The sequence below is a fragment of the Balaenoptera musculus genome, chromosome 2 (assembly GCF_009873245.2).
Source record: "Balaenoptera musculus isolate JJ_BM4_2016_0621 chromosome 2, mBalMus1.pri.v3, whole genome shotgun sequence".
NCBI classification, from domain to species: domain Eukaryota; kingdom Metazoa; phylum Chordata; class Mammalia; order Artiodactyla; family Balaenopteridae; genus Balaenoptera; species Balaenoptera musculus.
The window spans coordinates 143,672,076-143,743,293 of NC_045786.1; the positions used below are offsets into that span (position 1 = coordinate 143,672,076).

Consider the following 71,218-nt stretch of genomic DNA (forward strand, 5'->3'; position numbering starts at 1 on the left):
CAAGAGACTTTATTAAAAAATTAATCCTGAAGAAAATCACAACACCTCGGGCTGAGAGCAGCTACTTTTTTTATGGTGTACAGCACCATCATTCTTCTTTTTCACCCCAGAAAATATTTTCCAGATTACTTTCTCTTATTGCAGCAAAAATAATGTTTAGTGAGTGAAATCACAAGATGTTGCTTCCATATTCAACACAGAATGTAGAAAATAATTGGGAGGCTGATTTTTTTTTTAATTATGCAGAAAGCAAACAAATGCAATTAAATAAGTACAGGTTTGGAACAATTTGTGCATGATAAAATGCCTATGTTTATCAGGCTAGCACCTAAAAGTAAGTGTTTTAATTTAACAAATACATATTTTCTTTTAAATCCATCCTTAATTTGCCACACCATAACTAACTTCACAATTTTGCTCTGTACTCGCAGAGGCGCTTTTAAAAATAAATGTACAAATGTATGAATGGATGAGTTCATGCCATACAAACTATCCAAGTTCTAATCCAGAGTTCCCAAGGGCTCTGGAGGTCAGAGTAAGGGCTGGTAGCTCTGCTCTTTCTTGAACTACTTTATTTCTGTGTAACTCTAGTTGCAAGCAGCAACCCTAGATTCTGGGCATCTGTCAAAAATGGGGTTAAATTAAAGAAAAGTAACTTTTTCACCATCATTCTCTTTACTGCCTAAATTTCTAAGCCTGCCAACCTTACTGGGAAAATGCAGAGTTAAGAATGTAAAGGGCTACCGTTTCACACTTACTTTGAAAACACACTTTCTGTTTCTGAAGAATGGTAGACTTTTATGTGTTACATTACAGAAACAGGCACAGGAGTTAACCAAATACCGTTTGGATTTAAAAGTAGCTTGAAACACCTTCTTAGCCAGCACAATCCTAGAGTGTGGAAAAGCAGAAGTCTGCATTCTGGCCTCAATTTCAGATGGCCTTCCAGCCACAGTCCCGATTTCAGTATCTCATGACCCCCAAACCTTCCATTTAAACAATACTGCAGCTCCTTAGACTTCTTACTATAACTAACCCGTAAGTCCGTGATATGGTTAAAATATTCACTTGAGCATCAGGGAGCGCCCTCCAAAGTGCAACCGTAAATTGCAAGCAGCAAGGGGTCAGAGATGGCCAGATATTTTTGCAAAGCCTGAGTTTCTTTCACCCAGTATGCTTCAGGGTATTGAAAAAAAAACTTCAGATAAAAAAGAGGTGTGGGGACTTCCCTGGTGGTCCAGTGGTTAAGAATCAGGGTTTCCACCGCAGGGGGCACAGGTATGATCCCTGGTCGGGGAACTAAGATCCTGCATGCCGCAGCACGGCGAAAACAAACAAACAAACAAACAAAAGGTGTCATTTGCCTTAGGGTATTTTTATGGGGGAGATAATTATGAACTGAACTTCACGGCCTAAGGGGAACCAGCCAGTCTTCCACCGCGGCCCCTCCGGCGCCGAGAACCTGACGGCCACGCCCATGCCAGGTCCCTCCCCTCGGCCCCGCCCACCGCGAGTGCCGGTCACTTAGGCCGTCACCATAAAGAGGCCCGGACCCCCGACACCTCTTTCCCCGAGCCAATGGGGCGGTGCCAGGGGCGGTCCCGGAAGTGACGCAGGGACGCGCCCTCCATTTTGTGGGACGCCAGAGCAGCTAAGTGCGTCAGTTGTGGAGAGACGTAGCCGAGTTGAGTCCTGGTCTGCGGGGAGGCTGCCGGCTCCGTCGCAGACTACGGACCTCTCTGCGTCTCAGCTGCCAAAGATCCTGTCCGGTAGGTGAGTGGCTCACTTTGAGGGAAAGGCTTCTCGGATCGAGGCTTCTTCATGGCCGCTCAGATCGCGAGTGGTCAGGGCTGCTCTCTGTGCGGAGGACGGCGTCCAATGAGCGCAGTTTATTCGAGGTGGGCGCTGGGGCACGTCTCCCTTTGGGTATTGTTTGAGGGGACCTGACGGGGGAGGGGCGGTCCTGGTCACGGTCGTTTTTACAGAGGGGTTGTGTGCCCCTCCCTGCCTCCTTCACTCTCCGAACCCGGCGAGTAGTGGGCCGAGACCTTTGCTCGGGGTGTGGTCGGGGCTGTCCCAGGGCGGGTACGGTGACCCGGAGCGGTGGGGTCGGGAGAGGGGGAGGGGACAGGGAGTTTGGCACGCGCGGTTGTCCCCACCGCCGGCTCCGAGGCCGCCATTTTGTGCCTGCTCCGCGGCCGCCCGCCGCCGTCTGCGCAGGCGAGGCGGTGGCGTCGCGAGATTCCGGCTTCCACCCGCTGTGACTCTCCTGGGAGGCGGCGACGCGCGCGCGGCCCGTCGCCATTGGGCTGGCCTTGCGGAGGGGGGGTCGGCTCCGCCCGCACTTCTCGGCCTTTCCTGACTGCGGCAGACGGGAGGGGGCCAGAAGAGCCGGGGAGAGAGTGCGGCTGCGCAGTTCCAGAGGCGGCAGTGGGCGTTGCGGTTGCTGCGGTCTGGGCCCAGGGAAGGATCGAGTTGGGAGCCGAGTTTTAATTTTGTCTGCAAGGGACCTGGCCTAGTTAAGAGGCACTCTTGGCAGTCTTGTTTATAACATCACCGGGTAAACATTTTATTTTATGCCGTTTATGTTTTTGATCCCTTGACCAGGCATTTTTCTGACATTTCACCGGTATTATCTCAATGGAATTATTTCCTGACAGGAGGTACTAGCCGGACATGAGTGGCTGTCGCGTATTCATCGGGAGGCTAAATCCAGCGGCCCGGGAGAAAGACGTGGAAAGATTCTTCAAGGGGTATGGACGAATACGAGATATTGATCTGAAAAGAGGCTTTGGTTTTGTGGTGAGTATTTAGAACTGGTTGACTTATCTGTTGTTAAGAGGGTAAAGATTGTGGTAAGCAGTGCCTTTGATTTTATTGAGTCCAGGTAGAGTATCTTTAGGAAATGCTTTGCATCCTTAAGGCAGTGAATTTTCTGAAGGGATAAAAGAGTCTCACTACTGGCTGAGAGAAGTCACTGCTGGTCGCTTTTTGATGGGGCTGAGCTGTATGCTGTTGTCATTAAGATACTCTTCCTGGGCTTTCACAGGTATTTACTGGTTTTAATGGGTTGTAGAATACACTTTTAAAGCCGTGTGAAGCATTTGGGTTTTTTCACGTTTGTATTTTAGGAATTTGAGGATCCCAGGGATGCAGATGATGCCGTATATGAACTTGATGGAAAAGAACTCTGCAGTGAAAGGTGAGGACCTCGTTTTTCGTTTTATCACTAGTTAGCACCACAGAAATAGAGCAGACGAGGTCAGCTGGGTATTTATTTCTAAATAGGTCTCTTACATAGCTTAAGTGGGTAATGAAGATGTTTCTTCCCTTTCTGTAGGGTTACAATTGAACATGCTCGGGCTCGATCTCGAGGCGGAAGAGGTAGAGGACGCTACTCAGACCGTTTTAGTAGTCGCAGACCTCGAAATGATAGACGGTATGTGATGGATGGTGGATGGCTGCTTTGAACAAGCGTTACTGCAGGAGGAGTCTTTAACGTTTAAAAACCATTAGCGATAAGTGATTTTGCTGTTTATGTACAATCAGTTCTGTTACGTCCACTGTTCCTGTAAGTGTGTGAGTCATAAAGTAATGCAGAAACTGTTGGCGGAAGTCATTTGAATGACTTGTCATATCTGATTGCTTGAACTTGCCCACAACTGAACACCATAAGTGCACGTTGCTTCATTTCTTCCATTGTGAGCGCTCATTTTCTTCCTCAGAAATGCTCCACCTGTAAGAACAGAAAATCGGCTTATAGTTGAGAATTTATCTTCAAGAGTCAGCTGGCAGGTTTGTTGAAATACAGTTTTGAGATATTTCAATGTGGCTTTTTAAATATTAGTGGGTAGCTAATGTTTTTATTAATGTTTTATTAAAAGTAGTTTTATTTTTAAATTAATGGACTTAATCGTAATTTTAAAATTTTAATTAAATGTAATTGGGGGATATTTCAAACTTTAATATTAGTGATCAAATGTAAATGTTTTGAGGATATATTTTCTTGTTTTTTAAAATCAATTTTAACCAAATATTAAACCCTTTATTTGCCAGCCTATCTGTGTCGTTGGCCTTATGACGAGGAGTGCCTGTGGGTTATCCTAATCGTTGTCTTGGTCACTCTTGGTTGGGCCTGGTTGACTTTGCCAGTCAGCTCCTACAGTGATCAGTTGGCCACCTCTAGATCTGTGTTTGCCGGTCTAGACGTAATCGGTGCACTTCCTTGAAGTGCCAGGTTGCAGCGATCCCAGAGCGTTGATAACGTGATCTGATCCCTAAGTTGAGAGCTGTCTTCCTGTAACGCTTCCGAATAAGAGGTCCTGGTCGAAAAGAGTTGAAAGATACGAAATTAGGTGGTCGTTGGAATCCTGATCGCAGTAAAGTGGTCCTTGGTAACTACACAAGAGTAGAACGTGTCTGCATCCGCCAGTAGTCCGCTGATAGGGAGGGCTGTGCGATTAAAGGCTTCCATCGATTGGGTAGTGTCCTTCAAGTGGGTGGCGAAGAGCCAGTCGGGCATATGTCATGAAGGTTTCTCCGACCGATTAATGGTTTGCTGCTTGACTAGCCTAGGGAAATAATAATAAAGGTAAAGTAAACTTTTTTAATGACATATGGGGCACAAGATAATTGGTGTCTTGTAAATGTTCTGTTTTTAAATATAAAATTTCTACTTTAGTCTTTACTTTAAAAATATGTATTGTTTCTTTTTGTTTTGTTTTTGTTTTTTGTTTTGTTTTTTTCCTTTTGTATTGAGCTCAGTATAGACTAATACTACTTTAATGTTAAAATCTGAATTTCCTGGCATTTTGCTTAAAAGCAATATGCTATTTGCTTATTTCGTGCCCTGACATATATTATTTTTAAATTCTGATAGAATACAAGTGTGGTGAATACCATGTTTGTACTTTATCTAACATCTTCTCTTTCAGTAGTCTTGTTTTTATACAATGTGGTTGTTTGTGTGTCATGTTTCCTTTTCTCTGCTTAACACAATCGTCTTGTGTTAAGGATCTCAAAGATTTCATGAGACAAGCTGGGGAAGTAACCTTTGCAGATGCACATCGACCTAAATTAAATGAAGGGTGAGTATGTACTGGAGTATGAGAGCCTTTTAAAGTATTCTGAAAGTTTTACTCTGAATGTTTGAGCTCTCAAAATTTGGACATGCTGGAATGTAGCAGTTCTCAATCAGGGTTGAGTTTGCCCCTCAGGGTACATGTGGCAGTTCTGGAGACGTTTTGGTTGTCATGATTGAGGGTGCTGCTGGCATCTTGCGAGAAGAGGTCTGGGATGTTAGTAATCATCCTATAGTGCACAGGAAAGCTTCTCACCCCCAAAGAATCATCTAGCTTAAAATGTCAACGGTTTGGAGGTTGCAGAGTCTTGCTCTCATGCTGTTTTATCTGTAAAGAGATGACTCAATATAGCAATAGCAAAATGAACATTAAAAAGGTACTTAAACTAGACTGATAACAGTTTGTGAGACTACAAGAAGTATGTAACTTTACAAATGGCATTTTTTTCTTTGTAGGGTAGTTGAGTTCGCCTCTTATGGTGACTTAAAGAATGCTATTGAAAAACTTTCTGGAAAAGAAATAAATGGGAGAAAAATCAAATTAATTGAAGGCAGCAAAAGGCACAGGTATCTCTTTAAATTGTTTTTTAATATAAATTTATTTTTTTAATTTTGGCTGTGTTGGGTCTTCATTGCAGCGCTTGGGCTTTCATAGTTGCGGCGAGTGGGGGCTACTCTTCGTTGCTGTGCGCGGGCTTCTCATTGCGGTGGCTTCTCTTATTGCGGAGCACGGGCTCTAGGTGCTCGGGCGTCAGTAGTTGCAGCACCTGGGCTCACTAGTTGTGGCTCGTGGGCTCTAGAGCACAGGCTCAGTAGTTGTGGCGCACGAGCTTAGTTGCTCCGCGGCGTGTGGATTCTTCCTGAACCAGGTATCAAACCCGTTTCCCCTGCATTGGCAGGCGGATTCTTAATCACTGCACCACCAGGGACGTCCTGTTTAAATTTTTAGGTCAAAGTTTTATTTAATGGATTTGTAGGGCCTGCTACTTAGTGTTTTTTGTTTTTTGTTTTCTGTTTTTTTTTCTTTCCTAGTAGGTCACGAAGCAGGTCTCGTTCCCGGAGCAGGAGTTCCTCGAGGTCTCGTAGCCGATCTCGTTCCCGGAGTCGCAAGTCTTACAGCCGGTCCAGGAGCCGGAGCCGGAGCCGGAGCCGGAGCAAGTCCCGTTCTGTTAGTAGGTCTCCTGTGCCTGAGAAGAGCCAGAAACGTGGTTCTTCAAGTAGATCTAAGTCTCCAGCATCTGTGGATCGCCAGAGGTCCAGGTCCAGGTCCCGGTCAAGGTCCAGATCAGTTGACAGTGGCAATTAAACTGTAAATAACTTGCCCTGGGGGCCTTCTTTTTCTAAAAAAAAAAAAAAAAAATTCCCAAACCATACTTGCTAAAAATTCTGGTAAGTATGTGCTTTTCTGTGGGGGTGGGATTTGGAGGGGGGTTGGGCTGGGTTGGGCTGGGTATCTTTGTAGATGTGGACCACCAGGGGTTGTTGAAAACTAATTGTATTAAATGTTTTTGATAAGCCTTCTGCTCGCATTTTTGTGAATGTCTGAAGTATATAGTTTGTGTATATTGACAGAGCTCTTTTATAACTAAAGCAAATTTAATTTTTTTGTACTAGAAAAAATTTGAACGTTTTAGTTCCTGGTTATTCAAATATGTTAATACAGAATTAGTTTAATGCCTCACTTAAACTAATTAATAGCCTTGGACACTTAAAAGAGCTCTAAATTTGCTTGTACGTAAAGGCTTAATTTGAGTTTTCCTTGTTAGGGTCAAGGGTGTCCGTCCACCCACCCTTTAACAGCTGCCTGGCAAAGACGTTAAAGCAGCTGTTTGTTATTGATAATAAAAGATTATAAAACTGCTTTTGTCTGTTTTGTTTGAAGGAAGTACGGCTACATCCTCCTTCCCCATGCACATTTGACACATTTAAAATCCCTGGTAGAGAAGGCTGTAGTAGTGAGGTATGGTGAGCCTTTTTTTTTTTTTTTTTAAATTAGTACCGTTGACAATTCTTGGCTAGTCAGAAGATGGGCAAAGAAGTGTGAACTGTTCAAAACAGTGATGACTAACAGTTATGACAGTTTCCCTTGTGTGTGATCCTCCTGTCCTTTAACCACCCAGTTTTATTTGGCATCACGTTATTTAGGCCTTCCATAGCCAAGAGAAGGACAATTTGGGAAGCAAGATTGTAAAATTTAATGTTTCATGCCTCACTTAAAGGTTGTAATATAATTTTGATGGTCGGAGATCATCACATAAAACTTTTTTAAAATCACTGCACATGAATGCTTGAAGGGGCTTTCACATGCTTTTTCTTGTAGTCCTGAGACATGGATGTAACAGTCTGTTAAAGGGAAAACAGTTGGGTAGTGAAAACTGCCTAAGGTTCTACATCCATCTCTATTAAGTGTTAGAGCCCTATACCTATAGGAAATTAGTTTTATTGTTTCTTCTAGGAATTTCATAGACTCATTTGAGTGCTAGTCTAGGTAAATACTTGTAAGCATAACAGTGAATAACACATAGTAGCCACTATTAAGTGCCTTGTCTGTGTAGTCACTGAATCCTTAACTATTATATGTAGTATATATGTAATTCCTGGTATTAGAACCCAGGAAGTCTAGTTCCAGAACCCCCAAACCACTCCACACTCATCTGACCTAACCTTTCAGGGATTTTGAGGAACGCAGAATTAGAAACCCTGGAAAGATTGGGCTTCCCCGAAGTGTGGGGATTGGGTAGTGGGAATCTCCATGTGTGGAGGCTAGGGTTAAAAGTTCTTGGCATGAAGGAAGGCTTCCCTGTGTTCGAGACTGCAGGACTCAGGCCATAAAATTGTGAAGCTGATCTTTTTAACGCAAACTCTTCTAGAGAGAGTTTGTGTGGTATACTTGTTTATTCACTTAGATGTGGGGTACTCTGCTTACTAAATGGGAACCTAGGTTTTTTTTCTTTACAATGTATCTGAAATGGAGAGGCACAATTATTTTCCCCCTTGGGCTTTTTAGATATGGTAACAGGGTGGCGTGGTGTATGTTTGACGTTTTACCAGTGACTTTTCACCTATCAAATAGGTAGCATCAGTGGCTTACCACTTTAATAAACAAGGTAAAGCCCTTTCTTTGAACAAATGGCAGAGATGACTAAGTTATTTTGAACTGATAAGTTGGCCTGAATTCCCAGATACAGGACAGGAGAAGTAATGAGTGTGGGTATATAATCCTAAGCAAAGTTTTAGGACCAGGTTTTGCAGGGCGTAATGTAACTTGTTTTGTTTTGGGCTGTGCTGCGGGGAGTGTGGGATCTTAGTTCCCAGACCAGGGATCGAACCTGTGCCCCCTGCAGTGGAATCACGGAGTCTTAAGTGCTGGACCGCCAGGGAAGTCCTTGTAACTTGTTTTTTATATGCAGTTGGCCCTTGAACAACACAGGTTTGATCTTCATGGGTCCACTTATATACAGACTTTTTTCAATAAGTACGCGTTGCCGTATTACACGATCCATGGTTGGTTGAATCAGTTGACGAATTTTAGATACAGAGGGCTGACTAAATTATACTCGAATTTTCAGCATCGTGGAGGTTGGCTTAGTCAACTTAGTCCTCTAAGGAAAGTTTGAGTGTAATATATCTCAGGTTCAGCTATACCTTCCTCAAAAAGCTGAACTTAACATTTGTTTTGCCTCACCCAGTCTACTAGTAGATGATGTCAGCTAGATATGAGAGAAAACAGTTTGAACAGATATGTAAATGTGGGTAAAATATGTAAGACTGATAGGTGGTAGATCTTCTCACAATTTCTTTTTTAAAACAAATTTGCATTTTTAAGAGGTCGTTAGTGACCCAAGTTATTGGTGTTCTGGTGCTGGGAGTACTGGTAGTTCTGGACATTTGCCAGACTGATGCCCTAAAATTTACTTGTCTTGGTTTCAATTGTACCTAATCACATTAAGTGGTATGAAAATTACAAGAAACTCTAGGCATGGTCAGCTGTTTGCAAGTGTTCTTATTAATCTTTCACCTAGGTTTTTTTTTTAGATTATTTATGGCTGTGTTGGGTCTTCGTTGCTGTGCGTGGGCTTTCTTTAGTTGCGGCCAGCAGGGGCTACTCTTCATTGCAGTGCACGGGCTTCTCATTGCGGTGGCTTTTGTCGCGGAGCACGGGCTCTAGGTACGCGGGCTTCGGTAGTTGTGGCTCGCGGGCTCTAGAGCGCAGGCTCCGTAGTTGTGGCGCACGGGCTTAGTTGCTCCGCGGCATGTGGGTCTTCCTAGACCAGGGCTTGAACCCGTGTACCCTGCATTGGCAGGTGGATTCTTAACCACTGCGCCACCAGGGAAGCCCTGTCACCTAGTTTTTTATGCCTATGAGCCAGATGGAAAACGTCTGAATTTCATTGGGGAAAATTTGAAACTTAAGGATTTTAGTTACTTTACTTTGACTTAGCAACCACTAATTTCAGCAATAGCGTACAGTACTCTGAATTTGGAGGGAGCATAATGTGAAAACTACTGATACCTAATGAAGTGATGGGATAGATGATTAGATTAGTGAAACTATTCTGTTGGTATTTGTACTTGTTTTCTGGCTTTTCTTTTTTAAAGTTTTCCTTCTCTTCTGGAATTGTGTTCTTAAAATGTTCTTTCATTTCATTATAGCTGAGGTTTTGAGTTTGTCTTACCCAACTGTTTTTGCACTTTATTTTGTCTGCTTTTGCATACTTGGTGTCATGTTCTCAGGAGCTTTAATTCCAGTGACGTCAAAAGGGAAGGAATGGGATCTGAATATTTAAGGTTAGAAAGGACTTCTGAAGTCTATTAATCCTACAGTACTCTGAGCATGTATTTCCCTTTTGGGTCACAAAACTTGGAACAGAATTTGGGTATTTGATTTTAGGGTAAAAACCCATTTATTGACTAGTTCAGAAATTGCTTTTTTATGCCTATCAGGCACTGTTCTAGAGATGCAAGGGCAAAAGGCACTTTTGGTTCCTGCCTTCGCAGGGCTGTCATTGAATAAGTCTTTTATTTTTTAGACAAGTATCAAGTTCTAAGCTGGGAATAGGTGAGGCTTTTTGGGGTAGACTGCCAGTTTGTCCTCCACGCAAGGCTTGATGATTCTGGTAGTTTTTGCTGGAAATGCTAGAGAAAGACTCAGACCCCCCTGATGGTGTTTTCATCTTTCTGCTCTGTGTATATTTTGCCACGTTGGCTTTCTGAATTGCCTTCTGACCAGAATCCAGGTCACTGGGGAAGGCTAGGCTGTGTAAGGGGGGCACGCCTCCCCTTTGTGGGTGCCATTTCCCAGAGCTGTTGGAATGGTTTCTTCAGTTGTGTCAGCTTTGTAGATCATTTCTGTTTTATCTGTAAAGTTGAAAAGGGTCATAGGTTAGGAAGAACAAAAGAGTAGTTAAAAAGCTTGTTCTATCTGGGAGATAAAAGAATACCAACTTACTCCCAGGTGTCCTGTGTTTTTGTTTTCTCCCCCCATCTCTTTACCACCTCTTCTCCCGTGACTTAAACTGAGGAAAGATTTGCTTTCCCCTCAACATCCCTAATGGTAATACTAGTAACAAAAGATCTAATAAAGAGCACTGACTCTTCATCACTCCATCTCTAACTTCTTAGTACACACAGTACAGATGGGGAGTTGAGTTTATGTAAGCAAAGGTTGACTGTTGCATTCTGGGAGCCAGTGGGGGCAGGGAGGAAAATGCATTAAGTGGGAAGTCTTCCAAGGGGTGTTTCCATACCCCTATCATTGTGGTGTCGGGTCTACCCCTTTTTCTGCCTGCATGGCGGTGGTGAGGAGCTACAATTATGGTCCCCCTTTCCTGTTCTCCCATCTCTCTAGAAGGGTACAAGGGTCAAAAGCGCAAAAACTTGTGACAGATTCTTTAACTTGAGCACTGCTGCTTGGGCCCAGACAGTACAAGAGCTCCAAAGATGTGAGTTATTTGCACTTCGTTTTGCCACAGGGGTCTTGCTAGGTACATTGGTTTTGAGAGCCAGAGACTCAGAATATGGCCTCTTGAGGGCATTTCAGGCCTTTCTTGGACTAAAACTGCAAACCTGGGAATCTGCTTTTTTTGTTAAAGAGGGTGGAGTGTTCAATGGGTAACAAATATCTTGAGTTGCTCTCAAGAGAAGTATCAGATTAGATTGTTTTCCACAGCTCCACTGTAGTTTTGAACCAAAGCTTAGTAAAAATGGTTCTGAAGTAAGGTTACTTACTTATTGGTTTCTTTTTGGCTGCTTGATAACCAATTCTACATCTTTTAAGTTAATTGTAAGTCTTCATTTGCTACTATAAGATGATAAATTCTACCAGGGTAAGTTGTATCTTTCTCATAGGGTGTAAATCAGTCTCCAGGGTCTAGAAGAGGTCTCCAAGGCATCCTCAAGTTTGTGGGAAATGAGTCAATTGAAGGATTTGAGTGGTTGAGATGAATATACTAATAATGTTTAGAGTTATAAAATACTGAAATATGTTACCAACTGAGATTTGAGTTTTCTGGTTTGAAGAAAAACCGGGGGGTTTTGATGTTCACTTTGAGGAAGGGACTCAGTGGGCTTTCTTGAGGTTTGATTATATCTTGAAGAGAATGAAATACTCTGAGCATCTTAGAAAGGAGGTGCTATTGGCTAGGAAGTTATTTAATCCAGTGGTAATTACATTAAATCATATTAAATCTAGATTATTTTGATAGTAGTTATTAATAAGCTTATACCTAAGTTTTGTTTACTGTGTAACCAGAGTTGGAATCCTCACTTTTCGATTCAGGATTATTGGGCTGCATTGCTTTCACGTTTTCTCATATAGGAGTGCCAGTGGTGCTGGGGCTCTGACCTGGTTCCATGGCTTGAGAACCTCCTCTTAACATGGAAACTTAGTGACTTCTTGTGAATAGGGCTTTTCACACAACATCTCACAACTATGTAATGTCCAAGACAGTTCTGTCCTATTTCTATACCCTGAGTCCTACGTGGTCTCCCCAGTTAAAGCAGCCAAAATCGCCTCTGTTCTATGAGGCAAACTCCACAGCTGATTCTCCCAGCAAAAATGAAGTGCAGTTATTATAGTTAGTCATGGTTCTTTGAAATCCCTTCCTGCTTATTGGTGCTGCCTGGTTCCTAATGACTTTATGGGTCACAGCCCCATCCAAAAGGTCCTTGCTGGAGACGGTTGCTGGCAGAATCATGTCCGAAATGGGAGCAGAGCTCAAAGGGGAACAGTTCAGTACTTACGCTTGGAAGGCTTGATTTTCTCATAGCACCGAAAGATGGCAATGAGGAGAAGCCCTTCTCCAAGCTGGAAAATCATATAAAGGAGAGGAAAGAAGAAAAGTGGTCCAATGACTTCAGGGGGGAAGGTCACGTTGAGGATGGTGGAGCAGAGTTGAATATTTTGGCATCCAGTCTCCATGCTGACGGTGCGTCTGCACCTGTGTAGGTTAAAAAAACAACCCCGTGTGCCCTCAGAGAAGGGATGTGAGGGTGCAACTTCACTCGCTCATCTCCTTTCTCCCAAATACTCTAAGAGAAACTGACAGTCCAACACAGGAAGATGCAAATGAGCCACATGTGTGGAGTGCACAGTTTTGAGAACAGTCGAGTTGGCCCATCTCTTAAATCACCAATCCAGCCTTGTGGGAGATGGTGACTGTTAGGTTCCTGTGGGGGAGTTTTTATGAAGGAATTTTTGAGTAGCTTGGAAATCTACAATTTGTCACTTGTGGGATTATCAAAGTGAATTTTGGAGAAATGTCTGGCTGGAGGGCTAAAAGGAAGATGGGAGCCAGTATCATTCATTGGCATATGTTGGGCTTACATATAGGACAGTTAGAATTTAAATGTAAAGTAGAAGATTGTCTAAATGTCTGGGAACCTTGCCCTGTGGTCCACTTTATGGCTTGGACATCTTTAACTCCAAAACACAATGATTAAAAGCTTGGTTCCATTATCTGTCTTTGGAGCACATTCTCGGTTTTGCTTTCCATTTTATGGATTAAAGAATGGAATGTTTGTTAACATTTAATACAACATTTTATTCACTGAAGTGCAATTAGTATATTAAAATAGTTCTTTGCTAAAAAAAATCGCCAGCACTGTCTCAGCACATTTACTATGAAGGAGACTACTGTGATGGCACTTGATGCTGTGGCCATTTATTATGACCTGTATCATTGTCTTCGTGAAAATTCATGAGTGGTCATTGGCAGCCTTTTTGACTAGTTTATCGCTGTGTGTTGCATCCTACAATAATTTGTTCTTTATTAAATTAGCCTGGTTTTTGAAATGGATAATTATTTTAAAATTGTATTTTAAAAACAGCTGTTCGGGGTGTTGTGGTGCGAGGCTGGAGTGCTGCTGTTTAGACTCCTGCGTAAACATCTGTCTGCCATGTGGCTGAAAATAGGAAATCTTGAAATGGGGTACCACTATGTATAGACAGGGTGCCTAGGGTGCCTGATGTGTCCACACTGGGCACTCAAGCTGACTGTTCCCCTAAAGTAGCAGGTGTGTTTGTGAATTAGATTAGGCTATAGCAGAGGTCCGCAACTACTTCAGCTCTGAGTGCCACTTAGCAGAGTTGCCACCCCAAGGTGTTGTGTCAAGACTAAAACCTGGACAGAAAGGGAGGAGAAGTGGGAAAGGGATTGTCAGCGCTTGTCATGAAGACATGGAGCTACTCCACCGCCATTTGCCACCAGGGAGTTGGGCAGGAGGTGGAATCTAGGCTCTGGAGGGAGCACTTTGCCATGAACTGCTGCCCTTTGGATGATTCGATGCCTTTGGTCTCTGTGTTTTGTTTCTGGGTCTGTGTTATTCATTTAGTACCTTCCCTCCCCAGTATTCCTCAGTCCAGAGTTCCTTGTTCAGTTGATACATTTGAATATATTGCTTGAAAAATGCCTTCCCGAGATCATGGATCTTACCTTTTTCTGAGAGACAAGGATGAGCATGAGACCCGTGGGACAGTGGGACCTAAAATAATACCTACCGTCTGTTAAGGCAGAACAGAGCAGAGAGAATGTAGCCTAGCAGGAAGCCGATGAAAGGCATCAGGGAGGAGGTGGCCAACAAGTGTGGTGTCATGACAAACAAAATGCTCTTGCCCACATTGAGGACAGAGAGCACTACGACAGCCACACTGCACAAAAGCAGGAGGATCATCCCTCCCTGTGAATAAGGACAAGGAGAAAATGCAATTAGAAGGATACTGGGGATATGGAAGAGCGGAGAGGGCTGGGGAAACACTGGTGGATATTGGAGGTGGAAAACATTTTAATAAATGTATTTGAAGTGGGAGGGAATGTGAAAGACCTTTATCTTTCATCTTTTTGGATTTCTTATCCGTAGCTAGGAAGCTTCCTGGAGGTCATAGATCTGATTAACACATGTTACTGAAGACTCAGCCAAGCACAGCTTCTGATTGACATCTCTGTATGGCACGTTTTCAGTGAAGTGCTATGGCTCTGAAGGATGAGAGTATTCAGTCCTCTGGCAAAGTGGATATTGTAAATGAAAGTTCTCTTTCAAAGTCTCTGAAGCCCGTCTACATATCCCTACAATACTGCCATGGCTGTGGATATTTTGGAGCTCAGGAGAAGTTATTCTTGGAACCTGTCATACTTGTCTTGAATACCTCCATTACGGGTAGGGACTTCATCCATCCATTTTATGATGAATTTAACTTCTGGAAATTGCCAAAAGTCATTTGAAGCAAAGCTGGTTAAAGCAGGTAATGAAGTCAGGTAATGTGGTTTTAGATCCTAAATGATGTATAACTGTAAAGGGATGAGCCTATTTTCTTGCGTGACCTGCAGATTGGATGATAAGAAAGTTCCCAAAAGGAGTTTGAAAATGGCTCAGGCAATAATGGCTTCATCAGAAACAGTTCGGGTCCCTGTTGGTGGGAATGTGAATTGATACAGCTGCTGTGGAGAACAGTATGGAGGTTCCTTAAAAAACGAAAAATAGAACTACCATACGACCCAGCAATCTCACTACTGGGCATATACCCTGAGAAAACCATAATTCAAAAGGACACATGTACCCCAATGTTCATTGCAGCACTATTTACAATAGCCAGGACATGGAAACAACCTAAATGTCCAACGACAGATGAATGGATAAAGAACATGTGGTACATACATATAATGGAATACTACTCAGCCATAAAAAGGAGTGAAATTGGGTCATTTGTAGCGAGGTAGATGGACCTAGAGTCTGTCATACAGAGTAAAGTAAGCCGGAAAGAGAAAAATACTGTATATTAACGCACATATATGGAATCTAGAAAAATGGTACAGATGAACCTATTCGCAGGGCAGGAATAGAGACGTAGACTGGAGAACGGACGTGGACATGGCGTGAAGGGGAGGGTGGGACGAATTGGGAGATTAGGATTGACATATATACACTACCATGCATAAGATAGATAGCTAGCAGGAACATGCTATAAAGCACAGGAAGCTCAGCTCGGTGCTCTGTGATGACCTAGATGGGTGGGATGGCGGGGGTGGGAGGGAGGTCCAAGAGGGAGGGGTTATAGGTATACATATATAGCTGACTCACTTCATTGTACAGGAGAAACTAACACAACATTGCAAAGCAATTATACTCCAATTAAAAAAAAAAAAAGTGCAAGTCCACCCTGCCTCAGGTAAGTGCTGTGAAAGCAACTGTCATCGGGAACAGTGGTATGTTTTTATTTGTTTTAAAATATATTATTTATAGTTAACATCTGACATACCATTTAAAATTTTCAATAGGCAGATTTATGAAATTAGAATGTTAAGATTTTTCAGCACGTAACAAGGATGCAAGCTTTCAAAGTGTGCTTACATGTCTGTGCATTTTAGAGGATGACACACTAAACTGATGAAATATATGCATACACCTAAGCCTCTGTCCCTCTCATCTTCTGAGTAAAAGGATATATAGCAAACTTTTCTTGAACTTACCGTGTTGTTTTGTAATGGTTACATGTTTTGGTTCCGTTTCCAGCTCATTCGCACATGTGGCGTTTTATATTTCCTAGTACCATTTTAAAAAATTGCAGTAAAATACATATAACACAAAAGTTGCCATTTTAACCATTTTTGAGTGTATAATTCAGTGGCATTAATTACATTACAATGTTGTCCTAGTGACATTTTAACATTTACTTATATTGCTCTAATTTCAGCTGTACAGTTCTGCATTTCTGTGTTTTTAAGCCATGTTGCAACTGATAATGATCATATGAAACATCACCTGTACTGATGGTGGTCCTGTCCCAGGAAAGGAAGGAATCTCACCAGTAACAACATGCTTCAGGTTTCACTGAAAGACTGATGAGCTGCTTGGTTTGCCCTTGCATTTTGAGTTAATTTCTTCCTTTTGGGTTTGTCGTCTACCTAATGTCCAGTTTTTGCCCCTATCAAAAGAGTGTAGTGGATAACATAGGGTGTACTGGGCTGCAGGGATTGTGAATGAATCCAGAAGCCCTCTTTCTCTGTGTGGGTATCACTCTCATCCCCTCACTTTAGTTCTCCCAGTCTTGGGGCCTTTGGAGTGGTTGTGAGCACAGACAATGCTGTGACCCAGGTGTGAAAGCCGTCCTCAAGACGTGTAAACTGGTGAGTCATGCAACCTCTCTTGAGTGAGGTTGACAGCACAGGACCTGGCATATTAGAACCACTGACTAAATTGTAGCTCCTATTACTACTCATAGGGAAAGGAGAGGAATTTAACATCCCAAAGTTTTTTGTCACTCTCAGTCCTGCTCTTTGTGGCCATCTCACGTCCATGACCTCCTGCTGAGAAAAGAGGCCATAGGTGGGTGCTTCTTCATAGGTCACGATGTTTTCTACCACCTGCACTGCCCTGTCATCGCTGATTGAAGCTGTGATGAGTGTCCTTTCATGGGTAGCCGACTCAGCTTGCCAGTGATCCAGGAGATAACCTGGCCCAACTCTTCTCTCATCGGTGACCTAGGCAGGTTGGTGAATGACCTAACTAGTGAGATCCTTCCTCTTGTTTAGGGAGTTTGCAGAGTTACAGAGAGGGAAGCAAGAGCAGAGGCAAGTGTTAAAATTTTGACACGGAGGCCTGGGAGCAGCAGAAGCCACGAGTTGGCAGAAGCTGTGAAACATAGGAGAGTCAGGTCAGTTCATCAGTAGCAGCAGGTATGGGAAAAGCATAGGTAGAGCGGTTGAGTCAGTGTCAGGGCGGGATCCTTATTGAAGAGTGGTGGATGGCTTATGGTAAGAGTGGCTCTTAGACCATGTCATGCTCAGGTTCACCAACTTTCTAACCACGTAGGCGTGAATAAACCCTTGCATGGGTAAGTTAAAGTATTACTTGAATTGCCTTTCCAAATGGGGCATCCCTGAAATTGTATCTTGGCGTGTCTAAATGTGACCTCCTTCTAGGGAATGCAAATGGTTGAGCAGAGTTTGAGCACATAACCCTAACCTTCTGCCAGAGCCAGTTACCAGAAGTTGGATAATTTTGATTTGAAAGTCTCTAGGAGTGTTAGGTGTGCAAAGAGGCTGGGACAATTGCTCATTTTCTAGCTTGTAACTCACTATATTATGAAACAGGAAGATTAAGGATGAGCATAGTCCTCAAAGAAACATAACACAAGGAAACTTCAGCATTTGCATCTTGACCACTTGTTTTTCTCTGCATCCTCACAGGAGTGATTCCCGTTTGGGAGTAATTGATAAATGGAGCTGTTGCCCTTCTGCTTGTCTAACCTTGGAGGTTTGGCCAGCAGCAAAGTGTCCCAAGATACACCTGCATTTTATGTGATTCTTTGTTACTGGCCTCTGTCTTTCCAGCCCAAGTATATCTCAGCCCTTTTAATGTTCTCTGGGGTCATTTTGACTCCATTTTTTGCTGTGGAATTGAGTCACGGATGTGTAACACAAGAGGAACAGGAGACATTCCCTGGGCTTCAGTAATTCTATCTGTAAAATGAGAATAAGGCAGGAGACTGAACTTCATCTTGAAGGCCTTTCTCACTTTAAGATCTGAGATTCTTTTTGCATCCTCAGAAGAACACTTTTTTTTTTTAATTGAAGTGTAGTTGATTTACAATGTTGTGTTAATTTCTGCCATACAGCAAAGTGACTCAGTTATACATGTATATATTTCATATTCTTTTCCATTATGGTTTATCACAGTATAATGAATATAGTTCCCTGTGCTATACAGTAGGACCTTGTTGTCCATCCATTCTATATATAATAGTTTGCATCTGCTAACCCCAAACTTCCACTCCATCCCTTCCCTACCCCCTGCCCCCAGCAACCACAAGTCTTTTCTTTACATCTGTGAGTCTGTTTCATAGATAAGTTCATTTATGTCATATTTTAGATATCACATATAAGTGATATCATATGGTATTTGTCTTTCTCTTCCTGACTTACTTCACTTAGTAGGATAATCTCTAGGTCCATCCATGTTGTGCAAATGTCATTATTTCGTTCTTTTTTATGGCTGAGTAGTATTCCATTGTATATATGTACCACATATTTGTATTTGTCTTTCTCAGAAGAACACTTTATTCTGAGGTAAGGAGACATGTTCTTACATCAGTTGCACTTGGGGTTCTAGTCTTTGGTTTCACCTATGAAGTGGAGGGGGGCAGAGCTGCTTTAAGTGATATCAGGAGTCACTTCACATTTTTATGTTCTGTGATTTTTTTTTTTTCTTTATTCCTATATCCCACAAACTATCTTGAGTAAGTGAAATGATAGACACATGTTTCTGGTTTTTTTGTTTGTTTTTCTGCTAATGTGTGGGAGAGACAGGACTTGCCCTTTATTCCTTTGTTTATTCTCAGGTATTAGCTGTGAGTGTTGAGAAGTCAGTGTTGAGACACAGCCTTAGGATGTTGCTTTTTGCAGGTGGGTGGGGAATAAAAATGGAGTGGGTATTTATAATACAGTATGATACATGCTGCAATGGTGTTGGGTGATAATGGGAGCAAGTAGGACAAGCATCCTGCCCAGGCTTGTGGGTTAAGGAAAACTTCCTAGAGGAGGTGCTAATTGTGTTGAGACTTGAAGGGTGAGTGGGAGTGAGTCCAGTGGGGCATGTGCAAAGAAGAGAGCTGACACTGGAGAGGTTGGTTGAGACCAAATCAAGAAAGTGCTGAGGAGCCACATGACTCCTGGGGGAGTTTAAGGAACCAGTTAAGGCCTTTAAGCAGTGGAGTGACATGATAGTTTCTTTCCAGACTCAGGTTAAAACTGGGTCAGGGAGCCAGGTTAGAAGGCTGAGTTGTCTAGTGAGAGAGGAGAGTGCCTGAATGAAGACAGTAGACACAGGGATGGAGAGACATGGGTTCAAGCAAAAGAAGGCAGAATTGACGATCACTGATGTGTGTGAGTGGGGAGGGAGAGGACGTGGAGAATGACTGTCTGGTTTCCGGCTCAGGCGGTGGGGCACGTTGAATGCCATTCACTGAGATAATCACACAGGGCGAGGAGGGGAAGAGCAGGCTTAAGGAGGTGGTTTAAATTTAAGACATACTGAATTTTAAATGCCTGAGGCATATTCAGGTAGAAAGATTTGGCAGTTAATGGATTCAGGAGTCAGGAGAGAGCTGAGAGCTGAAGATACTGTTCTGATAGTCATCAGCTTGCAGGTGGCTGTTGAGATGGACCAGATGTCATGGTGGGGAGGTCCTGGGCTTAGGGAAGAAAAGCAAGAAAAGCAGAAAGCTTGGGCTGAATGCAGAGAAGTAACTTTTACCAGAGGAACTCACAAGGGAGTCTGAAAAGAAGTGCCAGAGACGTGGTAGGAAAGCAGGTGCCCTGTCACTGAAGCTGAGGAAGAAGATTTTTGAGAAGGAGGCAGTGGTCAGCCATACCAAAAGCTGCTAAAAGAAGAGTTGAGACATGTCCATTGGATTTGGTGAAGAAAGTAGAGCAGGGGGTCATCAAGATGCTGAGTGGATGGGAGGCCAAGGAGTAGAGACTGTTGAGGCCTGGTCACTAGAGAACAGTCCTGGGGGCCAGTGTGGTGAGAGTGGAAGGTGGGTGGGGGCAACGGGTGACTCCCAGGAGCATGGCTAGGAAGGGGAGGAAAGAGAGGTGTTGGCTGGAGCGAGAAGTAGAGTCCAGTGACTCTACTTAGTAAAAAAAAAAAAAAAGGAGAGATGGGAACCAGTATCAATGTTGACTGTGAAGAACTGATATGGAAACGTTCTAGAAATGAGAGCAAGGTGGGGAGGAGGCTATGGGGGTAGAGGACATGATCAGTAAAAGGAGATTTCTGAGAAGTAAGGGTGGAGAGAACGGAAGATGCCGTCCAGAGTAGAGTGGGGTGATGAGCCATTTGGCAGGAGGAGGAAGGACTTCACATCTTCAACAGGTGGGGAGGGGGACTGTGGCCATGGCATTAGGACTACACCGGGACAAGGGCAAAAACTTCCCTTGACAATGGTAGTGTGAAAATCAAAAGACCCTGGAAACCTGACCAAACCTCTTTGTTCCAGGCCCAAAGCTGCTGGAAGCCTTGGGCCTCCAAGTAGTATGCCCTGTAGCCCAGCCCAAAGGCATAGATCCAGGGGCAGGGACCAAAACAGGCCTTCAGGAGGCGAGTTTTTCCTGAGGACCAGGATGGAGCCTGGGATCCCGGGCTGAGCAGTGAGCCAGAGGAGAGACTGATGGGAACTGAGCTCCAAGGTCACAAGAGTTGGTAGAGGAACCACTCACTCTACAAGTCTGATTTTTCCAAAGGCAGGGCAGTGGCGTGATGCCCTCACAGCACACCCCTCCACCTGCTGGGGCCAACTCACTCCACTTTCCTCCTATCCCACTCCTAAAGTGCTACAAGTGTGCCTACCACCTCTCCCCCTGGCCTCCTCCCCTCTGGCTTCTCATCCAGTCAGCCATGTTTACCCGTGATCTCCCTTGGAACTCCTCTATTCAGGCATCTCCCTAGGCTTACCCAAATCCAACCCTTTCTTCATGGTCTGGCTGAAGCCCCGCCCCCTCCTTCCATCCTCTAAGGAAGCCTTCCTTGACCACCTGGCCCTCACTAACCTCACCTCCTTACATTCTGCCAATACCTGATTGTACATTGTGTTGGATCTTGTTTCTCATCTATTATTGACTTTCTGCAAACAAACTTCGAGGACAGTGACTCCTCAGAGAGTGTAGCATAAAACTTAGCAGCTACTAGGTACATGATAAAAGTTTAATTTTATTATTAAAAAAATGATTATACCTTACAGTTGTGTGTGGTGTTTTACTGTTTTTCTCCTAACTCTTCAAAAATATTCTCATGTACATTACAATCCCATGAAGTAGGTTGTACCAATAGCAGACTTTTTTTGTTTTTTTTAAACAGGGAAGGAAACTGACATGGAAAAAGCCCAAATGACTTGCCTCAAGCCATTCACTGCGATGATGGTGGTGTTCTCGCTCCCTGCCCAGGCCCCCAGGTTCTTACCTTGGTGACATAATGTACGTATTGTGGCCGTTTGGATTTGAGGATGATGCCTATGGTGCAAGGAATGAGAATCAGGATCAGTGATATGATGATGCCGCCATAGGGCACCTTGTCCTTCAGGGTCCCATCATAGATGCCCCTGGAGTAAATGTACAGGAGGAGGGGCATCATGCCCAGGGCAAAGAAGGTGGAGCAGGTGGTCATCACGATGCTGGGTGGGAGACACAGGAAGAGTGCAGAGAGAGAGAACCCGTTAATACAGGCATAACCTCATTTTATTGCGTTTTGCAGCTGTGTTTGTTTGTTGTTTTTTTTTTTTTACAAAGTAAGGGTTTGTGGCAACCCTGCATCAAGCAAGTCTATCGGTGCTATTTTTCCAACAGCATTTGCTCGCTTCATGTCTCTGTCACATTTTAGTAAGTCTCGCAGTATTTCAAGCTTTTTCGTTATATTTGTTATGGTGATTTTTGATGTTACTATTGTAATTGTTTTGGGGCACTGCGAATCACGCCCATGTAAGACGGTGAACTCAAAGGATATAAATGTTGTGTGTGTTCTGACTACTCCACCGACTGGCTGTTCCCCCTTCTCTCTCTCTCTCCTGGGGCCTCCTTATTCCCTGAGACACAACAATATTGAAATTAGACCAGTTACTAACTAACCCTACAATGGTGTCTAAGTGTTCAAGTGAAAGGAAGAGTCACATGTCTCTCATGTTTTTAAATCAAAAGCTAGAAATGATTACACTTAGTGAGGAAGGCCTGTAGAAAGCCCAGATAGACTGAAAGCTAGGCCTCTTTCCCCAAACATTTAGCCAAGTTGTAAATGCAAAGGAAAAGTTCTTGAAGGAAATTAAAAGTGCTACCCCAGTGAACACTCGAATGATAAGAAAGCAAAAAAGCCTTAGTGCTGATACGGAGAAAGTTTGAGTGGTCTGGAGAGAAGATCAAACCAGCCACAACATACACTTAAGCCAAAGACTAATCCAGAGCAAGGCTCGAACTCTCTTCAGTTCTAGGAAGGCTGAGAGAGGTGAGGAACCTGCAGAAGAAAAGTTTGAAGCTAGCAGAGGTTGGTTCATGAGGTTTAAGGAAAGACATCATCTCCACAACATGAAAGTGCAAGGTGAAGCAGCAAGTGCTGATGTAGAAGCTGCAAGTTATCCAGAAGATCTAGCTAAGATCATCAATGAAGGTGGCTCCACTAAACAACAGATTTTCAATGTAGAGGAAACAGTGTTCTACTGGAAGAAGATGCCATCTAGGACTTCCATAGCTAGAGAGGAGAAGTCGATGCCTGGCTTCAAAGCTTCAAAGGACAGGCTGATTCTCTTGTTAGGGGCTAATGCAACTGGTGACTTTAAGTTGAAGCCAATGCTTATTCCCAAAATCTTAGGGCCCTTAAGGATTATGCTAAATCTACTCTGTGCTCTATAAATGGAGCAACAAATCCTGGATGACAGCACATCTGTTTACAACTTGGTTTACTGAATACTTCAAGTTCACTGTTGAGACCAACCGCTCAGAAAAAAGATTCCTTTCAAAATGTTACTGCTTATTGACAATGCACCTGGTCACTCAAGACGTACAAAGAGATTCATGTTGTTTCATGCCTGCTAATACAAAATCCATTCTGCAGCCCATGGATCAAGGAGTAATTTTGGCTTTCAAGTCTTACCATTTAAGAAATACATTTTGTAAGGCTATAGCTGCCATAGATAGTGATTCCTCTGATGGATCTCTGCAAAGTTAGTTGAAAACCTTCTGGAAAGGATTCACTATTCTAGATGCCATTAAGAACATTTGTGATTCGTGGAAAGAGGTCAAAATATCAACATTAACAGGAGTTTAAAAGAAGTTGATTTCAACCCTCAGGGATGACTTTGAGCAGTTCAGTGGAGGAAGTAACTGCAGATGGGGTGAAAATAGCGAGAGAGCTAGAAGTGGCGCCTGAAGATGGCACTGAATTGCTGCCATCTCCTGATAAAACTTGAATGAATGAGGAGTGCTTCTTACGGATGAGCAAAGAAAGTTGTTTCTTGAGAAGGAATCTACTCCTGGAGAAGATGCTGTGAAGATTGTTGAAATGACAACAAAGCATTTAGAATATTACATAAACTTAGTTGATAAAGCGGTGGCAGGGTTTGAAAGGATTGACTTCAATTTTGAAAGAAGTCCTACCCTGGGTAAAATGCTATCAAACTGCAAAATCATTCGTGAAAGGAAGATTCAGTCTTGTCTTATTTTAAGAAATGGTCACGGCCACCCCAGCCTTCAGCATCCACGACCCTGATCAGTCAGCAGCTGTCAGCATGGAGGCAAAACCCTCTACCAGCAAAAACTACAACTTGCTGAAGGCTCAGATGATGGTTAGAATTTTTTAGCAATAAAGTATTTTTAAATTAAGGTATGTAAATTTTTTTAGACACAATGCTGTTGCACACTCAGTAGACCACCGTATAGTTTAAACATAACTTTTATATGCCCTGGGAAACCAAAAAATCCATGTGACTCACTTTATTGTGATATTCTGCTTTATTGCAGTGGTCTGGAATTGAACCTGCAGTATCTCCAAGGTATGCCTGTACAGACTATTTTGTGGAGTGCCTGCTATGTGCCAGGCATTGTGCTAAGAACCTTACATACATTGCTTTATTTCTTTTTCCCAGTAGCTTAGGAGGTAAGCATTACTATCTCCTTTTTGCTAATGAGGAAGCTGGGGACTTGAAGAGTTGTGACTTGCCCAGGATCACACAGATAGGAAGGCTGAGGCAGGATTTGAACCGAGGTCTGTCCAACTGCTTCAGTCCCTGTGTGCTTCACTGTGGAAGGAGCCATTCTGATCTCCTCTGTAGTAGAACTCTTTTTGCTCTCTATACTTGACATAGCACAGCCCATTTTGAAGAAAGCTGTGTGATCCCATCACTCTGGCTATAGCCCATTGGAACGTAGAATAACACCTGACCTACTAAGTTGCTAAGTGCCTGCCTTAGAGCCTAGGGGATGGCTGGACATAGTGATTCTGTCTAACTAAGATAACAAGGATTAAGTACATCAAGAGCATTTTCTCACTTGGGGAGTTTGAATGTGTACACAGTGATAGAGCACTTGGTTTTGGAGAGGCATGGGAGGCATGGTCAGGCAAAAATCAAAAAACATGCAAAGAAAAAGCAGTAAACAGAGGCCAGGATTAGGAGGACTGTAAAAAATAGCAGCAAAGCAGTAAAAACAGAATAATGGAAGGACCACAATGGTGGAGCAGTAGAGAAGGCAGCAATAGTTACACATTGTTGAGTAAGTGACAAGATAATCTGGTCATCAGACCTGTTTTTTATCTTGAATAATATTCTAGTCCCCAACACCGATATTCTCATGTTCTTTACTTTCTGGTTTATCCTTAACATTATTTAAGATAAATTGAGTGTGAGTCTCAGATCCTGAATAATAGTATATCCTCCCAGCTGTAATCTGTATCCTAACTGTCCTATTACCATCTCCATTTGGAATCTCATACATGTTAATCCCAGGACCCTGTGTAGGAAGAGACCCTCCAGAAAGACCAACTGAGAGAAGAAGCTGCTAGGGAACATTCTTGGATTTGTAGACATTCACCTTACAATATATGATCTGGCTTCCATTCTAGTGGGAAGGTTGTGGATGAGGGCTTGACAAGACCCCAGGAAAACCACACTAAATGTGTGTCCCTCCTCCCTATAGCCCTATTCACTATATGCACTTCTTCATTGTTTCCATAGAGGTCAAATATGGCTTAAATGAATATCAACTACATCCTAGTCCAAAGGGTCCGGAGTATAGCCATCAAGAACACAATAGGTAGACGTATCACAAGGAATAAGAAGCTGCCAGAGGTGAGGAGAGGCCCTCAAGGGATATTGTGGACTGAATAATGGGAAAACCCTCCCTCTACGAACACCTAAGACACCTAAGCACATACTTGAGCTTGTAAGAAACAGGGAGGTTTCCAGGGACTAGAAACAAAGAATGCCAAATATTTAGTGGGTGAACTCATGCTGAAGCTACAGTGTGTGATGGGGTAGGTGGTGGGGTGTTAGTCTTGGTAATCTGGGGCTTAGGTTTTAATGCCCAAGGGAGGGACCAGAATTGAGACTTTAGGCCTATGAAAAAAGAAGAGGTGAAACTGAGACGTCAATAATAAAAGGACTATTGGAAAAATAGAACTTCTAATTCTCTCATGGGTTGAATATGAAATCATAATCAGCATGTAAAATGGTACAGCTGCTCTGGAAAAGTTTGACAGCTCTAAAAAAAGTTAAATATAGAGTTATCATATGTCCCAGTGACTCTACTGCTAGGTATATACCCACAAGAATTGACAGCATGTGTTTACACAAATACTTGTATACAAACGTTCATAGCAGCATTATCTATAATAGCTAAAAAATGGAAAACAAAATATCAACGGATAAGCAAAATATGGTGTATTCATGTAATTGAATATTCTTCAGCCATAAAAAGCAATGAAGTACTGCTATATACTATCACAAAGATGAACCTTGAAAACATTATGGTAAGTGAAAGAATCAGAAACATAAAAGGCTAGATATTATATGATTCCATTTACCTGAAATCTATAGAGACAGAAAGTAGATTAGTGGTTCCCAAGGTCTGGAGTGAGAGAGGAATGGGAGTGACTGACTGCTAATGGGTATAGGGTTTCATTTAGGGATGATTAAAATGTTCTGGAATTAGATACTTGTGGTAGTTGTACAACCTTGTGAATATACTATAAACTACTGACATATACTTTAAAAAGGTGAATTTTATGGTATATAAATTATATCTCAAAAAATAATTTTAAAAATCTAGGGAGCAGCTAAATTAATTCTTAGAGGAAAATTTATAGCCTGAAATGTTTATATAGGAAAAGAAGAAAGATTAAAAATTAATGAGCTAAGCATTTCACTCAAGAATTGAAAAGAAAAACAAAGTAAACCTAATGAAAGCAGGAGAAAGAAAATATCAAAGATGAGAGAGTAAACTTTAAAAATTATATAAATTAACTGAGAGAATCAATTAGACCAAGAGCAAGTTCTTTGCAAAGTCTAATAAAATAGACACCGCTGGCGAGACTAACCAAGAGAAAGGAAAGAGGGCACAAATTGATGTTATTATGAATGCAAAAGGAAACATAATTTCAGATACCATAAAGATTTTAGAGAGTCATAGAAGAAATCAAGGACAGTCTTCTACTTTCATTTTTCTATTCAGATTGAATGGACAATTTCCTGGGAAATATAATCTACAAAAACTAACTCAAAATGAAGCTGAAAACCTGAATCAACTTAGAATCACTAAAGACATTTAATCAGTAGTTTGAAACCTGTCATCCAAACCCCACACAATGTACATATGGTTTTACAGTAGAGTTCTACTAAACATTCAAAGTACAGATAGCCTCAGTATTATATAGAGAGCAAAAAAAGTGGAAACATGTCCCAAATTATTATATATGAATAATAAAATTTTAGAACCAAAGGTAGAAAATCACATTATGAGAAAGGAAAATTAGGGTCCAGTCTCATTTATGAACACAGAAGCAAAAGTCATAAATAAAATGTTACCAAATGAATCTAGCCATGCCTTTACAAAATAATACAATGGACAAAATGGGTTTATCCCAGCAATATAAAAATGGTTTAACATTAGACAATCTACTGATATATATCACTGTATTATCAGATTAAAGAAAAAATGGTATCATAGATGCAGAAAAGTGCCATTCAACAAAATTCAATGTTCATGCATGATAAAAATTAGCACACTAGCAACAGAATGGAAATTCCTTAACCTGAAAAGGGTTATCTGTCAAAAATCTACAGGAAATAGTAAACCTAATGGTGAAAAATTAGAGGAATAAAGCAAGGACACCTGTTCCCATCACATCACCTATTGTCTATTATACTATATAGGTCTTTTCTAGCACAGCAAAACAAGAAATAGAAAAAACATATGGATGGGAAAGGAAGAAACTAAACTTGCATTATATGCCAATGATAGGACTGTCCACAGAGGAAATCCAAGTGAATTTCCATTATAACTAGTAAATAAGAGAATCCGTGAAATTTTGATTGCACTAGCAATAAAAAACAATCGAGTTCTGATATACTACAAAAATAATTAGCAAATGAATTTTTTAAAAAGATACCATTTATAATATTCATAAAAACTATAAAATATTTAGAAATAAATCTAAAAGAGATATGCAAGATCTTTATGAAAGAAGGTATAAAACTTCATAGGTATAAAATAATGATTAATAAAAGAAAATCTGTACCATTTTCATGGATGGGAAGATTCAGTGTTATAAAGATAGCCTCTAAATTTATCCATAAATTTAATGCAAATTTAACCGAAATTCCAGAAATAGTTTTTGTAGACGTGAGACTTAATCCCAAAATTCAAGTGAAAGAGTAAAGGACCAAGAATAGCTAATGTAATTTTCAAGAACAACAAGGTAGGGCAACTTTCAGATATCAAGATTTATTAAAAGGCTGTAATTAAGAAAGTGTGATGTTGGCTCAAGGATAGAGACATAGAACAATAGAACAGAAGAGAGATCCCAGACACAAACTCATGCTTATTTGCGAATTTGGTCAACGAGAGAGATGGAATTAAAAGTTGACGGAGAAAAATTCACTCAGTGGTCCTGGGAATTTTCTCTATTCATATGGAAAAGATAAAATTAGATCACAGCATACATAATAATAAATTCTAAGTTGATCAAAGATCTCCATGTGAAAAGCAAAACTGTAAAACTTTTCAAACATAGGTGAATATCTTTATGACCTTCAAGGCAGTAAAGGATTACTTAAAGAACCCCCTGAAACATAAACTGTCAAGGAAAAATATTCGTATAGTTGGTTAAGTTAAACATTCTGTTTTATAAGACATCATTATCAAAACGTAAGGATAACCCCAAAACTGTGAGTAGACTGCTGCAACATGTAAAAACAACAAATAACTGTAAATTAATGAGAAGAAAACACCACAGTCCTATAGAAAAATAGGCAAAGGGCATTACTTTCAGAAGAGGACACCCAAATGGCCAACAGTATTTGAAAAGTTGCTAGACCTCCCATGTAATTAAATTTAAAACCACCGTGACTCATTTCACTCTCACCAGATGACAAAATTTAGAAGTCTGACAATTCCGAATACAGATGAAGACATGGAAAAACAGGGATCTTCATACACTGCCCTGGGAAGTGTGAAGTGGAATAACTACTTTGGAGACTTGTTAGTTGAAGATGTGTGAACCTCAAGACCCAGCACTCCTGCGGTCATTATATGTGCTCTCACATGTGAGCACAGGGGGAGCATGCATAGGACTTGCTCATGCCACAAAACAGGAAATCCATGTAAATGTCTGACAACAGGAGAATGGATAAATGCAAGCAAACTATAATGCAGTTCAAATGCATGAAGTAGCTCTTTTATTTATATACCTATTATCTCAAAAAAACAAGCTGTCAAATGATATGGGCAGTAGGATACCATTTATATAAAATTTAAAACCATGTAAATGCAACAGTGTATCTTGTTGATGGATATATACATATATAGTAATAGTATAAAAGGGTCTGTGGAAGTGCTGAAAGTCAAATCCTGGGAGGTGCTCCCTTCGGGGTGGGTAGAGGGGAATGAGACTGGGAAGGGCACACAGAAGGCTACAGTGCTAGCTATTGATTTCTTCTTAGGAGAAAAGCCACACAAAACTTGTGTGCTTGTTCTGATGTCCTTGAACAGAGGAGTCATGCTTACTTTGGCTTGGCATGTCGGGAGCTTTGGAATTTGCTCTGAGACTTGGTGAGCCTCATGCACTGAGGTGTGTGGGAGCCATGCTCCCAGACCCCCGAACCTCCTCCGCAGGTGCGAGTGCTGGGCGCTGGTCCTAACTTTCTGGTATCTGTGACTGTCATGATCCTGTTACCCTGAAGGACAGGGATGGGAGGCAAATTCCTGACTCTAGCTCTGAGACTGGAATCTGTTCCATAGTAACACTGTGGACCTGGATGCTTCTCAGGGGTCCAGGGACCAGGGAGAAAGGAGCACATTTGGTTTTTTCTTTACCCTTCCTACTTAAGTTCTCGGAACACTGCATACAGCCTGCTTTGGGGCATCGGTACACCCTGCTTGAGGAACAGTTTTTGAACTCCTGTCAATAGAGGCACTGGAGGCGGAAGCTGAGAGAGTTGTGAGGGGACCCATTAGAGTCTCTGTGGTGAAGTGGGAAACTTCTGGGAACCCGGGTAGCTTCTGTCTCCTCCTGCTTAGTCTTCCTCTGTCATGGTGGGGAGAGCTGTGGGAATCCTTGGGTTGTCCCCTCAGCCATTGGCTCTGGTCTCAGCTGTGAGCTGGCTGGAGGGGAGAGGGGGAGCAGGTGAACTTGAGGGGTGGTAGAGGTGTTCATCAAAGGGGCCCAGTTCCCTCTGGCACTGTCTCCTCTGTCCCCGATGAGGGCACTTTCTCTTTCTCTTGTGGGTCACCTGCCTTTTTTGGAGTATGTCTAGCAGCATCCTTGAGGAAGGAGCTGCTGGGCCTGGCTGCCTTGAGAGGCCCACCTGGCGGCCCAGCCTCCGTGAATGTGCCCGACGCCCTGTGACGGCGGCTCCCCCAGTCTCACTCCAGCTGTGAGGCAGAATGACTGGGAAGAGAGAGCCCAGGAATGGCTCCAGACACAACTTGCCCACAGATTCTCGGGGAAGCCTCTGGAAAGTCTCTGGACTTCCGCTTCCTCACGTGTAAAGTGGAATAGGTGTCCTAACATTCCTTTCTGCTCTAGATGGGAAATCGTGTGGTGGTGTACACAGATCTCAAACCCATAGCTTCTGTGTAACATCTGGGCCTCTGTCATGTACTGTTTGGCTTGCACAGTGTTGTAAAAATTTGGAACGAGTTACCAATAATTAAAAATTTGGAGATTTCACATAAAAAGGGGGACTCCATCTTCTCCTGAAAAGCAGGGAGCTGTGCAGGCACTGAGTCCCCGTTCCCACAACACCCATGGCAGAGATGCATGGCATCTGCCCCGTGGAGGGCGGCCCGTGTCTCCAAGGCTGGCGGTCACCCTCCAGCCACTCAGTTCATTTATGTACACACCCGACCCTGAAGATATATGAGTAAAAGCACAGGCTTTGGAGCCTTCAGACCTTGGACAAATGTATTAACCTCTCTAAGTCTCAGTTTCCTCATCTCTAGAATGGGGCTCTTTACAACACCTCCTCATGGGAAGCTGTATGAGGATCCCATGTAAAGTGCTTGGCCCAGTGCCTGGCTGACTTTTATTATCAGCACCATTATCATTATTATAATACATGTAACAAGTTGTCCCAGATGAATAACTCAATTTGGAATTCGAGGTCTGGCAGCACGTGATGGTGGAGGATGAGATTCTCGCTCCTCCGGTGGGGTCGGAAGCCTGGTTTAACGTGCGTGGGAAGTTTGTCTGCGGGTAGGGGCTTTATGGTAGAAGGTGGCCGTCCTGGCAGAGCATTGTCTCTTGAGGGTCTAGGTGGAAGTGACAGTTTCCAGGTGCCCAGACCAGGAGGCCTAGCAGGAGAGCATGAGTCACTGGGGGCTCTGCCGGTGGAGGCCTAGAGCCTCAGAAATGCAGATGTTTCAGAAGAGACCTCATTGGCAACCACTGGCTCAAAAGGCTGGGACATCTGGTCACTCACACTTAGAGGCTCCCCCATGATAATTTACGCTTTGCCACCCAGCTCTGCTGCTTCTACAGAGCCACGAAGCCCTGAGTACCCCTTTCCTGACCTGCAACCCTTCTACGTCAGAATTAAGGTATAGTACAAGTTTCTCTCTCCAGGACACAGAGGCTGCAATGGGCCTTGTCCACAGGCTAGATCAAGACCAGGAGCTTGTTTTGCAGCAGGAAGGACTTGGATTAGATAGAAGGAAGAATTTCCTCACTGTGAGGTGGTCGAACATTGGATATGTTCCCATGGGAGACTGTACACGCCAAGCTCTCTCTCCATCGACCACCTCAGTAAGGGTCAAATCATATGGGTAGAGAGTCCAGAGCTTCTCAGATGGCAGGTCCAGGGAACCCCCAATGATCACTATCATTTTTTCATCTAATAATCAACCCCAGCATCGCTTGGCATCCCCAGGAGGAGGCTTCCGTACCTGGCTAGTTTCCTTAGTGAAGTTCAGCCAGGGACAGGGTACTGACAGGCACAAGCAGATGGACTGTCTGAATTTACTGCCCTGCCTGGCATGGAATAGTGGATCGAACCAGAAGAGAGCGGCTTGAGACGGAGGCTTAGATAAAAGCAAGAGCTTTTATGCTGGTGAGTTTTCTTTAGCCAGCAGGGGCTGCTGTTGCAGCTGGAGCAGGCCTGACATGGCCTCACCCTGGGAGACATTCCAGACCAGAGTCCCACCTGTTTGGAAGGACGGGTGTTCAACCAGCCCCTGCAGGAGGGAGCCCTCGCTGATTTTTGCTGTGATGAGCTGGGTGGGGTTGCTGCTCTTTCCCTCCTACCACTTTGGCCAAGGCGAGGCCCATCAGGACTTGGGACCCCGACCTGGTCCTGGGAAACTCTAGGATCTACCTGGCTGTGTCTTTGCATCGAAGTGTTCCTGCGTCTGACGGGCGGATGGGGGAAGTTCGGAGAAGACAGCCCAGACAGCTGGGGGGAATCTTTGGAAGTTCCTTCCTACTCTGCAGGAATTGGAGGTGCTCTTTGGTTCCGAGCCACCTTGATCTCCCTGGAGATCTTTGAAACTAATCTGCACTCCCTTTCATATCTCTGGCCTCAAAGCAGACAACTTGCCCTGCCTGGCAGACAGGTAAAAGTTCTCCAGAGGTCCCTTTGCTTTAAGTCAGTACGGTACTCCTTCAAGACAATCCTTGTGCCCCATTCGAGGCAACTCTGGGAGTAAGGGGGCTCTCCAGGGTGCCCCTGGACCAGCTGGGCCCCTTTGGCTTGGTGCTTAAACCAAGATGTACCCCAGGTCCTGTCCCCAGCCCAGTGTGAGCTCTTGACAATCAATGCCTACCACCCCATGCCCTAGCACCCACCCAGCCCCCACTCACTCACGCCTCTGGCTTTGGCCCCCCTCTTCGCCTTGATTGTGATCTCCCATGCAGCCGCCGTCCCCAGATTGCTCCGTCTTCACCCCCCGTCCTACCTGAGGTTCATGTCCCCTTTCACGGCCAGAGTGAAGACGTTGGAGAGGTTCCCCCCCGGCGAGCAGCCACAGATCAGGATGGCCAGTGCCTCGACGTTGTTCAGCTGGAAGACCTTGCCCAGTGCAAAGGCAGTGAGGGGCATGACGCCGTACTGCGCCACCAGGGCGATGGCCAGCCCCTTAGGCTTCCAGAAGTGCACCTTGATCTTGCTGAACTCCATGGTGCAGCCCAGTGAGAGCATGATGGTTAACAGCATGATCACCAGGATGACGCTCAGCGCCCAGTCGGTGGGCCGCTTGCCGAAGTTGTGCGGCAGGGAGAAGTTGAACTGGGCAGACTCATTGAGGGCCTCCATCCTCCTGGACGGCAGCGGTGGAAAAAAGGCTGAAGACCCAGCACGCCCCTTGCTCGCCTGCTGACTCCCTGCCCTGCCCAGTCCTTGCTGGGTGCCTTCCTCAATCACCTCCCAGGGCAGGGAGCTTCAGGACAAAATGTAGATCTGAGCAAATAGAAGGATTATGCAACTGGCTGTGCTTTCTCTGGCTTTGGCCCCAAAGGAGAGAAAGCCCAGAGCCTTATCTGCAGGGCTGTTCCGGCCTCTCCTGAGCTCCTCAGCCTCTGCTGTCTTCCTGGGTGTCACTCACACCCCTCCCTCACCTCTTGGCTGCTTCTGGGACAAGAGGGCTTATATCCCCCCCCACCCCCCCGCTGAGCACGCCCACAGGCATTCTATTTCTTGGGACCAATCCAGGTCCAGCTCCTCTGTTCTCTGCTCAGCCCCTGAGGCCTCAGTTTCTGATTCAGGGGAAGGTGTCTCCCCATGCCCAGGCGGTCACCTGCATCTGCCCCCAAACCCCAGGGAATGACAGGAGTTGAGTTTTACCTTTCCCTCTTGGAAAGGGGGGTGTGGGACAGGGTAGGGGCAGGTGAGTTGCTGGCTTCCAGGAGAAGATGTGTCCATGACCCTTGTCCTGGGAGATGAGAGGTGCCTGCGTCCGTCTCACTTGTGCTGGGAAAACTTGGTCCTATCCCCAAACCTGACGGCAAGGACCCCGGGGGAGGAACGTGCCCTCACACACCTAACTCCGGGGAAGAGCCTGCTGCCATGGCTGAGGGGCCCTCGGGAGGACTGGGGGCAATTTCCCCAAAGGGCAGCTCTGAAGGAGCCCTGGCTGGGGAGGTTTATTTCTGCCCGGGCTCTTTGGCCAGCAGCCCGAGGAGCCCCATTGCTTGGGAAACTTGCTGAGAAGGAAGCAGGAACGCACAGCCTTTTCTTTCCGGTGTCCTGACTGCTCTACTTTGGCTCTGCGCCTGTCTGGGAACCAGGCTCTGGCTGAGCGGGTGACAGTGGACAGAGGCAGGCACGCCTGGTGTGTGTGGCATCTCGGGCCTCCCTCCTCCCACCCCAGCCTAGGGAAAAGCACCTTCGGAGGAAGGGCAGGGAGCAACCTTCAGGAGAATTGCGTCTAGGCTGGGCTGGAACCCAAGAGGCCTGAGTGGTGTCTCATAGTTTCACAGTTGCTGAAACAGGAGATTAGGCTTTTTGTGTGGGACTACCGAGGACAGGATGGGGACCAGGGTGCGAACCACTCTGTGGGGGTGGGGAGTGGCTTGGTATGAGGAAGCACCCAAAAATAAGAGCACTCCAACAATGGCCCCAGGGCCTTTAGAATCCTGCATAGATAAGGGCTGGGATAGGATCCACGCATTGCGTGCGCTCAAGAAGGCTGCTCTCTGGGGTCCTGCAGGCCACAGGGCTACATCCTGTGGCCCTCAATGACAAGAACTTGAAGCTCCTTTCCCTCTGAGAATTCTGATATTAAGGATTTCCTGGTGCTTGAATTGATCTGGTCTCAGGGCGAGGGCGGGCCGAGTGGGGTTTACTAGATGCCGATGGGGGTGTGTGGAGCTTGGACTGAGTATGCCTGGAGGGTCAGGGGCAGGCCCAAAAAGGCTGGTCAGAAGAGGCCCCCTAACAGAGTTGCTAAGGGAGAATTATTATGTTTTTTAAAATTTGTTTATTTATTTTTGGCTGCGTTGGGTCTTCGTTGCTGCGCGCAGGCTTTCTCTAGTTGTGGCGAGCGGGGGCTACTCTTCGTGGCGGTGCATGGGCTTCTCATTGCGGTGGCTTCTCTTGTTGCGGAGCATGGGCTCTAGGCGCGTGGGCTTTAGTAGTTGTGGCACACAGGCTCAGTAGTTGTGGCGCACGGGCTTAGTGGCTCGGCGGCATGTGGGATCTTCCTGGACCAGGGATTGAACCAGTGTCCCCTGCATTGACAGGCAGATTCTTAACCACTGTGGCACCAGGGAAGTCCCAGGGAGAATTACTGATCATCAACTGAGTGCCAAGCACTTGTGGGAGTATAAAAAATTATGTAATCCATGTTCCCGCCCTCTGGAAACTTGTGGTCCATATGATGGCTCACAATGCAAAGCAAAAAATACTTGAGGGTGGAGTCCAGGCAGTACAGTTGTGCAAGCTGTGCACTGAACAACACTAGGGACACCACCCATTCAGACATCCTGTGCAACCAGTTTTTATACATCTGTCTTATGCCCAAGGGGGTGAGGAGTAATCAATCAGTATCTGTTAAAAGATCAGGGGTTTCTGACGTGTCTATTGATCGGATCATGCCCATAGAAAGAGCAGAGTGCCCATTAACACACCTGTAACCTGGATACTAAGCCATTTAATCTCCTCCAACACTCCCCCCTTGCCCCTTCTCAGAAACCCAAAGTTCTACCTCCTACTGTGGATGTTTCCCTTCAGGAAATCTTCTTGCCCTGGCCTCGCTTCCCTCCCCTCTCTTTCTTTATCCATTCTGTTTGTTCTCAGCAATATGCTTTCACAGATAATGGGAAAATCTCTTCCTGGAAGCTGCTAAACATCATCCTTTTCTCCATGTCTCCTCTGCCCCTACTCTAATGCCGTAAAATTTGGAAGGCAGGAGGATCTTTTGTGTTATATTAACAATAGCTGACAGCTATTGAGCACATGCTATGTGACAGACACAGTGGTTTCAATTACATTTCTTATTTAGTCTTCACAATAGCCTCATGAGGTAGGTACTATTACTATCCTTATTTTACAGATTAGGAAAGTAAGGCTCAGAGAGGTTAAGCAATCTGCCCAATTTGCACAGCTGTTGATTGGTGGAATTGGTATTCACACGCAGGTCTGAGAGTCTGGGTATTGACACCCAGCCTGGTTCTATGCCCCTAACTGTGGTGCTGTGTTGTGTTCCTTGTTCTGCCTCATCCTGCCTCTCTACTTACCCTGCTTTTTGAGACCAGGAAGCTTCAACTGGAAAAGTCCTGGTAATTACATATTTCTATCCAAATTGGACTGGACTGGTTTTTTCACAGACTGGATACACCAAGCAACACAACAGCCCAACAATAAGGGCTGAGGGAATTTACTTAAGGGACACTGTAGCTTCAGCTCTAGCAAAAGGAGCTGTTTTGCCACGTTCTGAAGTGGCATAAAAATCCTTCAATCAGCCATTGCCCTTGACCCCAAAATTCTACTTGTAGAAAATTATCCTACAGAAATATGTGTTTGAGTGTGGGAAGTTTAGATGTAGAAGGATTTTCACTGCAGCACTGCTTGTAGCAGTGAAATGCTGGAAACAACCTTAATGTCTATTAATAGGTGATTGGTTATGGTGCATTTAAAAGAATGTAGCCATTTAAAAAATATGGTGGTGACATGCTATGAAAGTGGCTGTAGAAATCAGCATTCTCCTCTCTTTTCTTGGAAATCATTCAAAAACAATAAGAAAAATGGAGGGGAAAACCCACAGACAATATTTTTTGGTGAAACTCAGGGACAAATATAATTTGCAGACTGTAAAATATGTGAAAAGGCTGCCAAAGTGCCTGATATGAGGCAGAAATCCCAAAAAAGAAAGTGAAGGAAGGGGGATGAAATGTGACACGCAGGAGGGCTCCGAGGGCGCAGAGGTGAGACAGCTCCAGAAATATCTACACCTCCTAAAGGTGGAGGATGCAGCCTCAAGCAGTTATGGGAACTGGGTGAGCAAGGCTGAAAGCAGAAACCAAATGTCTAGGTTCACACCACCAGTGGAGGTGGGTGTTTCGGTTATCCATTGCTGTGTAATGAACTTAGTGACTTTTTTTTTTTTTTTTTCCGGCTGCACGGCATGTGGGATCTTAGTTCCCCAACCAGGGATCGAACCCGTGCCCCCTGCATTGGAAGCACGGAGTCTTAACCACTGGACTGCCAGAGAGGTCCCCAAACTTAGTGACTTAGTTAGAACAACAAGTTATTATTATCTTTCGCAGTTCTGGGAGGTGACAGGCTCAGCTGGTGGCTTTTGCTGGGGGCTCCTCATGTGGTTGCTGTCAGATGGTGCCTAAGGATGAGTCATGTGAAGTCTCCTTCACTCACGTGTCTGGTGCCTCGGTTTGTCAGGCCTCTCCCTCCACGTGGCCTCACCATGCAGCCAGCTTGGGTTTCCTCAGAGCATAGTGGTCTCAGGATAGTCAGATTTCTTCTGTGGTAGCCAACTTCCCCCAGAGCAATACCTCCGAGTGGCCTGGGCCAAAGCTGAAAGGCATATTATGAGCTAGTTTGGAAGCTACACAATGTCACTTTCACCACATTCTATTTGTCAAGCAAATTACTAAGACGTCCCAGATTCGAAGGATGGGAGGAATAGATTCCACCCCTGAATGGATCAGCAAAGAATTTGTGGCCATCTTTAATCGTACATGTGGGGCTGCACAAAGAATCACATGGATGGGAGGTAGTCATAAGAAGCAGGCCTGTGTCTGTGGCTGATGGAGGTGGGGAAAACCAGCTAGCCTGGAAGGCTACCCTGGCTCCTTCTGCCGGAGCCTCAGGCAAATACCTGGCCCATTCAACAAGTAATATACAGCATCAAACTAAAGTCAAAGAGGAAAAGACTAGCAAGAGTTTCCAACAACTAAAGAATACTCACCAGGAAATGTTGCCACAGAGCGGATGAAAACTGTCCAAACATTACGCCATTGAATTTTTTTTTTGATTTTTATTTATTTATTTATTTATTTTGGCTGCACCGGGTCTTAGTTTGGGTACGAGAGATCTTCTCTGTGGCATGCGGAATCTTTTAGCAGCAGCATGCGGACTTCTTAGTTGTGGCATGCAAACTCTTAGTTGTGGCATGCATGCGGGATCTAGTTCCCCGACCAGGGATCGAATCCGGGCCCCCTGCATTGGGAGCGCGGAGTCTTACCCGCTGGACCACCAGGGAAGTCCCTATGCCATTGAATTTTAAAAAGTGAATGCAGTAATTGCTTCTATGAAGGAGGACTACAAAACAGAAGTACAAGAACACAATTAATTTTTAAAAACTCATCATTTTGGAACCTCTAATGTAATAGTTAATTCAGGTAAGGGTCATCAATAGATCCTAAAACCTTTAGGTAAAATGTAATTGGGGAACAGAATATTCATACAGTGATAAAGTATCACCTTACAGTTTAATTAGTAATTATAGAGGGAAGATGCCTACTTTACTTTGGTGAAACCTGGCAGCTAGCCACTTTAACCAAGTGATCAAACTTGGAATTACTAATAGTGAGACAACCAGACATTATGTGCTTCCTGATGGAATGCAATATCAAATGCACAATATAATTACAGCCAAAACTGTTTAATCTGAATCTAACGTCTTTAGACCTAGCTAGCAGTTTATTGGAAATCCAAGTGTTAGAAACACAAATGAACTATAAAGAACTAATCAGACAAATCTAGAATGTGGGACATTTTACAAAATAACTGGCATGTATTCGCTCTCTCTCTCTCTTTTTGTTTTAAAGGATGGAAGAGGTGAGCTTGGGGTGGGAAGTAGGCAGTGCTTTTGTTTTTTTTTTTGGCCTTGCTGAGAGGCATGTGGGACCTTAGTTCCCTGACCAGGGATTGAATCTGCGCCCCCTGCATTGGAAGCACGGAGTCTTAACCACTGGACCGTCAGGGAAGTCCAAGGCAGTGCTTCTTATGTGACAGTTTTGCACTGCTTCCACACATAAGTTCAGCTTCCAAACTTCTGTTGTTGTTTTTGTTGAAAGGCATGTACTCTTTTTTTTTTTAGTATTAGTTGTTTTTTTGGTTTTTTTTTTTTTTTATACTGCAGGTTCTTATTAGTCATCAATTTTATACACATCAGTGTATACATGTCAATCCCAATTGCCCAATTCAGAAAGGCATGTACTCTTAAATGAGTAATTGTTGTAACAGAAATTGGGGGTCTGTTCTACATTAAAAGAGGATAAAGAGGCATAGCAACCAATGCAGTATATGATTGAATACTGGATTTAAAGAATATCTAAAAACATTTTGGGGATAGTAGAGAAATTTGAATATGGACTATATAATAGATGATATTATTGAATAATTATTAAATTAGTATTGTGGTTATATAGGAGAATGTTCTTGTTTTAGGGGATGCAGGATGATGTTTTTATGGATGAAGTGTCATGATGTATGCAATTCATTTTAAAGCGGTTTGTAAAAAGTGTTTGTGTATTGTGTGTATGGAGAGAGAGCAAAAGCAGATATGGCAAAAACGATAACAACTGGTGAATCTATGTGAAGGATATATGGATGCTTATTGTATTATTCTTCCAATGTGTTTGTCAGCTTGCAATTTTTCAAAATAAAAAGTTGGAGAGAAAAAGAACACAGGAAAAGAGATGGTGAGATAACCGGAGGAGATGAAGCATGGGCTGGCAGAGCTCAGGAAAAACTAAGTATCAGAGAGATAAAGATGAAATGGAAGAAATACAAATAATAGGCAATTAAGAAAACCATAATAAGGGACATGGAGGAGAGAAATGAGAAAGGCAAACAAAATAGAACGGAAATGAAGATTTAAAAAAAGAGTAGAGAGAAAATGATAGATATAGAATACAGGAAAAGAAGATTTAATATTATGTATATAATTGGAGTTTCTCTAGAAGAAAACCAAAACAATGGAACTTATCAAATAGGAACATGATTTTTGAAAATATAGAAGACTTTAATTTATATCCTGTATCAGGGCAAATTAACCCAGAAGAGTTAACTTAGAGATAATATCCTAGTAAAGTTGTTAGACTTCAAAGATGATCAATCAAGCAAAATGATCAAGTCACCTATAGGGGAGAAAAATCGAGCTTGCCTCAGAGTTCTCTACAGCAACATTCACTGCCAGAAGATGGTGGTGCAATACTTAAAAGATCTTCAAGGAAAAAGTGTTACCCAAGGACTTCATATCCAGCCAAATTACCCTTCAACTGTAAAGACTACAGATAGTCTTGAACGTGAAAGAATTCAGCGAATATCAACTTTATGAACGTTTCTTAAGGAAATAACCAGAGGATGAATGTCAGCCAACTAAGAGATAATTGAGGAAATTATGGAAAAAGCAAGTTTTGAATACATTTACTGTGAACTAATGCTAAAATAATTCTACACATTAGGGTGATTGAAAAGGATATAAAAATGATGTGTCCTGAGAATATATAAACACTGTAATTAGCGAATATTTGCAGAGGAAGTGAGAGAGTAGGTGAAAAGTAGAATAAGTTTACTGATTGCTACACCTTTAATAACTGGGAGTCAAAAAACATTCCTTAAAGCTGACAAACCAAGTAATAAAATAGCACTTTTAAATACAAAGATAAACTCTGAGAAAGATATTATTGACTAAAATCCACCAGGAGAGGAGAGGAAGGAAAGAAGAGGAAATGTGCTTGCTTTGTTTTTAAATTGTTCATAGTAAGGAACTAATAGACATTTGTTAAATAATAGAAAACTAGAGGTGTTAGTTAAAGTTTTCATTGTAAAAGTAACTTCTGAAAACTTCCAAAAGTTGAGAATTACTCACAGCAACAAGGACACAGACTACATAGTAAAAGATTTTTAAAAACTATAAAAATAGAAAGTATAGTATAATATTCACATGCTAGAACTAAGGCTAACATATGTGACATCAATAAATGTTTAAATAGGCTTAACTCACCTATTAAAAGAAAAAGTAATTCAGACTGTATTCCTAGGCAAAACCGACCTTATGCTGTTATCAAGCAAATGACCCATCTAGGATAAAGTGTTTTCCAAAAGGCTGAAAATAAAAGTATGTTTAACGCTGCATGAGGCAAATGCAAAGAAAAGAAAGCACAAGTCCTAACCTCAATATTGCATCAGGTGAAGATGAAGAGAGGCACTTTATAACATTCAAAGATGCAATTCACAATAAGGTTATAACAGTTATGAATGCCCGTGTACCAAATAACAAAGCACAATATTCATAAAGCTAAAATTACAGGAGATACGGAAAAAACAGACAAGCAAACAAATAGTGGGAGACTTTAATTCACCTCTCTCAATCAGTGATCTAGATTACCTAGAAAAAATAAATCGGGATGTAGAAGACCAAAATATCATATCTGAAGAAACAGATACAGGTTCACAATTTCTTATCCAAAACCCTCTGTAATTTTTCAAAGTTTGGAATGGTGATATAGTACATATATCGTACATTATATAACATCCCAATTGGGGTTTGGGGCAGTACCATAATCAAACACATTGATATTTCTGCAGTAAATCATATGATGAGTTAAATAAAGACTATAAATAGCCTCATACCAGTTCATTATAGGGTTTGCTGTCAAAAGAATTAGAAAAAAACTTTCAGATTTCAGAACATTTTGATTTAGGAAATGCAGAATTGGGAAAGTGAATCTGTATTTGATTCTGTAACTGAGCGAGGGCTTGTGTGCTTGAGGCTCAGAAAGCCAAACTCTGACAGCAGGTGTTTGCAGCAAAGTAAGGAATTTTTTTTGTTTGTTTTTTGCAGGGCACTAAGCAAGGAGTGGGAGACAAGTATCAGACCCACTCCATCTTGGTCTTTGAGTTAGGGATGTTTTAAAGGGGAAGAACAAAGAAACTGGAATTAATCATCACCTTGTGACATTTCTGTGATATTTCTTAATCGTGGTTTCAGAGGCAGGATGTCTTTGGTTTACAATTCTCTGGGCAGCTGGTCCATGGCTTGAGGTGTCTGTGAGCTCATCTTGCCCTGGAGAAACAACCTGAGTTTGCACATTAATGGTGATATCTATAATAGCAATTTTAGTACATTAACGATGTTATCAACCACAGCAATCTCAGTCATCTGACTCTGGTTGATTAGTGTTTAGTTAGCACAGGATTGAGGTCAGAGGGGACAAGAAAGGGATTGAGGTCAGAGGAGACAAGCAAGGAAATAAAGTTTTGGATAGAGAGAGTAATCATAAACTCAGTAAGGTAATCTGGTTCTACGGGGCTCAGTTTCAATTCCATATAGGGAAAACTTTTAACCTGTAGCTGTCTAAAAAAGGAATGAAGTATCTTGAAGTGCCTGTCACTGGGGCTGGGGGCAGGTGAGTAGGTGAGGTTCAGGCAGAGATGACCATTTTTCATGAGACTCAAGTATCAAGTATCAATCCAAACAGAGATTCTAGGGTTAGACTGGTTGGGGGAGGGGACTATGTTAGAGAAGGGGGATGAACAGAAGGGGTTCATACCATTGTAAGCATCGCCTGTTATTTATAAGTCTGTTGTGGTTAAAGCAAAATGGTACCTGCTCAGTGTTGTAACGTGTGGTGGGAAATGTGTATACAATACAGCAAACACTGGCTTTCAAACACTCTCAGAGGACTGATATAATTACAAAGTAAATATGAAATGTGCTGAAAGGTACATGTGGGGTGCTGAAAGAACAGCTATCTGGTCCTCGTGTTTCCTGGAGTAGAGATACCACTGGAGAGAGCGATACCACTCCTGGAGTATTTCTGGACACTTTCTAGTCAACAAAACACATCTGTAACTGTCTGAACTGGGGGCTTCATAGCTGGGGCCACAGCAAGCTTTCAGGTAGTCAAGTGACGCTGATAATCAAGGACGTGGCCCACCTCTGTGAGCTCAGAGGTCACGTGGATTCCCTTGAGAGGAGGCAGTGGTGGGTGGAGGGCATTAGGCCTTTGATGGACCGTGATTGGCTGACTTGATGATTATGAGCTAGAACTGGGGGATGAGGAAGACAGCTCCCAGTGTCTTACAACTTTTACCGAAGAAGTTCTTCCATGATCCTCCCAGAATTGCTCAGGCTGTGATTACTGCCACACTCACTATGGTTCCTACACCACTCAGCCTGGAAAGTGGTGAGGCTGGTTGAGTGGAGTTTAGCTTCACCTCCTGAAGCACTCTTACCTACCTGTAAATGTAAGCAAATATCCCGTGGCCAGGAGAGAGCAAAGTGCATGGGAGACTAAAGTCCCTGGGGGCAGAGAGCCGTGGACCCAGAGGGTCAGCAGTCCTTTATAACATTGATTTCTGTTCAGCTTACACAAAATTACACAAGGCACACAGGTGGATTTTAGAGTAGGCAGAAAGTGACGATAAACACAGAGAAGAAAATAAAAGTCTCACCACCTTCAACGAGCATGGTTAATATTTCAGTCTGGTGGCTTCCAGCTGGGTTCCTGGAGGATCCAGGATTCTGTGGAGGTGCTTTTAAGACTCCATAAGTGCTAGTTAGAATTTAATCAAAGACCTAGAAAAATAACCACATAAAAGTTGCAGTAAGCAAACATATAGCAATAACCTCGTGGGGACCACCAACATAGGAAAATGTGCGTCCCTCTGCTGGCTCTGGGCATTCACTCACACTTTGTCATAGACGTGCCCCTGTCGGCAGGCTGGAGCCTGGTGGGAAGGTGCACCTGTGGGAAATCCCACAGGAGCCCAGGCAGCGCACGGTGCAGGTCTGGATTAAAGGTCCCCAGGCTCAGGCCCTTCCCTTTCGCACGTGGATGTTCACCTTTCAGGGAATTCACGGCTTGTGCAGCAAGAGGTGAATTTGTAACACATCCTGATGCCGTTGCATTGTACGACGGATCATTTTAGCATCGGTCTTTTATGTTTATTATTGAGGCATGGTAAATATCTTTGAACAGAAATAACTTTTAATAAGTGGCAGGATGATAATGCTGAATATCAACCTTCCCCATCCCTAAACCCACACAGTCCTGCATCCTGAGGTCCTTCCCCTGCTTGGCCTTTAGAGGAGGATTTCAGAAATGCAGAGAGAAAGAAGCAAGGGAATACTCAGCTTTTTATTTGAAACTTAGAGAGGAGTCTTGATCGCTTTCAAGACCAAGGTCTGAACAACAGTCTCAGAGGATCTGGGAGTGGGAGGAAAGAGAATCAGAGAGGAAGCCAGAGAGAAATGAAGCCCCCTTGGAAAGGGGTTGCATCCGGTCCCCCCATCCCACTCAGGGTCACGACCCCAGGTTGGGGATGGTCACCTGAATAAATCTGGGGGCGCAGTGGGCAGAGAGGACCTGTGATCTTTCCTGGGCGGGGCCTGGGGGAATCCACTGTGGTCTAGGCAGCCCCCTGCCTGCTGTGGGCACAGGACCCAGGTTTAGAAAAGTAATTCTGAATGAAGGGTGCAGAGGGGCCCTGTATCCTCGTCGGGAGTGGCAGGCCAACCCCAAACCCTGCTGGTTCTTTTCTATTTCGAGTGTGATCTGACCCTCCAACCTCCTGTGAATTCAGTGAAAACCCCTCTTTTCTTCTACCCCGCCCCCCCCCCTTTTTGTTTAAGACCATCAAAGTTTAAAAATTTTTTTTCCTGTGGTTTCCTGGGCACTCTGACCCGCGCAAGATGCAAAAACATTGTTATACTGGATTCCCCTTGTTGGGGGTAGCGGATGGTGAGGGGAGAGATACAGCACACAGGGCCTTAGAGGTAATTGTCAGGGTTCTCTTTCTTGATCTGGAGGATGCATACTGAAGTAGATATTTTATTGTTCATTATATACATACAGTCTGTTCGGTGCAATGCTAGGTCACACTACCAGCCCTGACAGCCATTTGAAATCAGCTGAAATGCTGAACTCAAATAATCATGGCATAATATTATCATAGTGGTGAGTTATTATCTACATTATAAATCCTTAAATTTGCCTCTCAGAAAGTTGTCCAATTAGGAATATTGTAAAAGAAAACAGAAGAGGGAAGAAATATAGGGAAGTTGGAAACATTTTGTTTACAAAGTCAGAAAGAAAATTTTTAAGCACTTCTGGACATTGTTTTATATCTGCGTGCTTGTAAATGATCTCTTTCCTTGGTTATGTGTGAATGATTAGAGCTTTATATGAGTACGTGAAGGAGATTTCTTACTTGAGCATAAGGAATGATACAATTTCTGTTTTTATTAAATAGAGAATCCCTACTCCAACTAAACATATGTTAAAACAGGTTGAGGGGTCGCCAAGTTATCGTCAACTGCCAGGAACCCAGATGTCTCCGTCTGATTGTGGGAAGGCGTGTGGGTGTGGTGGTCCACCCTTACATTCCCTGTAACCCCTAGAGCGCTGTTAAATACATGTTTGCTACAACCGCAATCATATTGCAATGTATAAATGTATCAGCTCAAAATGTTTTACACCTTAAACTTACAGAATGTTCCATGTCAATCATATCTCAATTTTTAAAAAAATGCTTTGTGCGAGCTAGATCTCGTTCTGTCATTTTTACCAGAAAAATCAAACGAACACAAAATTTTAGCTGCCCTTACCAATGCTGCCACCAGATGGCAGCGAGTCACCTCTGATGGGATTGCCCTACACCTAGGACTGCTGGGGCTTGGGGACCAGGGAGTAAACAGGGGTGTGTGTAGAGGCCACGAAAGGGGTAGGGATGGCATTTTGTTTGTTTGCTTGTTTTGTTTTGCTTTTGTTTTTTTGCCATGCCACGTGGCTTTCGGGATCTTTTTAAAATTTTTTATTTTTTATTTTTATTTTTATTTTTTTTTTAATTTTTTTTTTAAACTTTCTCAACTATCCGTTATCCTTCAACACCTGCATTTTTTTTAAATTATTTATTTATTTATTTATTTATTTTTGGCTGTGTTGGGTCTTCGTTTCCGTGGGAGGGCTTTCTCTAGTTGTGGCAAGTGGGGGCCACTCTTCATCGCGGTGCGCGGGCCTCTCACTATCGCGGCCTCTCTTGTTGCGGAGCACAGGCTCCAGACGCGCAGGCTCAGTAATTGTGGCTCACGGGCCCAGCTGCTCTGCGGCATGTGGGATCTTCCCAGACCAATGCTCGAACCCGTGTCCCCTGCATTAGCAGGCAGATTCTCAACCACTGCGCCACGAGGGAAGCCCAAAATTTTTTATTTTTTATTTTTAAAATTTTTACTTTTTATGGACGTAGAGTTGATTTACAATGTTGTGTTAGTTCCTGCTGTACAGCTAAGTGATTCAGTTATACATATATATATATGTGTGTATATATATATGTTCTTTTTTATATTCTTTTTATTATGGCTTATCACAGTATATTGAATATAGTTCCCTGTGCTATACAGGAGGACTTTGTGGTTTATCCATTCTAGTTTGCATCTGCTAACCAACCCCAAACTTCCAATCTATCCCTCCCCCACCCCCACCCCCCTTTGCAACCGCAAATCTGTTCTCTATGTCTGTGAGTCTGTTTCTGTTTCGTAGATATGTTCATTTGTGTCATATTTTAGATTTCACATACAAGTGGTATCATATGGTATTTGTCTTTCTCTTTCTGACTTACTTCACTTAGTATGATAATCTCAAGAGGCATTTTTAAATGCATAAGTTTAATCTGTGACATATCTACAGTTATTGGCTACCAGTTTCTTGAGACCCAGTGGAAACTCCCCAAGCCCTGATGGAGCTCGCCCAGCCAGGTGCTGCTGGCTCTGAGCCATGTCTCCAGGTGGCCCCTAATCTCCGCCAGGGGAAAGCTGCATTTGAGGAAAGGCCTTGATTTCCTTTAGATCAAGAAAATTTCTGGTTGTAAGAGGTTATCTCCTGCTCTATGCTTCTGGGCTTATCGCGTCTTGAGGATCTTAGAAGGAAACAGGTGATGCTTGTGGGATCTTAGTTCCCCGACCAGGGGTCGAACCCGGGCCCCAGGCGGTGAGAGTGCCGAGTCCTAACCACTGGACCGCCAGGGAGTTCCCAGGATGGCGTTTTGATATAGAAAATTCTTTGTAGAAAAGGGAAAAACCTGTTAGAAGTGTAACTCAGCTTTACACAATTCACAGCGTCTTACAGCACTATGTATAAACAACTTTTTTGTTGATTAGCCTAATTTAAGACTATTTTTCTACAAATCTATATTTCCTCTTCATCTTTTATGCACAGTAGTTCTGAAATATTATAAGCTTCTCTTGCTTTCATGGTTTAAATATTCTCTTCCAAATTCCAACACTTTTAATTGATTTGTAGAAAGACCGTGAAGAATTCAAAATTGGCTTCCTTTCCCATTTAAGAAGCACCTATGAACTTTGTTGAAGACCTACTTTGTGTGAGGCATTTTACATATCAAGTTCCTTTTATTTCTCACAACAGCACTGTGAAATATTTACCATTAACCCCATTATACAAATGAGAAAACTGAGGCACAGGGAGATTTAAAGATTGGTCCCATAACCAGTCAGTGGCTGGGTTGGGGGGCTGAACCCCAAACCTGTCGGCCTCCACACTCATGCATGTCTCATAAGGTTTTTCCACATCAGCACTGCTAACACTTTGGGTTGGATAACTCTTTGTTGGCAGGGGTAGGAGTGGGGGCAGTGTGGTCGTTATCCTGGTTATGGCAGAATGTTTAACAGCACTGCTGGCCTCTACCCACTAGATGCCAGCAACGCCCCTCTCCCGACTTGTGCCAACCAACAATGTCTGCAACACTGCCAAATGGCCTCTGGGAGGCAAAGCCATCACCAGTTGAGAAAAACTGATGTATTGGAAGCTTTGGCTGGGTTTCGGGGTGCTGCCTTAGAGCAGGGAGACAGGGCTCTGCCAGGCGCTGGCTGTTCGAGAGTCCTGCTCTGGCCGCCTTCCAGCTGCTGCCCTCCCCACAGGGTGAGGAGTCCACGGAGACATGCCCACCTGGAGCAACCCCACCCTTCTGGACCATGTTCTATTCTCCAGGGCCCATGAGGACTTACTGCTAGTTCTCCCGGCAGATGGAGAGTGCAAGCCTTCCCCCGAGAGGTGGCCAGCATGTCGGCTGAGCGGGGAACAAGGCATGCTAGACATGCAAACTATGTGTTTTGGACGCAAACATGCACACAAGGCCCCTCCGATGAAGGATGGCGGTGAAGGTGGGAAGAGAAGGGTGGTGGGCTATGGGCAGGGGCCGCCACTGGAATCTTGTGGAATCAGCCTGCAGATGTTCTGGTGGCCTCTCCAGACCCCAGCTGCTGGTATAGCTGGCGGGCGGTGTGGTTGTAGGTCACACATTTTTGACCCATCAGCTAGAAGACCTCAGAATCACCATATTTGCCAACAGAAAAGGACTCTTAGGCTCCAGGCTTTCTCCTGAATTACATTTTCTGCAGAGAAATTTTCACTATATTTATTCCTCACTTGGTGGTCATTTCTCACCAAGAAACAGCATTTTCCTCCTGGAAAAGCAGAAAGGAGTCAAACCAACAAAGACAGAGAGGTGGGGCTCATCTGGGCTGTCTCACCAGCCGAGCGGTCCTCACCCACAGCAGGCTCCTGGGGGGGTACAGCCAGCTCTGCAGAGGAGAGAAGATGGCTTGGAATGATGGCCCTGCCCCAGTTCCCCCCAGATGGATCTATCTTGTGGAATTCACACTGAGATGACCTCCAGGTATACTTGGTCACAATTAATACAGGGGTGGGAATGTTTTAACTCATTTGGAATTACTTAAAGTACAAAGCCTACCTATAATCCCCATTAATGGATATTTATAATGTTGTTTTCAGTTAAATTTTTTTTTTATTGAGGTATAATTGACATGCGTTATATTAGTTCTAGGCATTCAACACGGTATTTGTATATATTGTGAAATGATCATCACAGTAAGTCTTGTTAACATCTGTCACCATACATAGTTACAGAATTGTTTTTTCTTGTGATGAGAACTTTTAAGATTTATTTTCTTAACAAGTTTCAAATATGCAGTACAGTGTTAGTAACTATGGTCACCATGCTGTACATTACATCCCCACGACTTATTTTATAACTAGAAGTTTGTACCTTTTGACCCCTTTCACCCATTTTTCCCACTTCCCACCCCCCAACTCTGGCAACCACCAGTCTGTTCTCTGTATCTGTGAGCTGTTTTCAGTGTTTTGAACATTATAAATAATACATGTCTGTCAGTGGAGGACTGGTTATTCATTTATAGTATATCCACAGGCTGGAAACCAAGGCAACCATTACAACCAGTGCCAAGCTTTAAAAGACCAGCTAAGATTCATTTCTTCATTTACCCATGTAACAGATATATTCTGAGCACATAGTATGTGTTGATGCCAGGTTAAGCACTGAATAATAAAGAAATACATGTTTTGACTTGCAAAGATGTCCATAATAGAATATTAAATTTTAAAACTCCAGCTCACAGTGTATAATAAAATCACATATATGCTATCATGTATTTGTATAACCGTAATAGTAATTATTTACTGAATGCTGAGATCCATTATGTCTGAAATACTAGGCTAAGCACTCAGACATGATAATTACATTTAATCCTCATATGTATGAGGACTGTATTATCCTATCTATTTTGCAAAAGAGATAGTTGAGGCTTTAGAAGTTTAAGTAGCATGGCTAAGGTCATCCATACAACCTTAAGCTATAGAGTTGGGATCAGTTCTGACTAAAGAGCCTGAAATCTCTGCCACTGTGCTTTATAGCTTTCTCAGAAATGTATACACACGTAAGATGATCCAGTAAGACCGTTGAAAGAAGTAATCTGTGCTGTTTAGGATCATGGGCAAATTGCAGATTACACTTTCTCTTTTCTATATTTAAATGAATTACATAATAAATTTGTCAAGTTCCAGAAAGAAATTTGGGATTTTGATTAAGATTGCATTTAATTTATAGAATACTGTGGGTAGAATTACCATATATAACAGTCAGAATTCCTGTCTAGGATTATGGCAAACTTTCCCATATATATTCAAATTATTTCTGCCTTACACTTAAATTAGGTGTGATAATTTAAAATGTCTGACCCTCACATCTTTCCTGTTAAGTTTAATCCTAGGTAATTCATGGTTTCTGTTGCTGCTTTAAAATGGACTTTCCCTCCAGTTTCCTTTTCTAACTGGGTATTTCTGTTCTATGTCAAGGTAACTGATTCTTATGTGTTAATTTTCCATTCAACCACTGTATCAAACCATCTTATTTTTTAAATTGATGTGAAATTCATATAAAATTAACCATTTTAAAGTGAACAATTCAGTGACATTTAGCACATTTACAGTGTTGTGCAACGCCCACTTCTGTCTAGTTCCAAAACATTTAATCACCCTGAAATCAACCCCCATGCTCATTAAGCTATTATTCCGCATGAACCATATTATTTTTTTGAATTGATTATTAGGAACTGGGCTGTGAAACCCATGGATGTCATAGGCCACGTGGCATTGCCACCTGGTGGAGGTGGTAGTGTTGGTGCTGTGACGAGAGAGGCTGTGGATCTCCTTGTCTCCTAAAGTGTGGGAAACCCCACAGATGTGGGATTTTTTCCATTACAGAATCTCACTCGGATTCCAACCTTCCTTCCTTACAGCTGGCCCTCCCCAGTTCCAAGATAAAGCTGAGGCCCTGCTGACCTGCTTCCTGGGATCCTCACTGCCTCTCCTGTTAGGACTAACTCCTCAAATTCCCAGGAGTTTGCATGGAAAGCCCTGGACATGTGATTTGGGATGAGCCAGGTCAGTAAATGAAACGGGTCTAACGTTTCTCCAAGTCTTAGACACAGCTCTACACCTATTCTAAGCCTGCTTGAAAATAAATAGTTCAAAAGATTCACACTGAAATGACCCTCAGACCTCCTTTGGCCAGTCACAAGCCTGGGTCTGGCTGCCAAGGATAATCAGTGCTTCCGCATGGCTGGAGCTGAGCTACGTGCTGCCAGGCTGGCCAAGAAGCCCTGGGGGCTTGGTGAAGGTGGAGGTTTGGGAGTGAGGGCAAATGCCTGGAAAGGCTGTTCGGTTTGTGATTGTCAACACTCAGGGAATATTCGCATGATGTCTCATATTATTTGTATAAACTGAAATTTATTCTTAGTTAAATCTCGCACATTCTTTAAAAAATTTATGTTTAATGATACAAATAATACATGAAAACCTTCCAATGTTTTTACTGTTATTGTAAGTCTGTTTCCTATTCCACTTTTCATCCATCACTGGGTCCAGGTTGCTGTGTGTGTGTGTGTGTGGGTGTGTGTGTATTGATCTGGGTGCCATGCCCTGTGCTAGGCTGAAGATATTAAGACAAAGTTTTTAATGAGCTTCTTTTGGGAGGACTAGAATCCCAACTCCCTTGGCTTCCACCTCCATCCCATGTGACTTCTCTCTCTTTCTTCACATGCAGCCACAGCTGGGGTTGTGGGACTGGATTAATTACATCAAGCAGAGATGAGGTATGAGGTGAAGTAGGCTCACAAATGAAGAATCAGCTCCCAGTGGATCCCAGTAGTGCCGGGAAACTTGTGACTCTTAGTGAGTGTGTGGAGACCCTGCTCTCTCTCAGCCCCTGCCTTGGGGTTTGGTGTCTGTTACAGACTGAATGTCTGTGTCACCCCCAAATTCATATGCTGAAACCCTACCTACCCCCAAAGTGATGATATTAGGAAGTGGGGCCTTTGGGAGGTGATGAGAATTAGATGCGGTCATGAGGATGGAGCCCCATGAATGGGATTAGTGCCCTTTAAGAGTCATGAGAGAGATGGTTTCCTGTCCCTGCTGTCCACCGGGTGAGGATACAATGAGAAGCTGGCAGTCTGTGAGACAGGGGAGGACTTTCACCAGAACTCAGCCATGATCTCAGACTTCCAGCCTCCAGAACTGTGAGAAATACATTTCTGTTGTTTATAAGCCACCCAGTCTATAGTATTTCTGTGTTCATAGCTAAAATGGACTAGGACAGTTTCTAATGCTGGTATTCCAACAGTACCATGGGCTTGCATCTAGGCAGCAGTGGGTGAGGACCCCTTCCGGGTGGGGCAGGAGACTGATGCTAGAAGACCTTCTAGGTTACGCCTGGGCTGGCTGGTTCAGGTTTCCTTTCCATCCCCCTCCTGGAGCAACCTCAGAGTCTGTGCTGATAGCGCCTCTACCTGCTGGTCTCACCATTCCTACCTTACCTCTCCCATCCCCTCACTTGCTCACGTTTTCAGTTGTGTATTTTCTTCATTGATAATTTAACTTAAATTTTCTGAGAGATTTAATGTGTTGAGTAAATTATGCATTCAATAATTTGCCAATGATCTTCCTGTATTGAGGAAATAAATATCAACGGCAAAATTTTCGGTCATAGAAAATAGAGTGAAGCAAGGTTTAAAGTGGAGTCAAGCAACAGAGAGCTGCCAAAAATTTTGTGCCGGCCTTTGTAACTACCATGGCCAGTAGAGTATGGTGGAAATGATGCTATGTGACATCTGAGGCTGGTTCTTGAAAATGCCATGAACTTTTATTGGTGTGTTTCTTTATATTTTTCTTGCAAATGTTATAGTTTCTTCTTTATGAACGTGGTTGTTGTATATTAACAACTTTATATCTTCATGGTGAATTATAGGCTTTATCATCATACAGTGCTCCTCTTTGTCTCTTTTAATGTCACTCCTCTTGTTTTTTACATTTATATATTCTCTGCATACCTTTGTCATTTAAAAATTGTTAACCTAGCTGAATTTCTTTGTTTTAGGTGTGTCCTTTGCACATAGCGTCCATAGGTTTTCATTTTGCTTTGTTGGCCAATCTAAAAATCTTTTCCTTTTCTTTCTTTTTTTTTTATAAGCAGATATTCATTTTTAATTATTATTTATTTATTTATTTATTTATTTTTGGCTGCGTTGGGTCTTCGTTTCTGTGCGAGGGCCTTCTCCAGTTGCGGCAAGCGGGGACCACTCTTCATCACGGTGCGTGGGCCTCTCACTATCGTGGCCTCTCCTGTTGCGGAGCACAGGCTCCAGACGCGCAGGCTCAGTAGTTGTGGCTCACGGGCCTAGTTGCTCCGCGGCATGTGGGATCTTCCCAGACCAGGGCTCGAACCCGTGTCCCCTGCATCGGCAGGCAGATTCTCAACCACTGCGCCACCAGGGAAGCCCTTTTCCTTTTCATATGTGAGTTAAAAGGTAAATGATACGATCAATATGTTTGGCTCATTTCTGTCATATTATTATGACATATGTCATATATCTCTTTTATCTTTCATATATCTTGTCATATAACTTTCACTATGCGGACTTTTATGTTCTTTCTCTCTTGATATGCCTTTTGGTGTTTAGGAAATTTTAATTTTTGTTCTAATGGTCATCTTTATATTCATACCTTTACATAATGCCTGAAGTACCCTCTCTTCTTTTCTTTGGAGGTGGTCTATTGTCTTTTGGTGCCATAATATGAACAACATTAAAATCAGGTAGTAGGGAATTCCCTGGAGGTCCAGTGGTGAGGACTCGGTGCTTTCACTGCAGAGGACCCGGGTTTAATCCCTGGTTGGGGAACTAAGATCCCATAAGCCATGCAGTGCAGCCCCCCCAAAAAAACCCTTTTCTCCTTATCCCCGCCTTTTCCACCAGTATTTGAAGTAATATTGTCTTATTCCCAAATAATACTTATAAGGCAATCAATCAGCATGCTTATTCTACTTTTCGTACCCACTCTTCATTCTTATCCAGTTTATGATAGTTGCATTTTATTTACATTGTCAGAGCATGTAAGCACCACATGCTATACTGTCTCACTTATAACCATCATTTGGTCTTAATTTTACAGGTAAATATACATTTAGTGCCTACCACCAGTGCTTATATATGTATCTTTTCAGTATTTTTGTTTGTTTGTTTTCTAAAACTAATTTTCTAGTAGATTCCTTAGGAAAGGATCATGGAAAAATATTCCTGAGTTCTTGCATGTTATCAAAAGTTTTACCTGTGGCCTTTATACTTGAAGGTCAGTTTGGCTGGATATAAAATCCACAGGTCACATTTTCTTTTCTTGAGTGTCTTAAATATGTTATTCCATTGTATTTTGGTAGAAAGCATCACTGTCGGAAGGTCTGATGACAACCTCGTTTTCTTTCCCTTGTAAGTGATTTGGTCTTTTTGCCTGGATGTTCAAACAATCCTCTTTTTTTTTTTTTGGCCTTGTCATGTGACTTGCGGGATCTTAGTTCCCCAACCAGGGATTGAACTTGTGCCCTTGTCAGTGAAAGCGCTGAGTCCTAACCACTGGACCACCAAGGAATTCCCAAACAATCCTTTTCTGTTACTACTATTTTTTTTTTTTAAGTGAATTGAGTATTTTTGGAGAAAGTGTTGAGTCAAAAGAGTTTTGTAGCTTCTTGGTTCTAGAGCTCCTTCTTCTGTTGTTCTTGCAAAGTGATAAAAAATATGGTCCGGCATTTTCTGACGTCTGTTTCCTCTACTTCACTCTCCTACTTTTATCTGACTTTATCCTTTGCTTCTAGTGTCCAGTCCTGTTCTATTTGGATACTATTTCCAGCACCCCCTCTTCAGTGTGGGGCTTCCTCTGGAAAGGAGTTTTGGCTTGTTAGTTTTGAGAGTTCACAGGGCCCAGCCTTTTCTAGCACCACCAGCCAACACTGCATTGTGGTGCCCTTGTCCTGACCTGTGAATGGGTCCTGCAGAAGACCCTCTAGGTTTCAGCTACTCATCTTAGATTGACTTGCTTCATTTTCCAGTGAAGTTTTAGGATTTGGGGGTACTTAGTGGTTTGGGGGTACCTTGTCACCTAATACTGTTGTAGATGTTGTCTGGGGCCTCTGACTTTGCTCTCCTGAAAACTCCATCTGTGTATGGGAGATTAAAAAACTGTGCCCCTGCCACTGTTTTCTCCGAATCCATTCTTACCCCCACTTTTTAATAATAAACTGTATCTTCGAAGATAGTTTTAGATTTACAAAAATATTGTAAAGATAGTACAGAGAGTTCCCATATATTCTGCCTCTGGGTTTTTCCTCTTATTAACATCTTACATTAGTACAGTACATTCATTATAATTAATGAACCAATATTGATGCATTATTATTCATTGAAGTCCATATTTTATTCAGATTTCCTCACTTTTTACTAACGTCTTCTCCTGTCCCAGGACCCCATTTAGGACACCACATTACCTTTAGTCATCACGCCTCCTCACGCTTCCCTTGGCTGTGACGGTTTCTCAGACTTTCCTTGTTTTTGAGGAGTATCGGTCAGGTATTTTGTAGAATGTCCCTCAACTGGATTTGTCTGATGTTTTTTCTCATGATTAGACTGAGTTTATGGGTTTGGGGAGGAAGAGCCCAGAGGTAACATGCCATTCTCTTCCCATCGTAGCAAGGGTACAGGCTGCCTCAGTTTCCTCGCTCGTTCCGATTCCTCGGCCCAGCTTAGAGAATACACGATTTATTAAACTTGAATAAGATCCCAGAGGTAGAAAGTGGCAGAATCCAGGAATCCAACCCAAACTCAGTCTGCTTTACCTTGGAGCCTGTACTTTTAACTACTCTGCCATGCTGGTTCTAGGAATTAAGTCATTAATTTAGCAAAGGCCTCACACCATCGTCTTCTTTCTAGTTCCTGCACTGTGTCCTCTCCCCAGAGCCCCTCTCATCCAGGGGCCATGCCTCCCCTCCTATCCTTGCTTTATGAAGGACGTCCACTCTTCCTCCCCACCCAGGGGCCAGGCCATTTCCCCCTTGCCCACCTCCCCCCATCAAGCTGCCAAAAGGCCCAGTGATGAATGGGAAGGGAAAGCGGAAGGGGAGGGAGGGGGATAGGAGGTGGGGGAGGAGGAAGAGGGGGAGGAGGAGGAGGGAGAGGAGGAGGAGGGAGAGGAGGGGGCGCGGAGCAGGCAGAGTGGGATGGAGTGGGGGCCAGAGTGGCAGAGCCACAAACTCTAATTTAATCACAGAGCCCATGCTCAATTTAACAGACAAGGGCTCAGAATGGGGTCCCTGTGTGACGGAGGGGCAATCAGCCCGCTGTGGTTCCTGGGAAAGCATTAATTGCGGATGACAGTGTGTAAACAGTGGGGATGAATGGAGCGTGCAGGTGTGAGCGGCTGGGGCCAGCGGGGTTGTTTTCACACGAGCTGCAGCTCCTCCACTGCTGACCTGCTCCCCAGAACAGGATTAGTGACAGCAGTTGGGGACCGTTGAGAGTGCTGGAGTTTGGCACAGAGCAAGTGGCTGAGAGCAGAGGGGAAGCGGGGGAGGGTCTGGGAGGGCAGAGGCCTGGGAGACCAAAGGCGGTGGAGGGTGTGTGTGTGTGTGTGTGTGTGTGCGCTCGCGTGTGCGCACGTGCGCCTGGCCTACCCCCCAGCCAAGCCACCGGCTCTCTGCAAAGCAAGGCTGACCTTTAAATAACAGCTGAAGGTGTCAGGGCCTGGTCAGCACAGGGGCTGGGCTGGGGTCTGCCGTCCACTGAGCCTGGGAAGCTGGAGAGAGGCCCCTGAGGTCTTGAGGCCTGAGGGTCTGAGGGCCCGGAGATGTCTCGGGGAAGACCAGGCAGTGCTGGGGGCCCGGAGCAGCTGGGCCCTCCTGAACCAGCACGAAGATGCCCAGAACACCTGGGTGGGAAAGCAGGGGTGGCTGTGTGGAATTGGAGAGTTGCTGAGAAACGAGTCCAGAAAAGCCTTGATATTCAAACATCTTTCATCTCAGGATCCCAGAGCTCCTTCCCAAAGCTGTCTCCACTTGACAAAGGTAAAAAAAATGTAAATTCCCAGAGTGTGCAGGATGTGGTGGGTTCTCTGTCTGGCCGCAACTGGCTCCTGGAATCTGCCGGCTCCACTTAGAGCAAGCACCTCAAGATTTTGACTCATAATATCCTATAATAATAATAGCGCTATTTGTGACTATTACGGATTCTGCTTAGTGAGCTATATACTATGTGCCAAGCCTTCTGCTAAACACTACTTATATAAACCTCTGGGTCTGCTTCATGGGCAGCTTCCTATGAGTCTCTGGTCTTCCCAGTTCTGTTGTGACTTTCTGAGGACAAAGGCAATGCCCCCCATTTCTTTCATCTCTCCCACAATTCCTAGAACTCAGCTGGGCCCTCAGGAATCCCAGGAGTTCTTCAGTCTTTATCCGGTAGGCACTGAAGGTCCATGGCCTGTTTTGGGTAATTGTCATTGGGTTTCGGATGACCCTAGCCACCGTGATGACTGAGAGGATGGAGGAATGACTTGGAGGTAGACAGGATGCAACAATTATTTTGTGAAGAAACTGTGGGCCCAGTTCCACCAGGAGCTTCTGCAGCCTCCACAAGGGCGTCTATCCAGAGAAAACTATAATTCGAAAAGATACATGCACCCCAATGTTCATTGCAGCACTATTTACAACAGCCAAGACATGGAAGCAATCTAAATGCCCATCAACAGATGAATGGATAAAGAAGATGTGGTGTATATATACAATGGAATATTACTCAGTCATAAAAAGGAATGAAATTGAGTTATTTGTAATGAGATGGATGGACCTAGAGTCTGTTATACAGAGTGAAGTAAGTCAGAGAGAGAAAAACAAATACTGTATGCTAACGCATATACATGGAATCTAAAAAAACGGTACTGATGAACCTAGTGGCAGGGCAGGAATAAAGACCCAGACATAGAGAAAGGACTTGAGGACACAGGAAGGGGAGGGGAAGCTGGGACGAAGTGAGAGAGTAGCACTGACATGTATACACTACCAAATGTAAAATAGATAGCTAGTGGGAAGCAGCCGCATAGCACAGGGAGATCAGCTCGGTACTTTGTGTCCACCTAGAGAGGTGGGATAGGGAGGGTGGGAGGGAGACGCAAGAGCGAGGAGATATGGGGATATACGTATACATATAGCTGGTTCACTTTGTTGTACAGCAGAAACTAACACAACATTGTAAAACAATTATACTCCAATAAAGATGTGGAAAAAAACCCAACACAGTGAGATACGACCACATACCTACTAGAACGGCCAAATTTTTAAAAAAAAGATAGTACAAGTAGTGGTGAGACAGTGGAGTAACAATAACTCTCGTACATTGCTGATGGGATAGCACAATGGCACAGTCATCATGAAAAACACTGCAGCAATTTCTTACAAAGTTAAACATATAGTTATCATTCAGCCCAACAATCCTACTCCCAAAGAATTTAAAGTATTTACCCAAGAGAATTAAAATTTATGTCCAAACAAAAATCTGTACGTGAATGTTCAAAGCAGTTTTATTTGTAATAGCCAAAAACTGGACACCCAAATGTCCATCAACCGGTAAATGGATAAACAAATTACAGTACATCCATACATACAATGGAATATTCCTTAGCAATATAAAGGAATGAACTCTTGATACATGCAACAACATGTATGAATCTCAAAAGCATGATGCTAAGAGAAATAAGGCAAGCTCAAAAGGCTACATATGGCATAATTACAATACATTTATATGACATTCTAGAAAAAAGAAGACTGTAAGGACCGAAATCCGATCAGTAGCTGTCAGGAGATGCGGGTGGGAGAAGGGACTTGACTACAAAGCAGCACAAGGGAACTTTTTGGAGTGATTAAAATATTCTATATTTTGATGAGGATGGTGGTTATATGACTGTGTGCATTTGTCAAAATTCATCAAACTGCGTCCCTAAAAAGAGCAAATTTTACTGTGAATAAATTATTGTACCTCAATAAATCTGAATTTAAAAGAATAAAAAAGATGTGGTACATATATACAATGTATATAAAAAAGAATGAAGTAATGCCGTTTGCAACAACATGGAAGACCCAGAGATTATCATACTAAGTGAAGTGAGCCAGACAGAGACAAATATCGTATGACGTCACTTATATGTGGAACACCCTCACTCCATACATGATGTAAATGAACTTATTTACAAAACAGAAATAGACCCATAGACACAGAAAGAAACTTACAGTTATCAAAGGGGAAAGGGGGGGGGGATAAATTAGGAGTTTGGGATTAAAATATACACACTACTATATATAAAATAGATAACCAACAAGGACCTACTGTATAGCGCAGGAAACTCTACTCAGTATTTTGTAATAACCTATAAGGGAAAAGAATCTGAAAAAGAGTATAGATAGATAGATAGATAGATAGATAGATGTGAATCACTGTGCTGTGCACCTGAAGCTAACATTTACATTTACACGACATTGTAAATCAACTATACTTCAATAAAAACTAAGGAGTTGCAGCAAACCAGGTGAGGGGTGAGGACAGGTGAGGCAGAGGCATTGTGGAGGAGCAGGCAGCGTTGACGGACATGGAGGAGATGAATTCCCAGGACTCCAGGGCTGGTTGGCTATGGGCTGTGACAGCCCAGGGCGCTGGTTTGAGTGACTGGCAGGGAATACAGTCTGAGGTGTAGGTTCATAGTGCAAGATAATGAGTTGGGTTTGGAATGACTTCCTTTCTGATGATTACTGTGGACTCAAGGTGGGTGAGCATGAACTGAGAGCCAAAAAAGAGTCCCATGGGCATTTCCTGGAGGACAGTCAGCATGCTGGGTCCCCACATCTCCTTTCAGTCGAGGGCCCTGGACCAGGCTGAGTCCCCAGCAGGAAGGTTTCCTGCCTGGGAATGCCAGCCTCATTCTGAACACCTGCTGGGTGCCAGCCAGGAGCTGGGGAGCCGGAGCAGGGTGAATTGGTTATACAAACTGACGACAGGCCAGAAGAGGCAAAGAAAATCAAGCTGGCTCTAAAATATCTCATGTATAACCCAAGGAAAAACAACACACAGATGTGAATTGAGTTCAGGACCTTGAACCTGCACTTTTTTCAAGTAGACTGTTCCCCACCTGTTTGTTTTTATTTCCTTTTTAGAGAGAGAGATGAATTATTTTTTTCCCCTGCAAGGTCCAGGCACCTGAAGTGAAGTGACTTTCCAACCAAAGGAAGGTCACTGGTAATCCAGGCCTAAAATACTGGGTGTGAGAAGCTAGATACTGACTACTATCTGTATTTTGGGGTCATTTTCCTATTTTAGTTTTTAAATGATGGTTTCTGGTATAGTGGTTCTGGAGTCAGAGCCTGGGATCAGATCCCAGCTCTATCACTTGCCAGCTGTGTGATTTTGGGCAAGACTTAAGCACTCTCTGCCTTAGTTTCCCCACCTATAAAATGGGGATGGTAACACCTATTGCATGGCACTACCGTGAGGACCACAGGAGTTCACGCATATACTTGCTGAGAAGTGTGTCTGGCTCATCCTAAGTATCACTAAATATTATTATGACAACTGGGGGTTTCTCAACTTTTCCTGCTTCAGCCCAAGAAGGGCTCGTCTCGGGGACCCTTCTGGCTTTTCTGCTCCATTGGTCCCTGTACAGATGGTGCATCAGCTTCTGGGGCCCTCAAGATGCAGTCCTAATAGGAGGTCAGGGCGGTCTAGTAATTCATCATTCCCACTCTCATCTGAGATGCTTTAGCTCTGTGGGCCAGACTTGAACAGTGGTTTCTCCATGTTGAACAGTGGTTTCTCCATGTTTTATCTCCAAATAAAAACTGATAGATGGATATAGAGTATTAACTATTTGGGGAAGTGGGAATATTAAAGAAAGAATAATCATCATTTCATACAGGGACATTTTACCACCAAAAATGTTGAAAGGGAACATTGGACATTGATGAGTTTTGATCCCCAAGCATCCATTCACCTGCTTTAGGTAACAGCCCCTATTTTGGTATGTCCATCTCTCCCCAACAATCAGCCCCTGACTCAGAGCTGAAGCCTGGGACAGGTGTAAGCCAATCAGGGCTTCTCTCACCTCGGGCCCCAGCAATGCGGCTCAACCAGATGCAGTGAGGCACAGAGACTGACTAGGATTCTGGGGAAGAAGCAGCTGCTCCTTTCTGCTGAGCTCTGACCTGAGAGTACACAGCGTGGAGGTGGTGCCGCCATATTGCTAGCTTGGGAGCCTGAGGCCAACAGGGAGGAAGGCAGAGTCAAAAGGTGAGCATGTAATTTGAGCACCAAGTCCAGCCACGCCTGAAGCCTCTGGATTTTTGTTTTAATATAACCTTTTTTATTTTAAAATAGTTTTAGATTTACAGAAACATTGTGAAAACAGTACAGAGAATTCCCATAGATGCCATACCCAGTTTCTCCTATTATTAACATCTTACATTAGTGTGGCACATTTATCTCAATTAATGAACTGATATTGGTGCATTATTATTGAATGAAATCCATATTTTATTCACGTTTTCTTAGTCTTCCCCTAATGCCCTTTTCTGTTTCAGGGGCCCATCCTGGATACCACATTCCATGTAGACTCCTGTTGGCTGTGACAGTTTCTCAGACTTTCCTTGTTTTTGGTGACTTTGACTCTTTTGACGAATACTGGTCAGATATTCTGTAAAATGCCCCTTAATTGGGACTTGCCTGATGTTTTTCTCATGATTAGGCTGCGGTTGTATGTGTTTGGAGGAAGACCACAGAAGCAAAGTGTCATTCTCATCACATCATATCAAGGGTGCCTACGGTCAACATGACGTCCCTGCTGATGTTGACCTTGTTCACCTGGCTGACGTGGGGTCTGTCAGGTTTCTCCGCTGTCAAGCTATTTATTTATTTAAGGAATGGTTATATTTATTCTTTAAACACTCTTTCAAAAAATCTTAAGGGTGCCTAACTTTACAATGGCTGGACACTGTCAAATTATTCTTTTATCGCCCTTTCTATACTGTTCTTTTTGGAAAGAAGTCAGTATGTGCAGCCCATGCTTAAGGAGTGGGGATTTATGTTGCTTTTTTTTTGAGGATGGAGTATCTACATAAATTATTTGGAATTCTTCTGTATGGGAGATTTCTCTTCTCCCCCATTTATGTATTCATCATTTATTTATATAAGTATGGACTCTTGCATATTCATATTATACTTTGGGATATAATCCAGTGCTACTTTATTTATTTTGTTGCTCAGACTATTCCAGCTTTGAGCACTGGGGGGTGGGGTGGTCTTTCAGTTGGTTTCCATCATTGCGGTCACCTGGGCTTTTCAGTGACACGAGCTATCAATTTCTATTTAGTCTAAGTCTTTTTAGTCTTTTTATACTTTTTAAGTCAGTTTATGTGAAGGTTTCTGTCGCTTGTAACCACAAGATTCTTTTTTTCCCCCCACTCAGAACCTTGATACGTTTATTTAATTAATTTATTTATTTATTGGAGTATAGTTGCTTTACATGCTGTGTCAGTTTCTGCTGTACAGCAAAGTGAATCAGCCATACGTATACATATATCCACTCTTTTTTGGATTTCCTTCCCATTTAGGTCACCACAGAGCACCGAGTAGAGTTCCCGTGCTATACAGTTGCGTTCTCATTAGTTATCTATTTTATACATAGTAGTGTATATATGCCAATCCCAATCTCAACAGTTCATCCCCCCCCCTTCCCCTTGGTATCCATACGTTTGTCTCTACGTCTGCGTCTCTATTCTGCTTTGAAATAAGATCATCTATAACCACCAGATTCGTAACAAATCTTAAGAGAGAGTGCTTAGGTTGTATTACTTGTTGAAACATTTCACATGTATGCCAATATTTCTCTTTATGTCCCATGCAGCTGACATGACCATTTTACCCTGGAAAGAACCAATTCTCCCTTGGGCTGTGGCGACCACTTCGCTGAGCACTGTGATAATAGCAGGAGGCTTGGGAGACAGGGGCGTGTGTGGTTCAAGTTTCAGCCTCGCGCTCATAGACGAGTCACGTAACCTCTGACTTAGAAAAGGGGCACAGAGATGAGAGGGGCTTAAGTGACATCACACCGTTGTGGTGTCATCCGGAGGCCAAGACTGTACCCCTCATCTGCTGAACTGGCTGCTGGGGAGTATGAATGAGGCTCCCCCAAACTAGGCTGCCAGATGAAATACAGGACACCCGGCCAACTGTGAATTTCAGATAAGTAATGAAGAATTTTTAGTACAAGTATGTCCCATATATCGCACAAGTATATTGTGTATAAGCACAATATAGTTATACTAAAAAAAGTATTCACTGTTTATCTGAAATTCAAAGTTAATTGCGTGTCCTGGGCCCCTACCCCAAGTGCCCTCCCATGTTTAGGCTCCTCAGGGTGTGCACTCCAGGGAAGGTAACTCTGCAACTTCAACTTGACCACATGGCTCAAGCTATGTGGTGTCCTGGGAAGAGTAAGACTTTGTTAGAGTCTCATGAGTTCAAATCTCACTACACCCTGCTTTGGGCAGGCTGCTTGACAATTCTGAGCTCAGTTTCCATACTCCATCATGCAATGGGATAATTCACGGATGCTTTATAACACTTTATATTTTTTTTTTTTTAATAGATATATATTTAATGAATTCATTTATTATATTTTTTTTTGCATTTGTTGCTGCGCATCTCTAGTTGCGGTGAGCGGGGGCTACTCTTCGTTGCAGTGCGTGGGTTTCTCATTGCGTTGGCTTCTCTTGTTGTGGAGCACGAGCTGCAAGCGTGCAGGCTTCAGTAATTGTGGCATGCGGGCTCAGTAGTTGTGGCTTGCGGGCTCTAGAGCACAGGCTCAGTAGTTGTGGCGCACGGGCTTAGTTGCTCCACGGCATGTGAGATCTTCCCAGACCAGGGATTGAACCTGTGTCCTCTGCATTGGCAGGCGGATTCTTAACCACTGCACCACCAGGGGAGTCCCTTTATAGGGTTTCTGTGTGGATTAAATGGTCTGACATTAGTGGACACTCAGTCAATGGTGGCTGCTATTGATGTTACTCTCATCTGGACAAGCGAACAGAAAGTCCTGAGAAGGCAAGAGAGGAGATTCAGGGTCATGGCAAGTCAGCCTCCTCACTCCTAACCTGTCCCCTTCTCTGAGCCAAAGGGCATGCCAAATCCCAGAGGCAGAGGCTGGGGTTGCAGATGCGGTGAGGCTGCTCTGTGAGAACTTCTCTGGGGCCTGGGCTCTGTGCTGGAGCTCTGCATCCCATCGGGGTCCAGCTTTCCAAGACATTGGGATCCTCCAGGTGGTGCTGGGCTTGAGGCTGAAGGCAGGAGCCTGTGTTGATAGGGTTTGCAAGGGGCTAGTCCTGGGGGACAAAAGAGGAAACTGCTTCCTGGGGGAAGCTGACCTTTCTTTTCATAAGCAGGGCAGGTACACAATAATGAAGATAACTAAATTTACTGAGCACTTAGTATGTGCCAGGTACTGTTTTAGGCACTTTTATTTCCAGTTGTTTATTTTTTTTATCAGCTTATGAAATTTATTTTAAAGGTGTTTTTGCAGTATGCTGTATTATGATTATTTCCAATTCCTTTTTTTTTGAATTTTATTTTTTTAATACCCAGGTTCTTATTAGCTATCTATTTTATACATATTAGTGTATATATGTCGATCATCAGCTCCCAATTCATCACCCCACCCCACTTGCCCCCTTGGTGTCCATACATTTGTTCTCTACGTCTGTGTCTCTATTTCTGCCTTGCAAACTGGTTCATCTGTACCATTTTTCTAGATTCCACATATATGTGTTAATATAGGATATTTGTTCTTCTCTTTCTAACTTCACTCTGTATGGCAGTCTCTAGGTCCATCCACATCTCTACAAATGACCCAGTTTCATTCCTTTTTATGGCTGAGTAATATTCCATTGTATATATGTACCACTCTTCTTTATCCATTCATCTGTCGATGGGCATTTAGGTTGCTTCCATGACCTGGCTATTGTAAATAGCGCTGCAGTGAACATTGGGGTGCATGTGTCTTTTTGAATTATGGTTTCCAGGGTATATGCCCAGTAGTAGGATTGCTGGGTCATATGGTAATTCTATTTTTAGTTTTTTAAGGGAAACCGCCATACTGTTCTCCATAGTGGCTGTATCAATTTACATTCCCACCAACAGTGCAAGAGGGTTCCCTTTTCTCCACACCCTCTCCAGCATTTGTTGTTTGTAGATTTTCTGATGATGGCCATTCTGACCGATGTGAGATGATACTTCACTGTAGTTTTGATTTGCATTTCTCTAATAATTAGTGATGTTGAGCAGCTTTTCATGTGCCTCTTGGCCATCTGTATGTCTTCTTTGGAGAAATGTCTATTTAGGTCTTCTGCCCATTTTTCGATTGGGTTGTTTTTTTTTTTTAATATTGAGCTGCATGTGCTGTTTATATATTTTGCAGATTAATCCTTTGTCCATTGATTCGTTTGCAAATATTTTCTCCCATTCTGAGGGTTGTCTTTTTGCTTTGTTTATAGTTTCCCTGGCTGTGCAAAAGCTTTGAAGTTTCATTAGGTCCCATTTGTTTATTTTTGTTTTTATTTCCATTACTCTAGGACCTGCATACAGGTCTTTTGTCTCCCTAGGTAGGTTTATTCCTAGGTATTTTATTCTTTTTGTTACAATGGTGAATGGGAGTGTTTCCTTAATTTCTCTTTCTGATCTTTCACTGTTAGTGTATAGGAATGCAAGAGATTTCTGTGCATTAATTTTGTATCCTGCAACCTTACCAAATTCATTGATTAGCTCTAGTAGTTTTCTGGTGGCATCTTTAGGATTCTCTATGTATAGTATCAAGTCATCTGCAGATAGTGACCGTTTTACTTCTTCTTTACCAATTTGTATTCCTTTAATTTCTTTTTCTTCTCTGATTGCCATGGCTAAAACTTCCAAAACAACGTTGAATAATAGTGATGAGAGTGGACATCCTTGTCTTGTTCCTGATCTTAGAGGAAATGCTTTCAGTTTTTCACCATTGAGAATGATGTTGCTGTGGGTTTGTCATATATGACCTTTATTATGTTGAGGTAGGTTCCCTCTATGCCCACTTTCTGGAGAGTTTTTATCATAAATGGGTGTTTGAATTTTGTCAAAAAGCTTTTTCTGCATCTGGTGAGATGATCATATGGTTTTTATTCTTCAATTTGTTAATGTGGTGTATCACATTGATTGATTTGCATATATTGAAGAATCCTTGAATTGCTGGGATAAATCCCACTTGATCATGGTGTATGATCCTTTTTCTTTTTTTTTTTTTAAAGGAATTCCTTTATTTTTATTATTTATTTATTTATTTTTGGCTGAGTTGGGTCTTCGTTTCTGTGCGAGGGCTTTCTCTAGCTGCGGCAAGCTGGGGCCACTCTTCATCGCGGTGCGCGGGCCTCTCACTATCGCGGCCTCTCTTGTTGCGGAGCACAGGCTCCAGACGCGCAGGTTCAGTAATTGTGGCTCACGGGCCTAGTTGCTCCGCGGCATGTGGGATCTTCCCAGACCAGGGCTCAAACCCGTGTCCCCTGCATTGGCAGGCAGATTCTCAACCACTGTGCCACCAGGGAAGCCCTGTATGATCCTTTTGACGTGCTGTTGGATTCTGTTTGCTAGTGTTTTGTTGAGGATTTTTGCATCTATATTCATCAGTGATATTGGTCTGTAATTTTCTCTTTTTGCAGTATCTTTGTCTGGTTTTGGTATCAGGGTGATGGTGGCCTCATAGAATGAGTTTGGGAGTGTTCCTTCCTCTGCAATATTTTGAAAGAGTTTGAGAAGGATGGATGTTAGCTCTTCTCTAAATGTTTCATAGAATTCACCTGTGAAGCCATCTGGTCCTGGACTTCTGTTTGTTGGGAGATTTTTAATCACAGGTTCAATTTCATTACTTGTGATTAGTCTGTTCATATTTTCTGTTTCTTCCTGGTTCAGTTTTGGAAGGTTATACCTCTCTAAGAATTTGTCCGTTTCTTCCAGATTGTCCACTTTATTGGCATAGAGTTGCCTGTAGTCATCTCTTAGGATGCTTTATATTTCTGTGGTGTCCATTGTAACTTCTCCTTTTTCATTTCTAATTTTACTGATTTGAGTCCTCTCCCTCTTTTCTTTTTTTTAAAATATTTATTTATTTATTTATTTTATGGCTATGTTGGGTCTTTGTTTCTGTGCGAGGGCTTTCTCTAGTTGTGGCAAGTGGAGGCCACTCTTCATCGCGGTGCGCGGGCCTCTCACTATCGCGGCCTCTCTTATTGCGGAGCACAAGCTCCAGACGCGCAGGCTCAGTAGTTGTGGCTCAGGGGCCTAGTTGCTCCGTGGCATGTGGGATCTTCCCAGACCAGGGCTCGAACCCGTGTCCCCTGCATTGGCAGGCAGATTCTCAACCACTGCGCCACCAGGGAAGCCCCTCCCTCTTTTTCTTGATGAGTCTGGCTAAAGTTTTGTCAATTTTGTTTATCTTCTCAAAGAACCAGCTTTTAGTTTTCTTCATCTTTGCTATTGTTTTCTTTGTTTCTATTTCATTTATTTCTGATCTGATCTTTATGATTTCTTTCCTTCTGCTAACTTTGGGGTGTTTTTGTTCTTCTTTCTCTAATTGCTTTAGGTGTAAGGTTAGGTTGTTTATTTGAGATGTTTCTTGTTTCTTGAGGTAGGATTGTATTGTTATAAACTTCCCTCTTAGACCAGCTTTTGCTGCATCCCATAGGTTTTGGATCATCGTGTTTTCATTGTCATTTGTCTCTAAGTATTTTTTGATTTCCTCTTTGATTTCTTCAGTGATCTCTTGGTTATTTAGTAATGTATTGTTTAGCCTCCATGTGTTTGTGTTTTTTACGTTTTTTTCCCTGTATTTGATTTCTAATCTCATAGCGTTGTGGTCGGAAAAGATGCTTGATATGATTTCAGTTTTCTTAAATTTACCAAGCTTGATTTGTGACCCAAGATGTGATCTATCCTGGAGAATGTTCCATGTGCACTTGAGAAGAAAGTGTAATCTGCTGTTTTTGCATGGAATGTCCTATAAATATCAATTAAATCTATCTGGTCTATTGTGTCATTTAAAGCTTGTGTTTCCTTATTAATTTTCTGTCTGGATGATCTGTCCATTGGTGTAAGTGAGGTGTTAAAGTCCCCCACTATTACTCTGTTACTGTTGACTTCCTTTTTTATAGCTGTTAGCATTTGCCTTATGTATTGAGGTGCTCCTATGTTGGGTACATATATATTTATAATTGTTATATCTTCTTCTTGGATTGATCCCTTGATCATTAAGTAGTGTTCTTCCTTGTCTCTTGTAACAGTCTTTATTTTAAAGTCTATTTTATCTGATATGAGTATTGCTACTCCAGCTTTCCTTTGATTTCTATTTGCATGGAATATCTTGTTCCATCCCCTCGCTTTCAGTCTGTATGTGTCCCTAGGTCTGAAGTGGGTCTCTTGTAGACAGCATATATATGGGTCTTGTTTTTGTATCCATTCAGTGAGCCTGTGTCTTTTGGTTGGAGCATTTAATCCATTCACATTTAAGGTAATTATCGATATGTATGTTCCTATGGCCATTTTCTTAATTGTTTGGGTTTGTTTTTGTCGGTCATTTTTTTCTATTGTGTTTCCCACTTAGAAAAGTTCCTTTATCATTTGTTGTAGAGCTGGTTTGGTGGTGCTGAATTCTCTTAGCTTTTGCTTGTCTGTAAAGCTTTTGATTTCTCCATTGAATCTGAATGAGATCCTTGCTGGGTAGAGTAATCTTGGTTGTAGGTTCTTCCCTTTCATCACTTTAATGTCATGCCATTCCCTTCTGGCTTGTAGAGTTTCTGCTGAGAAATCAGCTGTTAACCTTATGGGAGTTCCCTTTTATGTTATTTGTTGTTTTTCCCTTGTTGCTTTTAATACTTTTTCTTTGTCTTTAATTTTTGTCATTTTGATTACTATGTGTCTCAGCGTGTTTCTCCTTGGTTATATCCTGCCTGACACTCTCTACGCTTCCTGGACTTGGGTGGCTATTTCCTTTCCCATGTTAGGGGAGTTTTCGACTATAACCTCTTCAAATATTTTCTTGGGTCCTTTTCTCTCTCTTCTCTTTCTGGGACCTCTATAATGTAAACGTTGGTATGTTTAATGTTGTCCCAGAGGTCTCTTAGGCTGTCTTCATTTCTTTTCATTCTTTTTTCTTTATTCTCTTCCATGGGAGTGAATTCCACCAGTCTGTCTTCCAGGTCACTTATCTGCCTCATTTATTCCGATATTGATTCTTTCTAGTGTATTTTTCATTTCAGTTATTGTATTGTTCATCTCTGTTTGTTTGTTCTTTAATTCTTCTAGGTGTTTGTTCTTTAATTCTTCTAGGTCTTTGTTAAACATTTCTTGCATCTTTTTGATCTTTGCCTCCATTCTTTTTCCGAGGTCCTGGATCATCTTCACTATCATTATTCTGAATTCTTTTTCTGGAAGGTTGCCTATCTCCACTTCATTTAGTTGTTTTTCTGGGGTTTTACATTGTTCTAGTACATAGTCCTCTGCCTTTTCATTTTGTCTGTCTTTCTGTGAATGCGGTTTTCGTTCCACAGACTGCAGGATTGTAGTTCTTCTTGCTGTCTGCCCTCTGGCGGATGAGGCTATCTAAGAGGCTTGTGCAAGCTTCCTGATGAGAGGGACTGGTGGTGGGTAGAGCTAAGTGTTGCTCTGGTGGGTAGCGCTCAGTAAAACTTTAATCTGCTTGTCTACTGATGGGTGGGGCTGAGTTCCCTCCCTGTTGGTTGTTTGGCCTGAGGTGACAGAGCACTGGAGGCTACAGGCTCTTTGGTGGGGCTAATGGCTACTCTGGGAGGGCTCATGCCAAGGAATACTTCCCAGAACTTCTGCTGCCAGTGTCCTTGTCCCTGTGGTGAGCCACAGCCACCCCCTGCCTCTGCAGGAGACCCTCCAACACTAGGAGGTAGGTCTGGTTCAGTCTCCTATGGGGTCACTGCTCCTTCCCCCTGAGTCCCAATGTGCACACTACTTTGTGTGTGCCCTCCAAGAGTGGAGTCTCTGTTTCCTCCAGTCCTGTCGAAGTCCTGCAATGAAATCCCTCTAGCCTTCAAAGTCTGATTCTCTGGGATTTCCCCCTCCCGTTGCTGGACCCTCAGGTTGGGAAGCCACCTTCACTCCAGTGGGTGGACTTCTGGGGTATAATTGTTCTCCAGTTTGTGAATCACCCATCCAGCAGTTATGGGATTTGATTTTATTGTGATTGCGCCCCTCCTACTGTCTCATTATGGCTTCTCCTTTGTCTTTGGATGTGGGGTATCTTTTTTGGTGAGTTCCAGTGTCTTCCTGTTGATTTCTGTTCAGCAGTTAGTTGTGATTTTGGTGCTCTCGCAAGAGGGAGTGAGAGCATGTCCTTCTACTCCGCCATCTTGAACCAATCTCGATTTCCCTGTTTTATTGAGATATAATTGACATAATATTGTACTCATCCAAGCTGTACTACATAATGATTTAATAATTGTATCTATTTCAAAATGAGCACCACAGTAAGTTCAGTTAACATCCATCACCTCCCAGTTACTATTTTTTTTTCTTGTGATGAGAACTTTTAATATTTATTCTCTTAGCAACTTTCAAATCTACAACACAGTGTTGTTAAGTAGAGTCACCATGCGGTCCATTACGTCCCCAGAACTTATTCATCTTATAACTGGAGTTTATACCTTTTGATTTGTTTCACCCATTTTCCCCACCCCCTACCTCTGGTAACCACAAATTTCTCCTCTTATCTATGAGTTTGTTTGTTTTTAGATTCCACAAATAAGTGAAATCATACAGTATTTGTCTTTCTCTGTCTGATTAATTTCAATTAACATAATGCCCTCAAGGTCCATCCATGTTGTTGAAAATGACAAGATTTCATTCTTTTTTATGGTTGAATAACATTCCATAGTAAAGGTTGTTTCCATGTCTTGGCTATTGTAAATAATGCTGCAACAAACATGGGAAGGCGTATATCATTATCCTCATTATCCTGTTCTTATCTTCCTTTGGGTATATACCCAAAAGTGGGATTCCTGGATCACAGGGTAGTTTTAATTTTTTTAAGGAACCGCCATATTGTTTTCCATAGTGGCTGCACCAATTTACATTCCCACAACGCTGCGCAAGTGTTTCCTTTTCTCCACACCCTCACTAGAATGTGTTATCGGTTGTCTTTTTGATAATAGCTATTCTAACAGATGTGAGGCGTTATGTACTTTTTATGTATTATTTCATTTAATCCTCACAACTTCCTATTTTATTGGTGGAGAAACTGAGGCACAAAAGAATTAGGAAACTTGCCCAAGGTTACACACTTAGTAAATGGGACAGCCTGGCAGCTGTGTCCTAGCCACACTCTCTGCCCTGTGAGCCTCAGGGTGAAGCTCGCCCTACATTCCCTTGCCAGCCCCACTAGACTGGTGGGAGCTGGGCCTCAGTTAACAAGGAGGGATGTCTAGGTGCCAGCCATCCGGGAAGCCGGTTGCATATCTTGTTTCATTTAGTTCTCACAACTGCCCTCTGAGGTCAGTAGGATTGTATCTTTATTGTGTAACTGAGGACTCTGTGGTTTATACAACTTGCTTGGGGCCATGATTTCACATGTGAATTTCCAACTTGGTGTCAGGGAGGGGAGGAGGAGGCCAGTGGTGACCTTTCCCCTTCACGCCAGCCC

General features: G+C 43.1%; 2 protein-coding genes across 7 annotated transcripts; one reads left to right on the forward strand and one right to left on the reverse strand.

Annotated features, from left to right (window-relative positions):
- Window positions 1–1,622: 1,622 nt before the first annotated feature.
- SRSF5 (serine and arginine rich splicing factor 5) lies at window positions 1,623–6,940 on the forward strand. Of its 6 annotated transcripts, none has more exons than XM_036843281.1 (8): window positions 1,623–1,773; window positions 2,661–2,802; window positions 3,132–3,202; window positions 3,341–3,439; window positions 3,726–3,795; window positions 5,014–5,087; window positions 5,537–5,647; window positions 6,113–6,940. In XM_036843281.1, the coding sequence occupies exons 2-8, from the start codon at window positions 2,677–2,679 to the stop codon at window positions 6,384–6,386; spliced, it is 825 nt and encodes a 274-aa protein (XP_036699176.1). In that variant the 5' UTR covers window positions 1,623–1,773; window positions 2,661–2,676; the 3' UTR covers window positions 6,387–6,940. The 6 variants fall into 6 exon arrangements, with proteins under 6 accessions (XP_036699176.1, XP_036699178.1, XP_036699180.1 ...); XM_036843283.1 differs by having other exon boundaries at window positions 1,625–1,769; XM_036843285.1 differs by having other exon boundaries at window positions 1,625–1,769; window positions 6,116–6,940.
- Window positions 6,941–9,412: 2,472 nt separating this feature from the next.
- Window positions 9,413–33,190, reverse strand: SLC10A1 (solute carrier family 10 member 1). Its single transcript, XM_036844921.1, has 5 exons — window positions 32,722–33,190; window positions 21,533–21,743; window positions 14,079–14,257; window positions 12,323–12,519; window positions 9,413–10,438 (listed from the first exon to the last, which is right to left on the reverse strand). Exons 1-5 carry the CDS (start codon window positions 33,075–33,077, stop codon window positions 10,332–10,334), a joined length of 1,050 nt encoding a protein of 349 aa, XP_036700816.1. The 5' UTR covers window positions 33,078–33,190; the 3' UTR covers window positions 9,413–10,331.
- Between the last annotated feature and the right edge of the window lie 38,028 nt (window positions 33,191–71,218).

What these genes read in the sequence shown, in the direction of transcription:
- SRSF5 (XM_036843281.1), top strand. Translation starts at nt 2,677, where the DNA reads ATGAGTGGCTGTCGCGTATTCATCGGGAGGCTAAATCCAGCGGCCCGG. An exon ending in AGACCTCGAAATGATAGACG is followed by an intron (nt 3,440 to 3,725) that starts GTATGTGATGGA and finishes TTTCTTCCTCAG; the next exon opens with AAATGCTCCACCTGTAAGAA. An exon ending in GAAGGCAGCAAAAGGCACAG is followed by an intron (nt 5,648 to 6,112) that starts GTATCTCTTTAA and finishes TTTCTTTCCTAG; the next exon opens with TAGGTCACGAAGCAGGTCTC.
- SLC10A1 (XM_036844921.1), bottom strand. Translation starts at nt 33,077, where the DNA reads ATGGAGGCCCTCAATGAGTCTGCCCAGTTCAACTTCTCCCTGCCGCAC. An exon ending in ACGTACATTATGTCACCAAG is followed by an intron (nt 14,258 to 21,532) that starts GTAAGAACCTGG and finishes CCTTATTCACAG; the next exon opens with GGAGGGATGATCCTCCTGCT. An exon ending in CTGTTCTGCCTTAACAGACG is followed by an intron (nt 12,520 to 14,078) that starts GTAGGTATTATT and finishes TAACCTACACAG; the next exon opens with GTGCAGACGCACCGTCAGCA.